Genomic DNA, 72,089 nt, shown 5'->3' on the forward strand with positions numbered 1-72,089 from the left:
TAATAATAGCATTAGTTTCAAAGTTAATACTTCCTCAGAAGTCCGATATATTTGGGTTGGGAGAAAATCACAGAACACGAAAGATCCCAAAATAAGAGTGAAATAGAGAATGGCCTGAGTATATGGATGACCATACCTTTGGAGAATCAAGTACACTCTGTACTTCAACAAATACCTACTCAAGAAAATATAGCTCCACCAGAATATTAAAATGAAGGAGAACCTAATTGCTCCTAAGACAATCCATCTCATTTCCTTACACATCAAAATGGAAGTTCAAAGCTAGTTCATCTCCCCTCTAGTTTTGATATTCAGTGTGTCATTCTGAATATGTCACTTTTATGCATTCAATCCAGTTCAGCTTCCTGGACCCAGAAAAAATTCCTCAACTCTCTTTTACATAACAACCATTTAAAACTTGAAAATATATGTAACTCATAACCCCCAAATTATTTTTCTGCTCTTTTCTCGTAAGGACTGTTGTCAAGAGACAACCTAACACTCAAAGATATGTCTTTAATAGCAAAAAGTTGGACATACTCTTTGGAAGAATTTCCGTAACAAGAATCTAGTGAAGGACTTTTATAAAGAATATATTTCAGTAGTTTTTCTAATATGGCAATATAATTGAAATAATGTGTCTATTAACATAAAAATTTACATTTACCATTAATAAGTTATAGAAGCAGGTAAGTTACAGGTTGCTAATTGTAGAGTCAGGAAGACTTGAGTAATTCAGACAATTACTAAATATGTGTCTTTGAGGAAATTATTTAACCTCTGCTTCTCCCAGTTTCCTCATTTTTAAAATTGGGAAAATAATATTACCTACCTCCTAGGGTTGTTGGGAAGATCAAATGGGATAACATCTTTAATACAGCACATAGTCGGTGCTATATTATTGTTAGTTATTATTTGTGTACATGATTTTAATCCAATCTGTGTATTTGATGACTGTGTAATCTTCAATCATCTCATCTTTTCCCCCCCCCGATATTTATAATAGCAACAAGAATAATAACTAACATTTATATAGCGCATTCTTTATGCCAGCTATCATGCTAAGTCCTTTACGATTATTGCAGAAATGATCCTCAGAATAACCTGGAGAAGAAGGTGCTATTAATTGTCCCTTCCTTACAGATTGAGAAACTGAAGTTAACAGGGGTTAAATGATTTAACCAGAGGTATACAAGTTAGTATGTGTCTTGAGGTCAGATGTGAACTCACATCTCCCTGGCTCCAGGCCTAGATTTCTATCCACTGTACTGTAAAGTATGAGCTTGGAGTAGAAAATATTTAAATTCTTTTTCCAGGTCTACCATTATTTATTCAAACTTTTAAAATCATTTCAGAGTCCTTGTAGTAAAATACTAAAGTCCTTCCCTCTTTCTAAATAGTATGAAAAGAACACCCAGATAAATAGGGAAATCCCCTATTGGTTGAATATGAGATCTAATCCCTTGAAATTGATTTTTTCTAATGTGAATATAAAGGAAATAAAGTCATTATGAGGCTACTGGGAAGACGTAGAAAAGCCTGAACTTGGGGAGTTTTAGGGATCTGATGCATTATCTTTCCTTCCATGTAGTAAATACGTCTATCCTTTTGAAGAACATCACAACGTAGTAATGATCTTCTAACTAGGAAAAACAATTGAAAAGAAGACAAAAAATAAAAACAAACAAATGAATAAACAAAGAGACAGACAACCAGACAGATAGAGACAGAGGAGACAGAAAGAGAAAACTAAATCAAAGGTAGTGGAGAACTAGTTCATTGATAGTTAATAGACATGGCTGGGATGTGTGGATTAGGAAATGAGTCAGGAAAGAAGGGATGTCAGTTGCCATTCAATTTGTATTTACTTTTTTTAAATAAAAGTGCAACAGCAGAACATTCTCCAATTTCATATGTTCATGAAAAATTGCCACTGTGAGAGACAGTGTTAGAGAAGGAGCTGCCAGCAAATTGAAAATTCTAACCTAGTAAATCCAGATGTATGACTACTTCCAATGTCACTTTTCATTCAGAAATAACATTGTCAAATTTTTCACTCTTGTCACTACAACTTCAAAACATTCCCACATATCACTTCCAACCCCTTCCTATTCCCCCCTCTTTATTCTTTAAATGTACAAGTTCCATATTGCTCCACTTACTCATTCTTTTCTCTCCTAAACAAAGTTTATCTTTTCAGAATATTTTCCCTTACCTGTCAGTTTTCCACTACAAAGCTGTGGCCAATATTTGGCATTTCACAAATTCTACCAAACTATTTTATTATTTTTCAAATATTTATGTGATCTCCTGACTTTCTATGAAGGATCACAAATTTCTCTCCTAGCTAGCACATCCTATCTGTACTTGTTCTCTTTTAAATGGTTTCACCAAATTCTCATATATATGTATAATCAATCAGTGTGTTCGTCCTTCGTTGCCGAAGAAGACCATGATATCAGAGAAATGATGACATGACTTGTACTTGACTTTGTTTTGAGTGAGGGAGGGCTGTGGAGGTCATCAACCTCACTTCTCCTCTAGCACCATCTGAATCCAGTGACCAGATATTCATCAGGATGCCTGGAGATGATCCAGGATGAGGCAATTGGGGTTAAGTAACTTGCCCAAGGTCACACAGTTAGTGAGTGTCAAATGTCTGAGGTGAGATATGAACGCAGGTCCTCTTGACTTCTACACTGGTGCTCCATCCACTGCACCACCTAGCTGCCCCCTAATCAATCAGTACATTGGTATGTGGAGAAAAATTCCTCAATACAGTGTAACAGTTGGTTATAACTTATAAAATTAGAAAGTTGTCTGAGGCTTTCCATAGTGTCTGACACGCTTTAATTCATTCAGGCTTTTCCTGACAAAGATTATAGAGTGGTTTGCTATTTCCTGTTCCAGCTCTTTTCACAGATGAGGAGCTGAAGCAAATAGTGTTAAATGATTTGCTGACCATAACACAGCTAGTAAATGTGTGAGGCCAGATTAGTGCTCACTGATTTCAGGACAGTTCTCTATCCACTGCACCACCAATTTGGCCCTTGTTCAGGCAGTTTTTTCTCCCCATTCTTATTGGCTGAGGCACAAGTTTGTTAAGTGACTTGTCTAAGATACTCCCTAGTAGATTCTTCAGACATAGAGCTAGGACAAGTATCTCCTTTCTCATTCTTTCATTCTATCCTGTGTACTAAATTGTTCCTCCTGGATTTGTATTATATGTATACTTGTGTTCAAGTAGGTTTATATTTGTACATATATATGTATATATGTGCATATGTACACACAGATATACACATACACTCATTTATAAGACAGTTAAAAAATAATGAACCAAAAAATAGCGTTGCTAGCCCAATGTGAGATCAAAAAACAAAGCTCTCTCTCTCTCTCTCTCTCTCTCTCTCTCTCTCTCTCTCTCTCTCTCTCTCTCTCTCTCTTTCTCTCTCTCTCTCTCTCTCTCTCTCTCTCTCTCTCTCTCTCTCTCTCTCTCTCTCTCTCTCTCTCTTTCTTTCCCTGTCTTTCTCTGTTTTGGCCTACTTTTTCAATCTCAGCCATCCCTTTTCTACAATTCTGGTGTCTTCATGGATTTGTAGACTCACTGGTCCTAGTATACACCTAAATAATTTTTATTTATTATCATACATTTAGGGCTTTAAGATTTATCAGTCATGTAGTCTGGACAATCATTTCATAGAAAAGGAGAGGTTAAATGAGTTGTCCAAGATCAGACTGATATTGAACAGCAGATTCGTGATTGTGATTTGCTTTCTGTATTCATTTTTTCCACTATTGCATCTCATCTTCAAACGCAGTAACCATCAAAATAGAAATATTCCTATTTCAAATTATGTTTTAAAGTAAATGGAGTATTTGCCTGTCATTCAAACCCTTCGACAAACTTGCTCTCATGAACTGATTTTCTATCCCACTTGTAACAGTTAGCACCAGCTGCAACCCCAAGTATATAGTCTTTATAATATCAACACGATGTATATTTTTTGGTCCATATCTCTGTTTTCACCATATTACTGACCTCTATGACCTCTGACTACTGTTTTAATTGTAGAAGTGCAACATTTTCTTCAAGTATCAAGCAAGCCTCTCAATTTTCACACTATTCTTTGACAATTTTCTGTTCATTATCCACCCTCTCCTCTCAAAGCTGTGAGACAAATTTTGTAAGAAACATTAGACACTTATATTACTAGTAAAGATATTTGTGTGCAGATTTCCACCTCCCTGGTGTGAATTATGAATTCGCTGATGTCAGCGAATGCATTTGTTACAGCTTTGGTCTTTGCACATGTTGAAACAAGATGCCAACACTTGGTAAAAATAAATACTTAAAAGGAGAAAGAGAAAAGTCCTTGAAACCTTCAGGTCACCACAAAGACTGTCAGTCTCTTCCACCTTTAATAAGCTTTAATTATTGAGAAGATCTCCCTGAGATCAAGTCTAAATTTCCTTCTTTATAATTCCCTCCCCACCACTCCTGTTATTATGCTACTATATTCAAGACAGTAATGATTCTCCTCTTCCTCATTTCATTCCAAGATTTATTGCATCACTCATACTTGCCAATTCTGGTGAGATTGTTGTCTTCCAAGGAAGTAATGAACTCATCCAATCAAATACTTAAGTTGATTTCAGTCTTGTGTTTGTTTAGGTTTAATAATTGCATGTTGATTTGAACATTTTTGAAAGGAAAGCTCTAAAACAATTACCATTTTTAGAATATAATCTCAATAATCATAATTAAGGGTCAAAGAGTGTGATTACTGTTTTTTAATTAAATGAGAGATTTAAGGGCTTTGTCTGGAATTTTGATTCCATAGTTACAAGTAGCTTCAGACATCTAAACCACCTTCACTGATACAGTGCAAGGCATCTTTTGCAATTTATAACTTCAGATAATTCCTTAGGAATAGAGAGTGAACTCACTTTTTTGGTCCATTTTCACGCAGATAACATATTTCTCAGGCAGAATGTGAACCCAGGTTGTGCTTATTCCTAATCTAGCATTACCTAGACGATATTATTATTGTTCTCTAACACGCTTTACTAATTCGAGTATGTCTTTGTCCTTTTATATTTGACAGACACATAACTTGGTTCATATCCAACATTTTCTCTCAACAATTTTTCTACTTAAAGTCACAGTTATTGCCAAATTGCTCCGTTCATCATCATTTGAAGATAATATATGCATTGCTGCCTTCATTAAATCTAATGAAATCTAATTAAATCTAGCCTCTCATGCATAACTTTCTCAAGCTCAGTTTTTACTGACAATCCTACTCCCCTCCCCCCCAGAAACATTCTTCTCAATTTTTGTGGTCTTGATAGTAACTGCCAGTGGAAATTTAACAATAGCTAAATGGCATTGGTGTTTGTATGAACCTGTGTCATCTTTCCACATGTACTTAAAAGCCCTTGAGGGAAGAGACTTAGTCTAATAACTTGCAATATTCATGGATATTAGGTTCCATGCACAGAAATGGTGACAAAAAGTGAATTATAATGATGAAGATGACCTGAGAGAAGACCTCCCACTCTCCCTTTTTGGGAGTTCCTTTCTGGTTTACCTTTCAGGGAACTTTGAAAGGAATATTCTAATTTCTAGTCAATAAACCAGGAAAAATGATTATTCAGGAGGTAATAAGCAAACGTATGTACTCACCAGAACATAGACTCTCCTGGATGTTTCATTTCCTTGATCTATACTATAGATGGCATCTCATGTGACATAGTAATTTCATGATTAGATGCCTCCCTGATCCCTTCCTAATGGTCGAGCACAGAATTACTCCAGTGATATACATTATTACTAGAAAACCACAGTCTTTTTCATTGACTGGGCAAGAAACATGTGGTTCTCTCCTTTTTAAAGCAGAGTGCAAACGCAGAGACATGTCCTCTTACTCTATCTGAATACCAAGTATGGTACATATGATGAAGATCTTACATTTGCCTCCAAGTCCTTTGGGAGGCAGGCCCTAGAGACTCTCTACTTATATTGCATGTGCTGTCTCTAAAAACATAATTCAAGAGAAATAAATGGCTCTGCTATGTCACTTTCAGATAATAGAATTTTCTAGAAATCAAATTGTTCTTGCAGATAGAATTATTTCCCCTCTTAACAAATATTAAGATGGATCTTGCATAAAATTACAAAACGTATAATTACATCACATAATGGGAAAAATGCCATCAGAATTACTGGGGTAAGGCTTGGCCGGCATCACTTTAATAACTGCATGTTGAGAGAACTTAATAAGTACTTCTTGACTTCACCTTGCACAGGAAAGTTAAAACATTGTAAAAAGTTGGTTTGAAGATGCAGAATTTCTTGCTCACTCTAGCATCTGGCAGAGTCAGTTGATACATAATAAGATTCCACTTGTTGATCTGAGCTCAGCCAGCCCTAGGACAAGAATCTCTACTCTGGGGATGCTGCTTCTAAAATCACCAGACATAAACACTCCTGAGTTTTTTGTCTTCCCATTGCTAGATATATTTTCTACATGGAATATCTTGGATACTTAATTTCCTAAATTGTTAAGGCTGATAATGACCCTAATACCAAACCACTTTTATGATTAGAGAAGTCTCCTCGCCCTTTCAATCTCCCCTAGTAATACAATAAGCAAGTTGGTGATGTAGGACACATCTTTAGTGACTCCATGAGGCAGCAAATATTTAATTACCACTTATAAAGTTTCAAGTACTTCACTTAATATTGAGGATACACAGAGGACCTAAGATTTTAATAGAGAAAATAAAGAAAAAATAACGTATGTGTACAATATATCCATAATATTTAAGATTTCAAGATGTGATGTAAATTCTTTCTTATTTTAATAGTATTTCATTTTTTCAGTATTACATGATAAAACAATTTTTTTTTGTTTTGAGTTCCAAATTCTAATCATTTGTCCCATCCCTTCCTTGTCCAGGCATGTCAAACATTTGTATAGTAGTCATTTTGCATGAGAACACGAGAGAGAGAGAGAGAGAGAGAGAGAGAGAGAGAGAGAGAGAGAGAGAGAGAGAGAGAGAGAGAGAGAAGAAGGAGTGAGGAAGGAAGAAAGGAAGGAAGGAAGGAAGGAAGGAAGGAAGGAAGGAAGGAAGGAAGGAAGGAAGGAAGGGAGGGAGGGAGGGAGGGAGGGAGGGAGGAAGGAAAGAAGGAAGAAAGAAAAGTAATGAAAGAAAGAGAAAAGGAAAAAAATTGAAGTAGAGAGAGAGAATATCATGTTTAAGTTTCTATTCAGACAGTTCAGACAATATCTATTCTTTCTCTTGAGGGAGATAGAATACTTCATCATGAGTCCTTAGAGATTGTCTTAGATTAATCTATTGCTGAGAATAGCTAAGTCATTCATATATCTTCATCATATAAAGCTGTTGTTACTGGGTAGAAGGTTCTCTTGATTCTACTCACTTCACTTTGCATCAGTTCATGCAAGTCTTTAAAAGTTTTATGATATGAACCTGCTTGTCATTTCTTATACAACATTAATATTCCATCACACTCATATACTACAACTTATACAGTCATTCAGCAAGTGATGGGCATTCCCTCAATTGCCAATTCTTAGCCACTACAAAAAGAGCTGATGCAAATATTTTTTGTACAAGTAGATCCTTTCCCTCTTTTAAAAAATATCTTTGAGATATGGACCTAGCAGTGGCATTATCCGATCGAAGGGTATGCACAGTTTTATAATCCTTTGTACATTGTACCAAATTGCTCTCCAGAATGGGTGGATCACAGTGTATTAGTGTTCCAGCTTTCCCACATTCAATCTAACATTTTTCTTTTTCTTTTTTTGCCGTTTTAGTCAATCTAATAAGTATGAGATGGTACCTCAAAAGTGTTTTAATTTTTATTTCTCTAATCAATAGTCACTTAGAACACTTGATGTGACTATAAGTACCTTTGATTTCTTTACCACAACCTGCTGTTCATGTCCTTTGATAATTCATCAATTAGGGAATGATTTGTATTCTCACTAATTTGACTCATCTTCCTCTATATTTTAGAAATGAGGCCTTTGTCAGATACTTATTGCAAAAATTTTCCTCACTCTTCTGCTTTCCTTTAAATATTGGTATCAATGTTTTCTTGTTTTTGTTTTGCAAAAATCTTTTAAATTTTATAAAGTCAAAATACTCTATTTTACTTTTTGTAAATCTCTCTATATCTTGCTTGGTCTTATATTATTCCCTTATCCATAGATCTGACAGAAAAACTATTCCATGGTCCCCTAATTTGATAATGGTATTACCCTTTGCGGTTAAATAAAGTATACTTTAACCACACCTTGGATGCCCCCAAATTCAGAGCAGACTGCTCTAATAATAAGGATAGCTAAAGGTGAAGAAGGTGATGAAGTAGAAGAACTCATCACAATTATTTTCTAGAAAAGAAAGCAGGGAAAGGACTCTGAAAGGAAGAATTGGGGGAATATGGTATATAAACCCTTCACCCAGTCAACAGCACCAAGCAACTATAATGGCACTAAATAACCAATTCTAAGAAACACATGCAGGGGATTTTCAGAAAGAAAGAAAAATGAACCACCATGTCTAAGCCCAGCATCTTTACTTAATCATAATTTAACAAGGAAAACAATAATTTGTGTAAAAGAATAACATCAAACCTTGAAAATGAGAGAACTGATCAAACTCTCTGTAATTATGACAAAATAAAGACTAAATTTCTGAAATAAATAAGTCAGACAGTAAACCTGCTGACATTTTCAGATGATCCTATTAGAATGCTGGTGCCCCACTTACTTGGGTTTCTCACCTAGGAGGACCTCCACAAGAAAAAAAATTATTAAATTTTTAAAACTTGTCCAATTTTTATGGGAAAGATTTCAAAATGTAGGGTGTATGATGGAAAAAAGAAAGGTTGTCCCTCTGGGGTACTAAACTATATGTCCAAAGACCTGAATCCAAGGTTCAAGTTGCAGTGTGAAAACAAGAGGAAAGTCCTTTGTTCTATAAATCTTACACAAATTGGCAAATATTACATATACTTTCACCACTGAAAAGGAATGAAAATAAGATGACCTTAACTTATTCAATTGTGTGTGTTTTCCACATACTCTTCTCCTCATCTAATTGCTGTTATTTTGCCTTTATATCACTGATTGCCTAAGACAAAGCCTTGAATAGTTCAGGTAGTTAATATGCATTTTCTAAATTAAATTACTCCCACCCCCCTTGTCTCCTTGTGTGTTTTTTCATTGTCTGGAGCAAAAATATGATCAGAACTGTTACTCGTGTATTTCTATGTCATTGGTTTCTCCTATTATTATTATTATTATTATTATTATTATTATTATTATCATTATTTTTGAGAAGGTAGGTATCTCAGTGGACACAGCTGAGGTGTGGAGTCTGGAAGACTTGAGCTCAAATTTGGCCTCAGATACTCTCTGCGTGACCCTGGGAACATCATTTAACTCAGCTTGCCTCATCTATAAGATGGTCTTGTGAAGGAATTGGAAAAACACTCAGTATCTTCCAAGATAACCTCAAATGGGGCCACAAAGTGTCAGACACACCAGAAACCAATAAACAACACTTATTTAATCCTGAAGAACAGATTGCAAATTGCACCAGATTCCTTTTTCAGACAGGGATTATCAGACTGTCCATCAGGATCTCAAACAATCTAAAATATGTAGATAATCCTAATGTAAAAGGAAGATATGTGTGATGTTTCCGCTCAGAAAAAGAGTGATTAGAAACAACCATTAATTCCTATACCATATGAATTTCTTCAACAACAGCAATATTTTTGACCATCCCTGTACATCCATTCTTTGATCATCAATGGTCAATTCTCAGTATCTTATATTCCAGCAGAACCTCTTCCCACTCCAAGACCTTCCCCCAACAACTAGATAGGAAGATCTGATGAGAGTACACCAGAAAAAAACAGATATTTAAGAATAGAAAATAAATAACATTAATACATTTTGCCTGTTATTTCAATGGATGTACATATGTATCTACCTATCTATGTCTATATCTACATCTCTCTATCTCTATCTATATTTCTATCCCTATCTATCTATCTATCTATCTATCTATCTATCTATCTATCTATCTATCTATCTAATCTATCTACACACATTTGTATGCATCTCAATACTCAAATAATATCTGTGTGTAATGGATACACAGTATTGAAGGGAAAGATTAGAAAATGCCTCATGTTTAGAAGTTGATGTTTCTGATGGGGTAATTAGGGTCCAGATGTAAAGTCATGACTCTGGAAGCATCCCAAATTCTCAGTAGGCCCCTCCCTGGAAGAACATTTTCTCTTATTGCAGAACACATTCTTTTTTCAGAAGAGACAGAGGGGTGCCTGGCTCAAGGATTTTTGTCCCCTGCCAGATCCCCAACATCCATGCCTCTGACAATTCCCTTAACGTCCGATATATTCCCTGCACTTTCCCATCAATAGCTCCCAAAGACACCTGGATCCCTAAATTACCTATCTAGTATCTCTGTCCTTGCTATCCTGTACCCATTTTCCATATAAACCTCGGAAGCATGTTAAGTTTCTCGCAGGTTCCCTAAGGACCCTTGCCTGTTTTTGGCAAAGCATTCCAATAAACTTTTTGCCACTTGACTAAGATAAGGCTTGAGTGTGTGAATTCATTCCAGATAAATCAACCTTGGCATTACTGGGGACCCAGAACCCCCAAACTCCATCATTTCCACTGATCTTTAAGAGAAGTTAGATGAATTAATGAGTAGAGACAGGAAATTGCACATTTTAAAAAAGAGGGGAGCAGGCAATATGAGAGAATATTGGATTTCTTTGGGTAGTTTACCATTGCATTATGTTACCTCAACTTCATATTGTGTCTGAGTGTTTAGTGATCTCTGATCTATTCTCTGATCATCAATGGTCAATTCTCAGTATCTTATATTCCAGAAGAACCTCTTCCCACTCCAAGACCTTCCCCCAACAACTAGATAGGAAGATCTGGTGAGGGTACACCAGAAAAAACCAGATATTTAAGAATAGTAAATTAATAACATTAATACATTTTGCCTGTTATTTCAATGAGATAACCTTTATGGTGATGGGGAGGAGGCCAGTCTATTAAACAAAGTAAATAGTAAGGGAATTTAGGCTTCTGCATTTTTTCAGATTTAACATTCTTTTTCACTTAAACATGAATTCGCAAGAGTGTGAAAAATAAGATGGAACTAAAAGTTTAAACACCAGAAGAGTCTGTGCCTTAGAGTTTTTGAACGTATTCATTGTTCATTTAAAGCAATAGAACCATCAATTCAAGCAGAATATTTAAGCAACGGATGTGGCTATTCTACTTTTTTGTTGATAGGAGGGAGTAATGGTGGTGATGATTATGATGGTGATGAACATAATAATTTAATAAGAAATCATTTTGTCCATTAATGTGCTGTTTCCTTCATACCATTGTCCCTCAGATTTTATATTAGTGTGTTCAGCATGGGGATGACCACTGTGTAGAAAACAGAGCCCATTTTGATAGTGAACTAGGAGCTTTTACTATTCACTATACAGTAAAGGAAATGAACTCTTCCAGAGAAGATTCCAAAAGCTGTCAGATGAGAAGCACAAGTGGAGAAGGCCTTATACCTTGCCCTAAGTGAATGCATCTTCATGACAGTTATAAAAATGAAAGTATAAGAAATGAATATGACCACAAGTGTGCTCAAGATATTAAATTTGCAACTATAAAAATTATCAGCTGACTAAAGTGCTCCTCACAGCAGGAAGCAGAGAGTATGTTAGAATATTCAGAGACAAAATCATTAATGGTATTATTCCCACAAAAGGGTAAGACAAGGAGAGAGCACGTGAAGAGCAGGGAGAAGAGTAAGTCCCAGGAGTATGGTGGAGCTATCATGTTTCTGGTACATGACGACCATATGTAGAAGTGGATTGCAGATTGCCACCTAGTGGTCATATATTTTCACTGTCATCATGAATGCGTCAGTCAAAGCAAAGTTAGCAGTAAAGAAGAATTGTGTGACGCAAGTAGGGCTTCACACAAGAAGATATTCACAAGATATTGTCCTATCTTCCACAACTAAGTTTTCCAACAGGTTTGGTGTAATAGCAGTAGAGTAACATAAAAACACAAAGGACAACTGTTTAGGGTAAAAAATACATCAAACTGTATAGTTTAGGGTTGGTAATGATGATTTCATTCATTCCAAAACTCCCCATCAAAGTGATTACATAGATGACCAAGAAAACCAGAAAGAGAAGAATCTGAAATTCTGTGTAGTCAGAGAATCCCAAGAGAATCCATATCACTGATTTCTCTCATAGGTCATCATGGCTAAGAAAGAAAGTTAAAAGCAAATCCTGAAAAACAGAATAGTCCAATGAGAAGGAGATAGGTAATGAGATGAAGATAGGTTTTTAAAAATGATGACAATTAAAGGTCATTTAAAGGAATGGAGCACTCCTTTTATGAAAGATAATGTTTCTTAGTAGATAAATGGGTCAACATTGAAGTCAGAAAGAGTATATTGTCTCTTTCTTATGTCTTGCAATCCTGAATTAACCACTTAACCCCTTGGTTGCCTAGGAAACTCGCTAATGCTTCAAATTATAGGACAGATGCCAATCTACTTCAGAAGAGTTGATTTCAAGAAGGAAGATATTTATATTAAAGAAGTTAGAGATCTAGACAAAATAATAATAACAATAATAAAATAATAAAAAATTACTTACTTGTGAAATTAGTATTTATTGAAAACTCAAAAGAAATCAAGTTTTGTGGGAAATTAATAAGGAATTCATGAGGAAAAGGGGAAATAAGAGGGATTCAAGCTGGAGAAGAGAAGACAGGAGAAGAGAGGAAAGGAGAAGGGAGGAGAGTTTTCCAAAATCCTGCATGTTCCCACTTATGCCCTCATTTTTCTTTCTCCTTCAAATTTTTGTACATTTTTGCTTTTTGTCATCCAGAATTCGTAATTTTCCATTAACAGTTATTTATTAAGCTCTTGAAATGGTCTGAACACCATGTTAATTACTAAGAATGCAACTAAAGTCAAAAATGCAGTCAGTGCTGTGAAGGAACTTATATTTACCAGGAAAACAAAATGTGAATAATTGTGTACATATCAAGTATGCATTGAGAATATATACACACATGTATACACATATTTTTTCACAGACATATAAAGATATACATATACACACGCATGTGTGTGTGTGCATTTTTGCTTTGTTCGTCATTTCAGTAATGTTTAACACTTCCCTACCACATTTTGCTTGTTCTTGACAAAGATACTGGAGTGGTTTGCCGTCTCCTTCTCCAGCTCATTTTACAGATGAGGAAACTGATGCTGAGTTAAGTGACTTGTCCAGGGTCACACAGCTAGTAATTGCTTTCAGTCATATTTGAACTCAGAAAGAAGAGTTTTCCTGACTCAATGGCCATCACTCTATCCACTGTGCCACATAACTGCTCTTATGTACACACACACACACACACACACACACACACACACACACACACACACAGAAATACCCTATAGTACGTAGTATAAAAGAAAGATAATCTCAAAGGTCTCTAGTAATGGAAGAGCATGAAATAATTTTCTTAAATATAGGGATAGAGAGAGACAACCACACACACACACAGAGAGACAGAGAGACAGAGACAGAGAGATACAGTGACAGATAGGAAAAAAGACAGAGAGATTGACAGTAAATAGATTGGGCCCTGACTCTGCCTCTCTATTTCTGTTTCAATAACTGTGTACATCTCTCTGGCTCTTTCTGTCTTTCTCACTGTATCTCTTTCTGCCTCTCTTTTCAATACCTAGAATACCATAGGTTTATAATGATGCCCTAATAGTTAAATTCTTTCTTGTAATGCAAAATAGCCATTGTTCTATAACTTAGAGGCTTTCATAGATATTGGAGTCAACAAGAAATTAATCTCAGACTCACCAAACTAATAATAATTTTAGAAAGAAAATATTTTGGTGTCCATCAGTTTCCTGACAGCTCCTTTCACATTTTTGTGCCTAAGATTGTATATTAGAGGGTTCAACATGGGAATGATCACTGGGTAAAAAACAGAAGTCACTTTCACTATGAGCCATGAGATTTTAGAACTGGGAACACAATAGAGAAAGAAAAAGGTCCCATAGAAGACGGATATGACAGTTAGGTGAGAAGCACAGGTGGAGAAGGCTTTCTTCCTCCCACTGACTGACTGCACTTTTATGACAGTGACAAAAATTAAAATATAAGATGTGAGGATGATTATAAGGGTGCTCAGAACATTAAAATTAGCACAGATGAAAAGTATTATTTCACTTAAGTGTCTATTTGAACACGAGGCAGAAAGGATGAGGGGATACTCACAGAGAAAAATATTAGTGGTTAGTCCCACAAAAAGATAATCTAATGAGAGAGTAGGTAAATATGAGAGAAAATGTTATTCCCCATACATATGTCCCAGTCACCAGCAGCGTTCATCATTTCTGGGACACTGTAACCATGTATGGAGGAGGATAACATATAGGCACAAAACTATCATAGGCCATTACTGCCAACAAGAAAGCTTCTGTCAACATACTGGTAGCAGCAAAAAAAGTATTGTGTGGTGTAGCTTCCAAAAGAAACCTTTTGGGGGTGGAACCAAGATGGTGGAGTAGAAAGACACACATATGCAGGCTTTCCCCACACAGCCCATAAAATACCTGTAGAGAGGGACTCTCAACAAATTCTGGAGCAGCAGAAGTGGAGAACAACAGAGTGGAGAAGATTTCCAGCCCAGGGTGACCTGAAAGGCCCAAGGAAAACTTCTTTTGCACAGGACGTGGAGCAGAGCCCAGCTCAGCCTTGGCCAAGCAGCAAGGCATGACTCTGGGAGGAGGACACCTCAGAGGTGGAATCTCCAGTCGAGGTAGCAGCTCTTGCAGATCCCTCAACCCACAGGCGCCAAAGGTCAGAGACAAGGTTTTTTTCAGCTGGCTGGGAAGGGAAAAGGACCTTCCCATATCTCTGGCCTCAGGCAACAGCCACAGAGGCCACATTGGGAAGGCGGCAGCAGTTCCCACAGCAGCACCTGCAGCAGCCCGCATCCATTGTTGCATCTTAAAAACCCCTGGGAGCATTGAGGAGTTAATTATTAACTCAGCCCTGTGTAGAGGCCCTGAAGGAATTGATCTTTATCTCACACTGAATGGCGGCCCTGCCCCGACAGTTTAACTGAATCCCAGCCCCCCAGTGCTAGCTTGACAGAACTGGAGGCCAGGTGGCTGTGGAGAGGAAACTGCTAAGATTATGGGCACAAAAATCTCTTCCTGCTCCCAGACAAGTGTACACGCTGGATTGTGCCACTTTGGAGGAACTGAGGTCTTACAGATTCCCAGAGTACACCCTACTCTTGACAAAGGATTCAAAACTGAAGTAACTGGTTGGGAAAATGCCCAAAAAAGGGAAAAAGTAAGACTATAGAAGGTTACTTTCTTGGTGAACAGATATTTTCTCCCATTCTTTTGGATGAAGAAGAACAATGCTTACCATCAGGGAAAGCCATAAAAGTCAAGGACATGGAAGAGCTCAAAAAGGATTTTGAAAATCAAGTAAGAGAGGTGGAGGAAAAACTGGGAAGACAAATGAGAGAGGTGCAAGAAAAGCATGAAAAGCGGGTCAACACCTTGCTAAAGGAGACCCAAAAAATGCCGAGGAAAATAACACCTTTAAAAATAGGCTAACTCAATTGGCAAAAGAGGTTCAAAAAGCCAATGAGGAGAAGAATGCTTTAAAAAGTAGAATTAGCCAAATGGAAAAGGAGGTTCAAAAACTCACTGAAGAAAACAGTTCTTTAAAAATTAGAATGGAACAGAAGGAGGCTAATGACTTTATGAGAAACCAAGAAATCACAAAACAAAACCAAAAGGATGATAAATGGAAGATAATGTGAAATATCTCATTGGAAAAACAATTGACCTAGAAAATAGATCCAGGAGAGACAATTTAGGAAATACAGCACTACCTGAAAGCCATGATCAAAAAAAGAGCCTAGACATCATCTTTCATGAAATGATCAAAGAAACTGCCCTGATATTCTAGAACCAGGGGGCAAAATAAATATTGAAAGAGTCCACTGATTCCCTCCTGAAAGAGATCCAAAAAAAAAGAAACTCCTAGGAACATTGTGGCCAAATTCCACAGTTCCCAGGTCAAGGAGAAAATATTGCAAGCAGCCAAGAAGAAAAAATTCAAGTGTTGTGGAAATACAATCAGGATAACACAAGATCTAGCAGCTTCTACATTAAGGCATTGAAGGGCGTGGAATATGATATTCGAGAAATCAAAGGAACTAGCACTGAAGCCAAGAATCACCTGCCCAGCAAAAAGGAAACAGAGGACTTTCAAGAATTCTTGATGAAAAGATCAGAGCTGAAAAGAAAATTTGACTTTCAAACACAAGAATGAAGAGAAGCTTGAAAAGGTAAACAGCAAAGAGAAATCATAAGGGACTTACTAAAGTTGAACTGTTTACATTCCTACATGGAAAGACAATATTTGTAACTCTTGAAACTTTTTTCAGTATGTGGGCAATTGGTGGGATTACACACACACACACACACACACACACACACAGAAAGAGAGAGAGAGAGAGAGAGAGAGAGAGAGAGAGAGAGAGAGAGAGAGAGAGAGAGAGAGAGAGAGCACAGGGTGAATTGAATAGGACGGAATCCTCTCAAAAAAATGAAATTAAGGGGTGAGAGAGAAATATTTTGGGAGAAGAAAGGGAGAAATTGAATGCAGCAAATTATCTCTCATAAAAGGGGCAAGTAAAAGACTTTTCAGTGGAGAGAAAGAGCGGAGAGGTGAGAGAAAAAACATGAAACTTACTCTCATCACATTTGATTAAAGAAGGAATATTTTGGTATGAAAACCTCTTACAATACAGCAAAGTGGGGGAGAAGGGGATAAGCAGGGTGGGGAGGATGATAGAAGGGAGGGTAATGGGAGGAGGGAGCAATTAGATGGCAACACTCTTGGGGAAGGACAGGGTCAAAACAGAGAGCAGAGGAAATGGGGGGGCAAGATAGGATGGAGGGAAATATAGTTAGTCTTATGCAACACAACTATTATGGAAGTCATTTGCAAAACTACACAGATATGGCCTATATTGAATTGCTTGCCTTCCCAAAGGGGATGTGTGGGGAGAGAGGGAGGAAGAGAAGTTGGAACTCAAAGTTTTAGGAACAACTGTTGAGTATTGTTCTTGCATACAACTAGGATATGAGAATACAGGTAATGGGGTATAGAAAGTTATCTTGCCCTACAGGACAAAGGAGAAGATGGGAATAAGGGAAGGGAGGAATGTTAGAAGGGAGGGCAGATTGGTGATAGGGGTAATTAGAATGCTCAGCGTTTTGGGGTGGTTGGAGGGGAGAAATGGGGAGAAAATGTTGAAAACTTAAATAAATAATTTTAAATTTAAAAAATAAAAACAAAGGAGTTTTTAGCAATAAAAAAAAAGAAATCTTTGTCTTCCACAATTAGATTTTCTAAGAGATTGGGTGTAACTCCAGTGGAGTAACAGAAATCCACAAAAGATAAGTGACTGAGGAAAAAATACATGGGAGTGTGGAGTATAGGGTTGATCCTGAAGATCATAATCATGCCCAAATTTCCCAATAGTGTGATCACATAGATAACCAGAAATAAAAGGAAGAGGGAGACTTGGAGATATGGATAGTCAGGGAATCCTAAAAGGATGAATATGACTGCAGTGCTCTGATTTCAGTCTTCATTCACCATGGTTCCTGCCAAAGAAAATAATAGCATTTCAGATTTGGAAGATATTAATGGTTATATACTATAATCCTAATCTGAAAAAAAAATCCCTCTTTAAGAGAGAAAACTGATTGCCTAACCTTTTGGTTGACGACCTTCAACAATGAGTAACTGATTAGATTTCAGGAAAACCTATTTGACTGGGTTATCTCTGATTGGGCTGAGGCTTAAATATACATTAATTCTAAATTTTCCTACTTGCAATTTCTATCCATTGCTTTTTATCTTCCTTTCTGGGCCCAATCACTTTACAGTTGTTGGCATAGGATTGGCTTCAATCAAAATCCTAACATGTCAAAACTTAATAATTCTAGTGATTCTTTAGGGAAAAAAAGAAACAGTTTTATTTGAAATTTAACAGCCTTTGCATTACAACTCAACGCTGTTTTCTCGCTTTACTAAACGTTATTCCTCTTCATGAACTCTGTGGCCTTATTGCTAGTTCTCACTGGACTATCTCAGAGCCTTTGCATAATTTGTACTGCACTGTCACAATGCACTCTCTTTTCAAGTTCATATAAGACCTCTAATTTCTTTTAAAGACCAACTCAAATACCACTTCTTTCCACAAATTTATCTTTCACACATCTTGTAAATATGGTAAACATATACTTGTACGTTGTCTTCTATTCATCTGCCTTATATTTCAACATCATTTCCACATAAAACAAATTATATGTTTCATTTAATACTTTGATAAAATGTAATCTATTGAATTCTATTTATCGATTATTTTACTTTTGCTCACTTTGCATTTTTTTCTACGTCAATATTTTCATCTGTGTAGGGAATTCTGGGCATAAAAATTTCAATTTTTGTAGTCATGAAGTTTATATGTATCACAGGTCAAAGTAGTTCTTTTATCTATTATATCATATTGTCTCTCGTCAAATTAGGAACCTTGTTTAAAAATAATGGGGGGATTCAGAGGTAGTCTAGCGTGAGTCTTTATTTTTTCCACCATGAGCCATCTTTGGATTTTGTGATTACTACTTCCTTTATAAGATGCTAATTAACATTTATTAAATTGTATTTGTGTGTATATGTGTGTATATCATATTAGATACTTTTTTAAATTTTTACATCCTGAAGATATATTTTATAGGAATTACTTGACTTGTAACTTGCATTCTTCTCCTTATTTCTACTCACAATCACCAATTTTGTTCACGTCAACATCATCTCTTATCTAGTGTGCTGTAACAATAGACAGCTAATTTGTCACCTTGCTTCCAGCCTCTCCTCAATCTAATCAATCTTTGGCGCAAGCTGTCAAAACGATTTTCTGAAAATTCAAGTCTGCTTACATAATGCTCTTGCTAATTGTCCTCCAGTTTCTCTCTGTTGCCTGTAGAATCAAATGAAAACTACCCTTTCTCCCCTCCTCTCCTATTCCCCTAAGCCTCTCTCCTCATCTCCACTCCTTTTCCTTCCCTTGCCCCTCCTCTCTGCTTCTTCTCCCTTCCCCTCTTCTCTTTTCCTCTCCCTTTCTTCCCATTCACTCCCTTCCCCCTTTCCTCTCCTTTTTTTCTGTCCCCTCATCATTTCTCTCCTATGTTCTCTTAGTTTGAATTCAGAAGAGTTGGGATGTATGAAGACAGTGTTATTGTACTTATTGCAATAGTTTCATTGTGGCTGGGGAAAAAAAACATGACAAGAAATAAAATGACATCAAGAGAAATGAATCTCTGTGAAATGGAACAACTTTGAAGAAGACTATGGAATTTGCTACATTTTACCTCATTGTCACATGCAAAAAAGAAATTTGTCTTTGGTATACCCAAATAATTTTGGCACTGCAATCACCTTTTTATTACATGCCCTACCCCTTCCCATAATCCCTCTAGTCACACATAAGGAGGAACTTAATTTTCTTTGTAAGCTACATTACTACCATCCTGAGAAGAGTCAGCTTAGAAAGTCTCCAAACCTTGAGTGGGAATACTTCACTGTTGTACCCTTGTAATAAGTATTCCATTGATAAAGGCAATCTTATAAATGCTTTTATAGAAGACCAAGACATTACCAGGAGAAAGGAATTCAAAGGAATTAATTTCTGATAGCTACATTTCAGCAATGGATCAGGATTCTCAGAAGATTATTTTAAGGAATTAAATTATCTTTTAAAAATGGATTTGGAGTTTGACAACATAAATTAAAGTACTGACTTTTTCAGTTACTTCTTGGTTGTTTTACATTGCTTTCCTTCAGTTTGTCATGCAATGTGAATATCCCTGTCTTCAAAAGGGTGATATAATATGAATGAGTAAGCAACTTATCAAAGCACTTATTATTTTCTAGGCATGTCCTAAATGCTAGAGATAGAAATGCAATAAATGTAGACAGCCCTGGCCCTCAGGGAGCTTATGTAAAAGGGGAAGACAATAACTATGATGGAGTTGATAACTAGGGAGAAGTGTTTAGGGTAGGGAAATCAAAGGAAGTGGTCATTGGGAAGTTTCCATTCCTACCCAGCAAAGATTAGGCTAATGTTTTTGCTTTTTTCTTCTTCACAAAAACCATCAAAAACTAGAATGTGGAGATTGGAAAAGTTAAAAGGTTCCACTTTCTTAGATTAAAACAAAATCTGATATCCTCTGCCCATATTGACCTTGCTTCCTATTTTCACCTAAGGACCTTCAAAAGGCAAGCCATGTGGGATTAGAACCCTTTTATACATGGCTAATATCCCAAGAACTAGTGAGTCAACAGGGCATGCCTTGCTACCAAGTCTCAATGCCACAAAGAGATGAGAGAGTTTCCACATACACAACCTAAATAATAGTATGTCATTGCTATTCATCACTCCTAGGTACTAGGATACTAGGTTGATACTAGGTAAAACTCCTTTTGTTAGCTTGATGACAAAGTCAGATCTAAAATAACATGGTATGAGCCTATCAGGCTCCCCTAAACAATATTATCCATCACTGAACAAATTATTGACATGCTGTTTATGGGAATCATGTTATAAATTACTTTTCTCAGAGACAGACTTGGGAATGTTGGAGAGGATGGAAATTTTCAGGTGGTGACATGACACAGAGTTGAAGAAGGTAAGCAAATGGCATGATAATATGAAACACAGAGACTAGGAATTTCCAAAGAAGGTATATTGTACTTAAAAAGGAAATATGTCACTATGAATGTAAGCCAAAGATGATGCTCTGAATCTACCCAGGGGGGATGGAGAAAGAGTTCTAAGATATAATTGTGACCCTTGGAATCTAAAGAGGCCATGGAGTTCTCTCTGACATCCCCATGGCCCTGGGGTAGTATTGTAAAATTTCTCTTGCTTCCTTCATCAAACACCAGGAGATTGCTTTGGGAAGTGCAACCTATAAAACAATTATCTCTCAATTCCATCTCAAACTTGGGTTGATTAATTTCACAAAATCACCATATTTTACTTTGGCCCAGGGAACAGGTTATAGCAATTTGTTTCCCGAAGTATCCCCAGTCGTGCAAGTTGAGCTGCATATCTTCACATGCAAGGGCAAGCAATTAATCACCAGTCAATCAAAAATCATTTATTGAAAGTCTCCTACAGGATAAGACTATGCTGGAAACTGGAGATACAGAGACAAACTTGACAAGGATGGGGGAAATCCCTTTACTGGATGACCAGTGCAGTCATGAAGATGGAAGATCAACTATTTAATTTTTACAAACAATAAGAGGGACAATTTGGCTGAACTCTGTGTGTGTGTGCTCGTCCTTCGTTGCCTAAGAAGGTCATGACATCACAGAAATGATGACATGACTTGCACTTGACTCTGTTTTGAGTGAGGAAGGGCTGTGCAGGTCACCAGCCTCACTTCTTCTCCAGAGCCATCTGAATCCAGTGACCAGATATTTATCAGGATGACTGGAGATGACCAAGGATGAGGTAATTGGGGTTAAGTGAGTTGCCTAAGGTCACGCAGCTAGTGAGTGTCAAGTGTCTGAGGTGAGATTTGAACTTAGGTCCTCCTGACTCCTACACTGGTGCTCTATCCTCTGCACCACCTAGCTGTCCCTCATCTGTATGGATAAAGTTGTGGAGAAAGAACTTCCCTCCTAAGTCCTCATGCGCATTCTGTTATTTTGGACTTCTAACCATCTTCCTTGTATACTAGATTGTATTAAGGTCAACCCTATGCACTCCATCATGTCTTCAAGAATTTTTTTTCTTTTTCACATAAATTTGATGTTTTATATAAAATTTTCCATAATACAAACAGAAGTACTTTCAAAATGAAGAAAAGAATACAAATAAATTTCAAGAGCATATAATTTGAATTTTAAAGTTTATATTAACTTGAAAAAATCAAATGCTTCACAAGTTTAAAAATTACGGATCCTGTTTAAAAATTTGATCTTGTTTTGCTTCTTCATGAATGTTTGGTGATTGTCAGAATCAGCATAAAAAATTCTTAATGAAATTTTGTATTATTTTCAAGACCATCACACAAGTCAAAAGGAAGTAGTATTGTACCAAATGCTCAGCTTTTGCAGCTATCAACTTTATTTTTAATTATCTTTGAAAATTAATTGGATGATACTGTACCTCAGAATTTTTGTTGCATTCTTAATTATTATACAATTTAACCAGATATTCAGGTCAGTATTTTTTTTAATTTTTTTTTAAGAATTGCTGATCATATTGCCACTTATTCACTGGGGCCTGGACATTACTCCAATAAATTTGTGTTACATGCTGGTAGATTTTGTATAAAAATTTTTACCGAAAATATTTATGACAATTTTGTTTCAATATAATTTGTTTTTGAGAATCAATATGCATGTTTCATACTCCACACTCTTACTTTATATATAACAAAAACACATATTTTTAGCTTTCATCCCAGAGTTGAATCACTAAAGATCTTCTTCCTCCCAAACTACTACAAAATCTTATTGTAATGACATTTTAAAATAGAAATTTAACATTGAATTGTGCATCTGTAATGCGTGATCCTGAGCACAAGCGATGCACATGTAAATACACAAATATACACACCTACACATACATATCATCACATGTCAGGGCTAGAGCAAACTGATTGAATCCAGCTGTTAATTTTTCATTGTGGACACTTCTACCTCAAATGATCAAGCAGTACAAATCAGGACTTGATTTTCTTATCATCATGTTGTCCAATGTGTTCTCAGATTTTGATGAAGGCAAGCCCTGTTATATCTACTTTCGCCGTTTTTGTTGTCACCTCACCCTATGTTTGTTTCATTTAATTATTTTGCATAAAATGGAAAGCTGAGAAGATTCATTGAAGAAAACAAATGTCCAACTTATTATAGCAGTAGATTTATTTTGTCCCCTACCTAATTTAAGATGTTTCCCTCTCTATATGGTCTTGAAACTGGCTCTGTCTTTTGTAATGTTACAAAACTGTATTTTTATTGTTCCTGTTGCTGATAAATTGTTTGTTGCCACAGCAATTGCTGTTGTTTTTCTCCTTGTGATTTATTTTTCTCACTTTGCATGCCTCTTTTTCACTTACACGCTCATGGATCACTTCCAGGTAAGTGTGGTTCCTAATGCCACACTACCAGACAAAATGGATATTAGGAATGAATTTGCTAATTAAATATCATGATAAGTTCTTGTATCTTTCAACTAGTAGAGACATAACCCATACAGAAATTCTAGTGAGAAAATACTTTGATATTCATTAATTTCCTGAATGCTTCCTTCACATCTTTGTTCCTGAGACTGCATATTAATGGGTTCAACATGAGAATCCCCACTGTGTAAGAAACACTGCTTATTCTGATCATGAGCCATGAGCTTTTTGAACTGGGCACACAATAGAGGCAGAGGATAGTCCCAAAGAAGATGGTAACAGCTGTCAAGTGAGAGGCACAGGTGGAGAAGGTTTTACGTCTCCCACTGGTTGAAGGCATCTTCATGACAGTTAGACAAATAAAGAGATAGGAAGTAAGTATAACTGTGAGTGTGCAAAAGGTATTAAAATTTGAAAGACTAAATAGAATTAGCTCAGTTAAGTGTTTTTCAGAGAAGGAGGCAGAAAGGATGGCAGAATATTCAGAGAAAATTATTAATGATGTTAACTCCACAAAAAGACAAGATAAGGAGAGAGTAGATAAAGACCACACAAGAAATTAGGCCCCATGAATATGATATGGTGATCAGAAGGGCACAAAGTTTCTGGGACATGGTGACTGTATATAGTAAGGGATTGCAAATGGCTACAAATCTATCATAAGCCATCACTGCCAACATGAACATCTCTGTCACCACACAGGTGACAGCAAAGGAAAACTGCATGATGCAGCCCAAGAATGAGATAGTTCTGTCTTCCACAACTAAGATTTCTTACACTTTGGGTGTAATTAGAGTGGAGTAACAGAAATCCACAAAGGATAAGTGACTGAGGAAAAATCACATAGGGGTGTGGAGTTTTGGTTTGCATCTGATGATCACAATCATAGTCAGCACATAGATGGTCAGGAACAGCAGGAAAAGGGGCACTTGGATGCCAGGCCTAGAGGCCTGTGTGGGCTACCCGAGTCTTCTTACCTCACCTCCGAGGTCTTCGGTTGGCCAAAACCGGATGCTCATATGAGAGAAAGGACGTTCCAGAGTCGAACAAGGGTTGAGCTTTATTTCAGGGTCTCGGTTACAAGTGCAGGGGGGTCTTCCTTAGGAGGAAGAGGGGGAGATTTCCTAAGGAGGCTGAGATCTTAAGGGATTGGAAGTAGAAGTACAAGCGGGGAGAGAGGGGGAGGGGAGAGAGGAAAGAAGAGAAGCGGAGCCTACTGTCCTCTTGGCTCCTCACGTGCTAAGAGAGCTTTCAGGCTTCCTCAATCCTACTTAACCTTCAGCCGCATAGTTTGCATCTGAATACCATGCTGTTAGGTAACTAGGTGTGCCCAGATCTGGGACAATCTCGAGGGCGGGGAGATCTCTCTCCCATCACGGTTCTCACGGGAAGAGGAGGAATTACTCGAGATAGCTCGGTTCACCTCGATTCCCTGCCGTTTCCTGGGGGGGTCTCGTGAGAGCTCTAAGATTTAGAAGCTCCCACCTTTACCCGCCCGAGACTGTCCACACGGAATTGAGCTTCCAATCCCAACACTTGGAGATCTGGGTAATCAGAGAATCCTAAGAGGATGAACATGACCGTGGCACTCTGATTGCATTTAGCACTCACCATGGTTCCTTTTGGAGAGAATTTCAAAGTCATAGAATCGCAGCCTATCAAAAGTAGGAAAAAAATCTATGGCTATATACTTCAACACATGACTCAGATTGAAGCCCTCGTACAATTAATCCTATGATTAGTTACAATCCTTACTTTAAGACACTTCGTTTCAAGGAAATTAATTCAAATTGAATACCTCTAAGTGGATTGAAATTGAAATTTCCATCAAAATTAAATTTGATATCTTTGCGATGTCTATCTGTTGGCCCTCCCTTCTTCTGAGGGATTAATCCCTCTCTTACAGCTGCCACATTGATTGGCGTAAAGCTTGAATCAGACTGTGTCACTCCTCCACAAACTTTAATGATTTCCTTTTTTCTCTCCACCACCAAATACAAACTCCTATGTTTAGCATTTGAGGATGTTCACAGCTTTGAGTCTCATCTACTTTTCCAGCTTTAATGTGCATTATTTCTCTTCTTGCCCTATGTTGTTTAATGGAAATAGCTTTCCTGCCATTTCTCACACATCCCTCTTCATCTAATTTGTATTGTATACCTTCCCACGTGTACTCCACACCCACTCCAACTACAATGTACTCTCTCTTCTGGTCTATAAGAATCCCAAGTTTGTTTGTTTTTGTTGTTGTTTGTTTTGTTTTTTTATTTGCTTTTGTAATTTAAACATACTTCCTTAATTCTACCCTTATCAGTCCCTTAAATTTCTTGTCTTCCCAACCCAATTACCTTCTATTCATTCTATATTTTCCCCCTAAATATCATTCATAGAAATATTTCCCATTGTCTGCCCCATACATGATAAGTTAAAGAAGACTGTTGTCTTTGTAACGGTGGCACCTGGCAGAATCCCTAGCAAATATGTGGCATTAAACTAATGCTTTGGAATTGGCTGATTGATTTACTAGACAGTTTTCAAATACCAGAATGTTACTATCAGGCTTTTCTCAGTTCCTCAGTAATTATTCTGTTCTCCGACATAAGCTTCCCCCTTAACTTCAACTGATCTTTATTTGATATCAATTAGAACCATCATAAGAGCTCCCAGAACTGAGTATAATACTAATTGTGAACTTTTACAAGAAATATCTACTATTTCTGTAAATAACATTTTTATAACATATAAATATAATACTTATAACTGTTATAATTATTTGTAAATGTTATTATATTTCTGTCACCTCCTCATAGAGGGGTGATGTGTTATCTTAATTGTACTAAAAACTCCTAAGACTTCTTGAATTCCATGGAGTATTCATAATTCATAATAAATGTTTAATCCTCTAGATCATTTTTGTTTTACCCAGATAAAGCAATACTTATCTCCCTGTTCTTGTGCTTGTAAAATTGATTTGTTGGACCTCAGAGCAAGAATTGATACTTGTCTTTTAAATTTCATCCTATATATTTTGAACCATTGCTCTGGACTATTAAGGTTTTTTTGTTTGTTTGTTTGTTTGTTTGTTTGTTTGTTTTGTTTTGTTTTTTTGTTCTCCCAACCAATGTATAAAATCATGATTTGGCCACTAAAGCTCCCTAGATGACTCCTCTGGAGTCATGGTTTAGACTTTCTAGAAAATAGGAAACTATTAGATAAGTAGTACTTAGATAATTAGATAAATGATACTTAGATCTAGCTTTCAAGTAGTTCTGAATTCACACAATTTTACTATCATTCAACTTACATCACCCTATTTTCAGTAGAAATTGCTTGAGATGGTTTATCTAAAATCTACATAAATCATATCTAAGGCAATTTCATCTCAACCAATTAATTGCTCCTCATCTGTAAGGGGTCTGGAACTCTCAGGTTATCAGGGTCATGATGCCCTCAGGAGAAATCTCTTTGAGACTTCATGTCCTTGCATGATTTAAGAGATGGACCACCCCTACGCAATTACTGACCTTCACAATTATCTTGAGCAAGAACAACAACAGCCAAGCACATATGCTCAGCACACATTGTTTACAAACTTCTTGCTTGAATGGAAGTAGAATGCCTATACATACTCTGAGCTAGCTGAGAATAAATGGAGTGCATACCATCCTTGCTCCTGCCTCATTCATTCGCTCCTGAAAGAAAGATCTCATGCCAGGCACGAGATTTTGGGGAACTTAACACTCATTACCTTATGAAATAATTGCAATTTGTGTAGGGAATTCTTTATTTGCCTTACCTAAAACCTTGTAGAGTTGTATGCACAATGAAATAATACACTGCTTTGTCCTTGGTCATACATCAAGTATATGGTATAAGCCAAATGTTAACTCGGGTTTTTTATCAAATAAACTATGTTGATGCTAAGCAAATTAGAAATTTCATCAAAAAGAAAATAAAAATTCCTGATCTTTTTCTTTTTCATTTAAGTACCCCAGTTTTTTGTGATAATCCTTTCCTTGTTCGTATGTTTGTTTGCTAACCAGAGATTTAATTTTTTAAAATTTCTTCATATAGGGAATTAAGACAATCTCACTGACCTATATGGTTGCAATTTCTTTTCTCTTCTGGAAATAATTCTGGAGTTTACCTTTCTCTGATTGTGCAGCGTCTCCCCTCTTCTCTCGGATCTTTCAAAGATTACTGCAAAAGATTCGGCAAGCTTATATTTCTTTTCTTAGTACATTAGGATCTAGTTCATCTAGTTGAGTTAACTTGACAGTTCTACCTCCATGAAACTTCTTGCATTTATCCTTTCTAATCACATATCCACCATTCCATCACCTGTGACCAACATTATTTCATTACCTTTTTATTTGATCTCTTTATCTCAAGCTTGGTCCCACTCTAATGCAATTCACACAGCTACCACAGTTTCCTGAAATGTAAGTCTAGTAAAGTAATTCACTCTGATGAGCTACATTCAGTGATCTTCTCTTGAATCTAGAACAAGAAATAATAAATTCAATTGTTTCCCATTTCACTTATATATGTATACATGTACGTACATACATAGCTTTGCATGTGTATTCCTGTTGTACACGTGTATAAATGACTATGTATGTGTATATATGTACATATATAACTATTATACACATACACATTGTATATACAGATTCTTTACCCCCTCAACATCTCACAAAAAGACCTCTTTACCTTCACTCAGATAGCTAACAACTTAGGTTAAGGTCTTTATCACTCCTTGAAAGACTACTAAAGCTATCTCCTAATTGATCTTCCTGTCTCGTCTTTCATTACTCCATTCCATCTCATACACTGTAAGAAAATATAATTTGTTCTCTTTAGATTTGAAAACTCTGACCCAAACCAACCATTCCCACTTCATCGGGAAACAGTTCTTAGCCATTAATCTCTTTTGTATTTATAAAGTTGATTTGCAGGACTTAAAAATGAAAATTATATTTTTTATTATAAAAAATATTTTGGACCATTGTCCTGGCAGGCTGTGTTTTTTTTTTTTTAATTCCTTTTTCTCACAACCAATATCCAAAATTTATTTGCAGACCCTGGAAATGTGACAAGCATGTAATCTTTGATCCAAGGATTTTTTTAAAATAGTCACTATCACATGGTAATGAGAGATCTCCACACGTGGTCAGGGGAGGTTTGATGGGGGAAGTGAACCCGAACAGAAGGAATGGATTTTAAAATGTGTAAATGGAGGACAATCATCTTTGTTGGTGTAGGGTCATCAGTCTGACATGTCATTTACAAAGAATCCTTCTCCTTCTAATATTTCATGATCTATAAATCTTTCCATTATTCTGTGTTCTATATTCTGTGGTCCTTGGAGGGAAATAGGTACAAGCTATACTCTGTGCATATGGGAGAATGACTTCTCCCTAAGAAAAAGTAACCTAAGATATCAAAGAAAGGAAGTCACAGAATGGCATAAGTTGAAACCCTATCTGTATTTTATTCAACAACATGAAATGGCCTTTGTTTCCATCCTCAAGGAGTTCTCCAGTATCTTGCAAACTTCCTGTCTGACCTTCATATTTTGATGAGATTAACCACAGAGAAACTCCAGACACAAATAAAGAGTTGCCACCCCAAGATTAAGACATTCTCTCAACTGACATTCTGTTCCTATTACCCAACCCAACAAATAAAGTACCTTAGTAGCCTCAACTAATCTGCCTCCTGCATTGTTGTTCTAAGTCTGTTTCAAAATGTTGTGATCTATGAATGTAGCTCCCTTTGTTCCGAGAAATTGCTAGCCACTAGGCAATTGCCACTTAGCTAATGTTAATTAGCTATTTTATCTTATTTCCAGTGCCTTCCCTCTATTAGTGATTTTCTATTCATCCTGTGTATATATAGCTTGTTGGTATATATTTGGTATTTTTTGTCTCCCCCATGAGATAGTAAATTCCTTAAGGATAGGGACTATCTTTTGCTTCGTTTTGTATTCCCACCATTTAACATAATGCCTAACACAATGTAGGTACTTAATAAGTATGTATTGACTAGTTGATTGATCTTTTAGACTTGCCTCTTAAATTATTGACCTCTACTCAAAGGGACCAAGGTGGAAGGAATTACTCTCCAGAAAGACTGTAGGACCTGTAGGAGAAGGATTTCCTCAATAATCCCTTCTAGCTGTGCTATTCGGTTTGTATCAGATTTCACGACACATGGCCAGTCTTTACAGATTTGTTGTGAAAAGCAACTACAGGAATTAGAAGTAGCTCTTTTTGATAAGTCCCAGAAAATACTTCCTGATTAAGCTTTGTGCTCTCAGCGGTCAACAGAAATTAGAACTTCCACCTCTCTTACTCCTTAAGTTAAATAAATTCCTAGAAAGAAAAGTCTTAAATGGAGTAGTTTGCAATTGCATCTTCTTACCTAAAAAGTCACCCCTCCCATCTGCATTTAAAGACTTCCTCCCCTTTGCCCAAATTCTGTTTAAATCCCAGTTCCTCCTTTTAGTTATTGGTGACTTACAAATATTAAATTATATGTGAATTGATTTGAATTCCTGAATGAATCTCTTGTGTCTAGCCCCAGACACTCATATATGTACTTAATATTCAAGCCCATATACTCACCAAAAAATGGATGCTTCTGTACACCTTATTTTTTAGATACTAATTGCTGGCAGTAATGGGCCTGGTAAATTATTGTTTCCATAGTGGTAAAACCCCTGAGAAAAGAGTATCAGTCTAGATTGAGGCTATCAGTATGCATGCACAGTCTAAGAACCTCAAACTATGGTAATTTTCATACAGTGGTACAGGAGAGGAAATTGTTCCCCATTTCATAGTTTAAGACAAAAAGAGGAAAGGGAACAAAACAAGCAATTTTACTGTGTCTAGGAGCTAAATCAGGGAATGGAGAAAGTTATCCAAAGTTTGCCTGAGTACCCTGGAGAACCCGGCCCCAGGGAATCTTCTCTGAGTCTTTTCCCAGTCTTCAAAACAGTTCATTAGTGGAAACCCAGAGTTTCCTGTGTTACTTTTTCAGAAAGGGATTTCCTTGAATTCTCAGTGGAAATTTCAGCTCAGATATTTACTGCATTCATCTTATCACTGGAGTCAATTCTACTTTTGAATCAAATAAATGTAGAAAGCACTGAAGTTGATGAGGTGATAGAAGTGAATTAAATAATCAAAGAAATGGATCTATATCTATCTCTATCATATATATATATATATATATATATATATATATATATATATATATATATATATATATATATATATATATATATATATACACATACGTAGCTAGTAATAGATATATAGATTAGATAAATATGCGGTTAGTATTAGAACAGTCCTATGTTCCCAGGAACCTGGATGACTAAGTTTGTAATTGAAGAGTGGAATTGGACTGTTCTTCATGTCCTAGCAGGAAATCTTTACAAAGCAGAGCATAGAAAAAAATTACACAAATATATAGACCAATACATAGTTAAAAATAAGTGAATAAATAAATTAATAAATATATGAGTAAAAACAAAAAATAAGTGAATGAACACAAGAATGAACAATAAAGTCTAGAATTTTCTCCTTCCTATCTAGGCCCCCTGGCTTCTCTGGTGTCACAGCTATACTCCAGCCTTCTGGAAAACCTTTCCTAGTCTCCCTTAATCTTACTGCTTTCGCTCTAAATTGTACCTAGTTTACCCTATCTTATTTGTCTACTTGTTTGTTCGTTGTCTTCCCCACTAAACTATGATCTCCTTGACCAGAGGAATCATTATATTTTAACTTTCTCTGTATCCCCAACATTTTGCACAGCTACTGTGCCATATAGCATGGATTTAAAAAAAGGTTCGTGTATTACTTCACTTGACTTAAAGCAAGCAACCCCATCATTTTTGACAGTTAACCTGAATTCCCCGGCATTACTTCTCTAAATCTTTACTACCAGGAGGGTAAGTTCCATTACTAAACATATAGGACTAACATATGACTTCCACATTCCAGCCTCTTCTACGTACATGAATTTAGGCAAAAGATAAAATTCCAGTAGATATTACTTTTTATCTCCAAAAGTGGTGCCGAAAGAAACATGTCAATTTCTCTGTGGAAGTAATAGCCCATAGAATTTTGTGGAATGTAGCATTCAGGTAGGCATTAAGAAATGACACTGGCTCATATCTCTGCTGAGAAGGTAATTGCAGAGGTGGCTATAGCACGTGGGGAAGATTTTTATTTCCGTATTATGCCTGGAGCATGGGGACTTCACTTTCCTTGATTTTAGTTCCATCTGTAAAAGTATTTAATTATTTAAATGATTAGAATTTTAGTGATTATACTGATATCACATGTTACTATCGTTCATGCTTTCCCATTCTCTCACTCTTGCTTTTTATTTATTTTTCTTTCTTTCCCTCCCACCTCCACCCTCAAAGTAGTAGTGTCAGTAAAGATTATAATTTGAGATTAAGTTCAGGTGCTCAGGTGGGGGCAGGGCCGCCTCCAGGGCTCAGTTCCCTCAGGGGGTTTATACAGAGACCTTCAACAATGGATCTGGGATCCTGCCTGCTTGGGGAGCCCCTGTCTGCTCCCGCCTCCGCTGCTGCCTCCTGAGGGGGCCTGAGTTATGGGGGCACCCCACACCCTTTTCGACCCACCGAAGAGACCCCCTCACCAACCCCCATCACCTGTGGGTGGAGGGACCCGCGTGGCTGCTGGAGATTCCATCCCTGAAGCCCGCTCAGATCCCCTCTTTTCGGCGCTGCGCCGCCGAGGCAGGGTTGGGCTCTGCTCTGGGTCCAGGGTGCGAGGGACTTTTTCCGAGAGGTTTTCAGGCTCTCTGCAGCAGAAATCTCCAGAGATTGTTCTGTGGCTTCTGCTGCTCCAGAATTCGCTGGTGGTTCTTTTTTTTTACAGATATTTTATGGGCAGTGGGTTTGGAGGTAGCATATGTGTGTCTTTCTACTCTGCCATCTTGGCTCCACCCCCCAGCATATGTTTGATACATATTCTCTGCTCTCACGATGATATCATTCTAGTTTCAGTTCTTATCACTTTACACTTGGGTTGTTGCGACATTCCTCTGGATGATCATCCTGCCTCAAGCTTCTAAATACTCCAATCCATCCTACTCTGAGCTATGAAGACGATCTTGCTAAAGTGTAGGTCTGACCATTCCTTTATTCAATAAACTTTGTTAATTCCTGATTTCCACCAGTTTCAAATATGAAAACCTTTGATTACATTTGAAAGCTCTTCATCAACCCTCTCCTCCTTATATTTCCATTTTCCTTATCTTGTTCTTTTCCACAAACTCTATGATCTAATGATTCTAACTGTTTTGCTGTTTTTGAAGATTTTTCAACTCCCTTCTCTGTGAATTTTCACTGATTTCCTCTCATGCCCAGGATTCTCTCTCTAATCCTTGTTTCTGTCTCCTGCCTCCCATGGTTTTCTTAAGGTCTCAGCTAAAATTCCACTACTTGCAGTAAGACTTCCCTTGCCACTCCACATAACATGGGTGTCTTCCTTCTGATATAATCTCACATGCATTATCTAAAAGGATTTTTTAAATGTTCCTTTCTTTCATTATCATTCGGGACCAGTAGGGTGACTTTAAGTCATATAGTTGGCTAATGATTTTCTTAAGATTGCTAAAATAGCTATGATTTGTACTTATTTTGATTGAGATTAAAAAATAGAAAGGGTAAAATAATTTATGATATCTATCTCGCTGTTGTAAATCCCAGAATTTTCCCTTCTTAGTTGTTTATGGACTTATTAGATCTGATGAGACTTTTTTTTCTTCACTTTTTTTAAATGAAAATCTCTCAGGTATATCTTTTGAAATGTAGATCTTTATTTTCTCCTTCCAGTGGTCTTAAATTCCTACCTTTTTCTGGTAGCTACAATCCAAAACCATATCTTCTTTTTTTTAATTTTCTTTCTATGATGTAATTGGAGAATAGATAAGGTTTGAAATAATCTCGTTTCATTGCTCAGAGTTAATTAAGAACTCTAGGCCTATGCTGAAGCTTATAATGAACTGGATTTTGCCTCTTGCAAGTCTGCATATTGATCAGTTTGAATGGTAGCAGCTGCTATAAAATAATCTCTGGATATTTTCATATTAATAGTCTGTATATATCTCTTCTGTACATAGATGTTTGCATCTCCACTTAGATTGCTAGTTTCTTGTTGGCAAGGACTACTTTTGTCTTTCTTCTTAGACCAAAGATTAACAGAATACTAGGTAAATAGGTACTGAATACGTTGGCATTGACTTGATTTATTGCTCTAATGAACCATATGTAGTTTATATGCACCTTAGCCTTGAAACTAGGCTATTTCATAGGTACTCAAGACCTAGTGTAGAATTTTATCATTGTTTAGAATAAAATAATGATTGTCAGTTATTTTATCCTTGAAAGAGGGAGAGAAGTGAGAAAATTTTAAAGAAGTAACTTTCAGAGTGTTGGCCAAAGAGATCTCATGGTCCCTGAAACCCTTTCACTCACTCTCACTTAATAAACATTTGTAAGCATTTGCTATTTGGCAAGAGCTGTTTTAAATTCTGTATGTACAAACAGAGGCAAAGGACACTTATTGTCCTCAAAGAGCTTAAAATTTAATGTGGAAGGCTATACAGATATAGATATACACATGCACATAAGCACATATATATGTACATACATATATACACATATATACACTGCGTACATACATATGCACAGCTATGCACATGTATATGTAGACATGCTTGTGTATATATGCATATATTGATATGCATATATTTATATGTACACACACAGGCATATATCTTTATATCTCTGTCTGTCTAGCTCTTTAGCTAGCAGAGAAAAGGCTTCCTGTAAAAAGATGGGATTTTAGTTCAGGTAGCCGAAACTATAGGAAAGTAATGGGGTAATTTTATGGGATACTTAAGACAAAAAACCATTATGAAATCATACTGATACTATGGTATTTTAATTTTTTTCAAAATAGTAGATGATTATAGCTATATATCAGAGAAACAAAACTTTTTGGGGGTTCCTTGCCTTTTAAGACTATGAAGGGGTCCTGGGACAAAATGTTTGAGAACTCCAGGAAAAGGAAAAAAAGAAAATGTGGTTTATTTTCTTTAAATAAAGGAGTTTAATTTCTAAGACTTCAATATTCGTATCAAAAGAGAAATGTACAAAGCACTTCTGTTTTGTTTCCATACTACCAATACACAGTATTCATTTCTAAGAGTATGTTACACAACAATGAAATGAGTCATCTTGATTCACTGCTGGAATATTTAGTCAACTCTGCGTCTATTTCAACACCGTCAATGGTTGATGATCAAATGAGTGTTTCTAAGTACTAATCAAACTCCTTGTACAAAGATTTCACCTCTTTTTTTATCCTTTCTCATCATATTTAGTGAGAAGAGATGGTTGCAGGAAAGAAAATAGATATCCAATTCGGTGAAATGAGTAAATTTATTTTACCACCAAATTATAGAAGATCGCTTTTGGTATGAGGCTGGTTTTGTCCCATTAAGGTATGTATAAGAGTTTTTGTTTTGTTGGGGCGGGGTGGTGGTATTTGATTGTTTCTGTTTTGTTTTTCTTTCTCTGAAGTAATTATTTTCACATTAAACAATATTGCTTCTTCATTTATATATAGGCTCATAGAACTCTTATGGATACATGTAGCAATCAAATATTGTATACTAGAAAAATACTACATCACTCTAAAGTAATGAATACATTAAGTAAATACTCCAACTAATTTTCCCAGATTGTGACAACCAGAAGATGAATCAAAAGTACCAGAAATTTTCGTGAGAGAATATTTTGTTTTCTGTTTTGTTAAGGAGTCATGTGTGACTCTTCTTGACTGCATTTGGGTTTGCTTGGCAAAGATACTGGAGTAGTTTCCTATTTCCTTTTCCAGCTCATTTTACAGATGATGAAACTGAAGAAAACAGAGGTAAGTGACTTGCCCAAGGTCACACAGATAGTAAATCTCTGAGGCCAAATTTGAGCTGAGTGACTCAAGGGCCACACAGTCTATCCACTGGGCCATCTAGATGGTAGTTCTATTAATTTCCTGATAGTTTCTTTCACATCTTTATTCCTCAAACTGTATATTAAAGGGTTCAGCATGGGGATCACCACTGTATAAAGCACAGTGTTTACTCTTACTAGAAGCCATGAGCTTTTGGAACTGGGAACACAGTAGAGGAAGAGGATGATTCCAAAGAAGATGGTAACACCTGTCAGGTGGGAAGCACAAGTAGAGAAGGCTTTATGTCTCCCACTAGTTGAATGCATCTTCAGGACAGTGACAAAAATAAAAAGATAGGATGTGAATACAATAATGAGGGTGAAAAATGTATTAAAATTAGCAAGGATAAAAAAGATCATCTCCGTAACATGCTTATCAGAGATGGAGGCAGAAAAGATGGCAGAATACTCGCAGAGAAAATTATTAATGACATTGGTACTGGAAAATGACAATATAAGTAGTGAGTAGATGAATATGCTAGAAGAAATTATGCCCCATGTGTACACCGCTATGAGCAATAGGGCACACCGTTTTGGGGACATGACAACTACATATAATAAGGGATTGCAAATTGCCACGAAGCGGTCATAGGCCATCGCTGCTAGTAAGAAGGCCTCTGTGACCACACAGATGGCAGCAAAAGAATATTGTGTAATGCAGGAAGCAAAAGAGATACTTCTGTTTTCCACAAGCAAGATTTGTAACAATTTGGGTGTAATTACAGTAGAGTAACAGAAATCTAATAAAGATAAGTGACTAAGGAAAAGGTACATGGGGGTGTGGAGTTTGGGGTTAATCCTGATGATCATAATCCTGCCCAAGTTTCCCACTACAGTAATCATATATATCACCAGGAATACCAGGAACAAAGGGATCTGGAGCTCTGGGTAATCAGAGAACCCTAAAAGGATGAAGATGACATCACTCTTATTTCGGTCAGCACTCCCCATGGTTCCTACCAGAAAAAATCACAGAATACCAGAATTTTAGGCCAGTTGGAAGAGATCTCAGTGGCTATATAGTCCAAAATTGAAAAGAGAGTATCACTACAATATCAATCAGTGGTCAGTCCAACAAACATTTATTAGCTATTTCCTATATGCCAGGTACTGTGCTAAGTGCTGAAGACACACAAAAAGGCAAAAGACAATCTAAAAGGAGTGAAAACATGTAAACGGTTATGTATAAATAAGCTATACACAAAAAAAATTGAACAAATAAACACTAAAATGACGACACTAAAATTGATTTGGATTGACAAAGACTTCCTGTAGAATGTGGGATTATAGTAGGGATTTGAAGAAAATCGGGATTCAAAGATGACAATTTCTGACCTAGCCTTCATTTGAAGACTTTCTAGGAGAGCCCAGGGGACTCACTTTTTCTGGCACCATCCTATTTGTCTTGGATAGCTTAATAGGAATGAATCCCCAAATATAGATTAAACTCACATTTTCCTCTTTGAATTTCTCTTATCACTTCTTGCATTCTTTTCTGGAACTAATGCCTCTCCCATATCAGCCATATAATTTTCCTAAAGCATATATCTGAACTTGTGTCTCCCTAACCTTCATAGATTTCACTGTATTTGAACACTAATTCAAAGTTCTTATTTTGGTATTTAAATATGTTTCTAATCAGACTCTAATATAAGTTTCTAGCTTTATTGAAAATGTTCCTCTTCATGTACTCCATTGTCCAATTAAACTTGCCTTCCTAATGTTCTTCACAGAGCAATTCCATCTCTTTTCTCGAATCCTTTTTATATGCTCTGCCCATGACAAAAGTGCATTGATTTTGCATTATTTTTGTAAAAATGTACTTGAATATTGTATTCCCCAATAGAAGACAAGCTCATTTATGTCAAGGAATGTTTTATTTTTTATTTGCTTGTTGTGATCTGCATACACACAGCACACAGCATAGTCTTTGATTAATAGTAGTGGTTGAATGATTTTTTATTGATTGACTGAATATCTTGATGTACCTTCAAATCGTTCTTCCCCCTTATGTCTGCATCTCTAAGACAGTATCCAGTTACTTCCCCTGGTCATCAGTAGACATAACTTTGTGGTTTTTTTATATATATATATATATCTAGGTCATCATCTGATAAACTATTTGAAAACTGATACATGTTGTAACAAGTAACACTCAAAACTGAAAATAAAGTTCTACCCACAGTCCTACTGGAGAAGAGTACAAAAGATCTATAACCTTCCTTGAGCAGCAATGAAGTGTAGTAGATGAAATGCTAGGCCTGGAGTTAAAAAAAAAAACCTCATCTTTCTGAGTTCACAACTCGTCTCAGACACTTACTAACTTTGTGAAACTGGGAAGTCATTTAATCCTGTTTGTCTCAGTTTCTTCTGTAAAATGTGTTCAAAAATGAAATGACAAAACACTCCAATACCTTTCCCAAGAAAAATTCAATGGAGTCATAAAAATTGGACACGACTGAACCTGAACATGCCCTCCTTAAAGGACACAGTGAGTCTCTACATTTTGACATCAAGATAATTTCATTTTACTGAATATATATATATATATATATATATATATATATATATATATATATATATATATATATATATATATATATATACACACATACACGCACATGCATATAATTCTCTTTTTGTTTTATACACACATATATCCATATCTATACACACATACACACATACATACATACATACATACATACATACATATATATATACATATATATATATATATATGCCCCATAAAGATTTGGGTTCACTAAAATCTCCTGAGCTTTCTTTTTTTTTGTATAAACTCATACCTAGTTATGTGAATTTTTTATTGTAATTGTGGAACTCAAGGATAGGTATATTTATTCTTATTAATACCTATCCCAAAAGTTGTAGACTAAACCTTTAGCTTATCAAGAATATTGTTGAATCCTGATAATTTGTTCTCAATATGCTATTATTTTCTTACTGCTTTGTGGATAAAATGAAATATTTGTCAAGAATTTAGTACAGTGACTAACACATTGTCAATGCTTAATAAATGTCTTTTCCATTTTATTTTCCATATTATATTCAAACGTGATAATCAGACTATCTATGCCTTGTGTCTAAGTCATTGATAACCATGTTTAATATCATAACAAGGAGCATATAAAACTTTGGCATTACACTGGAGATCTCCTTTCAAACTGACAAGAATTCACTAATGACCTCTCTTTGGGTCTTAGATTCAAGCTGTTCTGAATTTACTATATTATATTATCATCTAAATTATATCTTTCTTCTTCTACATTTACAGGATGGAATATTTTATCAAATATTCTGGTAAATCCAGTATCTAAACATTAAATATTCTCTTAAATTACCAATTTAGGCCCATCGTTCACCAGCTGTTTCTGGGTATCGAAATTCTCTTTGCAAATGTAGATGAGTAACTCTTCTGGATCTTATACTCTTGCAAAGTCTCGTTCAGACAACGTGAGAGTGAGTGACTTGTCCACGTTCATATAGTTTGTACATTCTAGCGATAGAACGTAAATTGATTCTTTGATCCAATACATCATATTGTTTCTCATTGGATTAGGGATCCTGTTTTAAAAAAAATGAAATAAATTTAACATACCTTTTCTATGAAATAAAGTTAAATATGTGTGATCTTATCTTTATTTTCTTTATGTTCGTTCAGTTTATGGAAAATACATTTTCAGTCACATTCACTGGATCTTTCGTATTCTATAGATATAGTTCCTCTAGACTATGTGACTTGTAAGTCATCAAGGTCAACTGCAACATTTCTTCTTATATCATTGTATATTTGGCACTATCAGTATCCTTCTGGATATATTTGGCGTCTCATGATTCACCCCAAAATTCATGCATTATTGGAAAACTAGAAGAAAAATAAAGTTTTAAAACTCTCACAATTCTAATCTGTTCTGTCAGTTCTAATTGGTGGCACTATGCTGTCTCTGATTGTTCTATTTTTCCCAAAATGTTTTTACATAATCATCAGCTTTTCATATAGGCTTTACCTTATCCTGAGCTTTAGCATTTTTGATACTTCTCAGAAGAGTCTACTATTCCTTCGCTTCAATCTTCTATTACTTTTTTCCTTCTAAGTTAAGAGTTTTGATGATCTCCTTGTGCATCCACATGGATCTTTTTACAACTCAATTTTTTCTCCTAATTGCTTCTTTTATTTCAAGAATCATATTCTTCATGGGTCAGAATTGTCAGCAGATTTTTATTGCTTGAGATACTGTCTTCATTTGATTCATCTGAAAGCTTTGTAATCTCCTTTGCCCATATCATATATTCCTGTCAGACTTTTCAGTTTTCTTTTTCTTCTTTATCACAAACTGTCACCATGTCACAATAGCCCACATTTTTCCATCCCATGTTCTTTCATAATGATAATAATCAAATACAGAATATATTTTCCCATTTTTGAAGTCTAATTTTTTTTTGAATAAAAATAAACATTAAGACACATGGAGGAGTTGTTAGCTACTCCATTCTTTGGCACAGAGAGGTTCAACTGATTTTTGGGTAACTGGATTTATGCATTAATAAATTACAAACTTCTGTGAATAGCTTGCAATGTTTTCCCCAAACTCCTCACCTCCCACCTCTTTTGGTGGGATTCATATTAAAATATGAATACAATATTAACTTTTCTGACACCGCTGATCTCCACTCAGATATTCTCTATCATGTTCTCATATAATTCCTTTTCTTTCATACAACTATATTTCTCACTGTCCAATGATATCCCACACCTTATTTACTTAACTTATGTTTTTGAATAAGAATAACAAGACCCATATTCCCTTTCTAAGTCCCATCTGACAAAGATTAAGTGAGACTCATGAGATCAATTTCTTGTTTACCTTATGTATCCAGAGGTTTAATTCTAAATAAAACAATTTCCTTTAGGCTAGAATCACAAGGAGCAAGGAATAATCTATTTTAACAGAAATTTCTTACTCTGCAAAGGCCATTGGGCAAGACACTTAGACCAAAATTTTAGAAATAGACCCCAATTACAACTGAAGTTCATATTTGGTGACACTTCCCATACACTTTCTTTTCCGTGGACCACAACCTCAAGGATCAAACACACCATTTTGAGGTCTTCCAATTAATCTCCCTGATCTCTCAAGTCCATACATATCTAAGATCTTTTAAGAAGCACTGTTTTGTTGTTTTTTTTTTTTTTCCTGTCTGGAGAAGAAGTTGTTCTGTAAGTCAGGAACACATGTGAGTGGATAGTTTCATTCTGTGCTGTCATTAATTAGCATTTACAATTTAAAAATAAAAACCAAGACTGAGAAAATGAAAGTCAAATGAAAGTCATGAATGGCAATATTTTAGACACTATATCAATTTGACAGAACGAAGTAGAATTTTCCATTACAAACACACTTACATACTCATATTTGCCTAGTTATGCCATTTTATTACCTAAGTGAGCTTGGAGAAGTTTCTCAACCTGTGAAGATCATCATTCAGATCAAATATGGATGGATTTGTAGTAAATACCTATATATTTAAGATACTCCATTAGTGGCCTTATAATAGACTTAAATATGACAGAGTTGTTCTCAGGGACTTTCCACTAAAAAAACAAAACAAAACCCAAAATCACAGAATATGTGTGTATAGTGGAGGGGGTATAGATAAGGAGTATCAATGCACAATGCATTGTGTCTTCCAGGAGTATACTGGTACATGTTTAATAGGTGGCTTTCCAAAAGAAAAATATGTATGTATGTGTGTGTATGTATACATACGTTTGTGTATATGTGTGTATGTATACACATATGACACATTTTCAATTAAATTTGAATTCTAAATTTTCACCATTGCTTTCTTAAGTCTAGATAATCAAGAAACTATGCACAAAATAAAATTTGATCTATAACATCTGATTTTCAAAGTTTAAATGTTAACACTGTAAGTTAAACAAATTAGTTTTTTAGAAGCAGATACCATATGGCTCAGCACACTCTTAGAGAAGTGATAATATTGAAAGTGTCAAGAAAAAATGAGGGAAAATTTAAATAGGAGATATTTAGAGAAGGAGCAATTACTTCTACTTGGGAGACTTACAAGGAAGGGAAAGGATTCAAGGACAATTTCACAGAGGAAGTGAGTCTTGAGGAAATAGAGAAATAAACATATGAAGATAGAGGGAAACAGTTCCTTAGTTTGGTGTATGAAGGAAGAACCTTAAATGGCATGAGGGCATGGGACTGAAGTAAATTTAGAAGTTACTGCTGAGTGATGAATTGAGATATTTTGCTTTATTCACTGGGCAAAGAGAGAGCAATAATGCTCTTGCAGCACATAAGAATATCATCAACATAATAGTTCATCAGGAAAATTATAATACTTAAAATTATTGTGAGAATGCAAATGCATACAGAAGCTAGGTGGTATAGTTGATAGAGCACTGAGCCTCTTATATTTACACACCCTGCCTTTTAGTAACAAGCTACTCTTTCTGAGCTGAATAGAACTGTTTGTCTATAACAATCTCTGAGATCTTACTTTATGTTGACTAATATGGAATTTGATTGTTTTTATCCTTTCCCACTTTCTTAAGTTGAGAGTAAGCCTTTGGATGATAGGTACTATGTTCAATGACTTTGTCTCTTAGAGTCCAACACAGTCATATATACCCAACAAAACCTCAGTATATTTACCCTGATGTTAATGTTAAAGAAAAGTTGTCCATTTCAAGTTATCCCTCACTCCCTTTCCCCAGAAATTATGTTCAGTGATAGAGGTCTTATAGATAATAAATACTCATAAGTGACTTCAATTATGTCAGGAATTGTGGTGTCTAGACCCTGGCAATGAGATGGAGAGGGGAGAAAATCGACACGCATATTGACTTACCAGCAGCGTATGGACAATTCTGTTTTTATGCTGTATGTCTTCAATCTGAGATGTTAGGAGTAATGGGCCTGGGAGAAGAGGTGCTTTCATGATTGCAGAACAACAATAATAATAACAAATTCATCACATCATATTTAGTATAGAAACATACTGTCAAATAATATTGCAATTTTAGTAATTTTTATAGTGTGATATAGGAAAAGAAAATGTTTTCTATTTTATAGTATATCCCCAAGAAGGCAAAAAAAAAAAGAAGAAATGAGACATTATACTCTGTCCATAGCCTGAGTCTGGGGAAGATATTGGTAATCTTATGGTTTTTTTCTCTAGGGAATGGGAATCTGGAGTATCTAAAATGTGTATGCCCCACTGGGCTGCATACTAAGGGAAATTTGTTTCTCTTATGCCACATCAAAGAGGAACTTCCCTGAAATCTCTGTGGAAGCTTCCATTCAGATGATAATTTTTCTTTGATCTTAATTACTTGGAAAATAACAATGTAGAAAGTTCCTAGGATGGTGTAATAGGTGGTAATTAAAATGAAGAGATAATTGAACATAATATTTTTCCCTCAATAGTTAAGGTAGGAGCTACCTAGGTGAACACACGTGATATGGACCACACTGGCATTACGGGAGTAGAGTCACTTTTTCATTCCATGTTCTGACAGGGAAACTCTTAGACAACTCTTGAATATATAATGAACATATGGGACTCAGGAAGTCTTGGAAAAGTAGCTTCTGTTGTAGTATAGGCCTAGTAAGAAAACGAGGTTCAGGAGGCCCTAGTCTCATATTTCTACCCTTAGAATTCTACAAATTCTTCAGGAAATCTGTGCTGGAAGGGTTTGTTCCCAGGGCCAAGAACCTTGGTCCTCATAGAAGACACTTCCTTCAAGTATCTATCCCTCATTACCAAGAGTGAATCAGGTCTTGGTTCACAAATACACATATATACATGAGTCATGAATGAGACAGGAATAGTCTGAGGGGGCCAAATCAAGTGATCACATACATTTGAAACTAAAAATAACAGCAATAGCTTTCACAACTACTCTTATATCTAGAGTTCTATAGAGATATTTAGTCTTCATACTCTATTTTTTCTTAGAATTAAAAAAAAAAACAATAAAGTCACTGGCAAAATTTACCTTTAAGACTTATATGTTTGTGAGCCTAATATAAGGTAGGCATTGCAATCGTGGTATACCATCTCTAAGGGATAAAGTTCTAATTTATGGAAATAGTACTTGTGAGAGATGCCCTACATGTAGGATTTGCTCTTCATTTTTTTTTTGGTGGATCACTGAGTTTCAAATGATCTGTTGGATGCAGAGAGAACCCTTTGTGGTGATCAATAGATGAAGTCAGAGAAAACTTCTACTCATCATGGGACAGCTAACTTATAGAGAGAAATTGTCAGGCTGTTAAATATGTGAGCCCCTAATTTGATCATACAAAGATTAGGAACACAGGAAAATGAGCACCTGCTACTGCCTCCAATGGAGAAAGTCAAGAGCTAAGACAACGGGGATAAGAACAGCAGAGATGAGAGCAGAAGGCCAGGCTTGCAGTTGATGAAAATACCACTGGTTAGGGAAATGCAAAAAAGCGAACATTCTCCCACTAAACTCTTTTTTTCTTTTTGATATCTGTCCTCAGAGCAGCTAGGTGGTACAGTGCAACTGCCAGCAATTCAGTCCCCTAAGGCCTGCTCCAGCTCTGTCCCAGAGAAGTGTGCTCTGCTCCCAGCCTGGTGTGATAGACCCTTCCAGTTGACCTTCCTGATTGTTTTGGGCTGGAAACGTATTTCAGTCTGTCATTTTGTAGCTTCTGTGGCTCTAGAATTTGCTTAGAGTCATTTCATAGTTTTTTTGAGGGATTTGGGGGGAGAGCTCTAGGAGTCCCTGCTTCTGCTCTGCCATCTTGGCTCCCCCCTCCAGTCCTCATTTTTCATGCATTTATTTTCATCACCATCATGAAGATACATCTGACCATAGAGGAAGATAAAAACAAACCATCTATGGCCTTCCCTCGCATAAATCACATCATGAGCATAGAGCCATTTTCTTCTTTTGTTATATACTCATTCTAAAACCAAAAAAGACACTAAAACATTAATATTACTACCACCATCACCATCACCATCACCATCACCACCACTACTACTATTGCTAATGTTCAAAGGAGACTAGCACTTCTGATGTAAGGACTTACTGAGCCCTTTTCAAAGATAGTTATCCACCTTTGGTGTTTAACTGGTGTTAAATTCTCACATGTGGTTCCAAGGACCTTTACCACATGCCAAACCCTGGTAAATTATCTCAGCAGATGGTCTATTGAGGGTGATTAACAGAAATAAATCCTTTCAGTGAGTTAGGAAGGATGTCTACCCCAAGCATGTTAAGACTTCCTCCAGTGTAATGGTTAGGTGGGAACAATTTGTCCTGACTTTTACCTTGTCACTGAACTTTGATGGCTCTGGAAGAGAGAGTGAGACTGACAACTATGTGCAGCTCTACCTCTCATATCCAATGCACCCATGAGTCAAGATAGCAAGTAAATGACAGTTTGCAGGTAAGGGTTTAAACATCACAGGTGTGTGGCATGTAACAAAGACTAGGTAATGCAAAAAAAAGAAGCAAACCTGATGTCGCCACAACTTAGCTTCCTCCAACACTGATTTCCAAGCAGTGCTGTGAACAATGGGTTGCTGAGTCAACATAGCTTTCAACAGAAGGACGTTAGAACCTAGAACCAGCGTGCAGAACATATGGCTCATGGGCTACTTGTGGCTTGCCAAAGATTTTGGGCAGCTGTCATGTGACCCAGAGCAAACAACCATTGTCAGTTGGTCTCTAGTGACTATAGAACTAACATGTGACAGTCTCACAAAATCCTTTGGTGGGCTGCAAGTGACTGGTGTATAGTATATTTCACAGGCTTGACCTTGAACATCAGGGCTTAGAACACAGGATGGCAGAACTGGGATGGACTACAGAATTGTTGTCTATAGAACGTCAGATTTGGGAGGAACCCAATAGCATAGGATGTTAGATTTGGAAGAGAATACAAAGCACATAATGTTGACTCTAAAAAGGACTTTTTAAGCTAAAATGTTTGACCTGGAAGGCACTTTAGACATTTGACTATGAGAGAAGTCAGTCAGGCAATAAGTATTTATTACATGCCTACTATGTGCCAGGCACTGTGATAAGTGCTGGAGATAAAAATATTGGGGGAAAGGACAATATTTGCCCTCAAAGAGCTTTCAAGCACATGGGGAAATAACAACACAAAAAAGGAAGCTGCAAAGAGGAAGGAAAAGAGGAAGGTCCTAGCATGGAGGCATGAGATATAAAGGAGTGCAGTTGGGTTGAGTTTAATAACACATGGTCTGGGAACCTTCCTCATTTCTGCCTGAGTTATAGGAGGAGCTATGTGATCTGTCTTTTAATCATAAGGGTCTAGGGGAAAATCGTACTGATGAGACATCCTCATACTAAGGCTGATATGATTTTTCAGAATAATGAGGTTCCTAGGGGCATGACAAAAAAGTACAAAGGAGTGCAGATGGGTGAGAAATGAAAGGGCATTAGAGAATATTCATTTTAATATTATCTTTTTATACAAGAGGAAAATGAATCATTTTGCATTTCACATAAGTAGCCACTGAGGGGATCCAGGGCATCAGCATTACTAGAGTGCTACTTCTCCCAGTATACCTTGGCACTGAAATTTAAGATGTATGAAGTGTTTGGTATATTTTTTTCGTTTCATGCTCACAAGAACCCTGTGGCTTCAGTGCTGCAGGTATTTCTATGGACACTCATCAGATTAAGAAAATGAGAGTTCAAGAGCAAAATGAATTACTCAAGTCTTCCGATTTCTAGCCTAATGTTTTCATCCTCTCTTATGACAAACTTCCTTGGGACTGAGTTAATCTGGTTAAATTAGAAAGTGAGCATTAATCTAATCCTTGGAAAATCATCTGTGCTTGATTTATATTAATCACAACACCCACTGAAATTCAAAATAACCCATATATTTGTCTTTACAGGGCAGAATACAATTTCTGTCTAAGTCAGGCAATCTTATGTTTCCCTTTCCTTTTTCCCCATAGAAAGAACTATCAACATCAGTTTAGTTTTCACACATTAGCTAATTCTATTCTGCTCTTTAGATTTCTTTGAAGTTATGCTCAGGAAAATGCCCATCTGCTCTCCTCCCTTTCAACTGGAGGACAATCAGTGGAGAAGAGTAGGATTAAATCTGTTCACACCCATCCCTCACCAATTTTGGCAGTAGGGAGTGCAATAGAGTGAAGACAGTGTGTGTGCACTAGGGGACAGTATGACACAGCAGTCTACAACATTCTCCAAACTCTTGCTATAGATCACCAGCCAAAGATGTAAATAATCCCAGTGATTATCTAATTTAACCTCATTTCCCCTTTCCCTGCATCATAATTTTAGATATAAAGGAAGTAAGTCTCAGAAGGTTGAAAGGACTTGCTTAATATAACAAAACTCCCTAGAGAAAGAATCATTACTAGAGCTTGGTTCTCCTAAATTTAATTTTACTTAAGATTCCTTAGAATGTAACGTAGAACACTTTCTCCAAATAATTCATTTTGAAAAGTTTTAAACAGGGGAAAGAGTCAGAAGACTTGAGAGGTCACAGTAGGATGAGGTATACATTTTTTTGAATAGAGTTGATGCTATGGATGATGAAAGGGAATTTTTTTTCCACAAAATTATGTTTCATCTTCATTTTTGACTTAGAGCTCATGGTGGCTGATTTTTTATGATTTTCAGAGTCTAAGACTCCTAGTGTCGTTTCTTTAGTTTAATCCTACACAAGTCATTTATGAAGTAGGGGCAAATTTGTATCTTTAATCTTTACCTCAGCTTTCCATATTCTTATTTTTCCTATCACTGTCCAACTTCAATATCCTACCAGGGATGGGGAACCTGCGGCCTCGAGGCCACACGTGACATTCTTGGTCCTTAATTACAGCCCTTTGACTGAATCGAAACCTCACAGATCAATTAAAATAACAATAAAATAATTTGTTCTGTAAAATTTGGACTCAATGAAGAGGCTCCATCCAAGGACCTAGAAGGTCATAAGTGGCCTCAGGCCTTAGGTTCCCACCCCTGTGGCCTAGATCATTCACTATGCTATGTTGCTGTTCAGTTATCTTTCAGTTGTTTCCAAATCTTCATAACCCCAGTTGTTATTTTCTTGGCAAAGTTACTGGAGCAGTTTGCTATCGCCTTCTCCACCTCATATTACAGGAGTGGGAATGGAGGCAAACAGGTTAAAATGACTTACCCAGGATCCCAGAGTTAACAAGTATCTGAGATCAGGCTTAAAATCTGCCTTTTCACTGCACCACCTACCTTTCCTGTGCTAACTATCCCTTTATCAGTTCTCATTGTTATCTTTCATTTATATTTGCTTAGACACATGTATATATGTATTGTAAAACCAAGGCTGATACTCCTTTTAGGGAATTTAGATCTCTACCCCTCTCAAAGGGGGAAGCTACTCAGAGAATGCAAAGATCAGTTATTGAGATCTAAATACCCCTTTTTTCCTAAAGGGAAGAAAATCAGAAGATGATGCCTGTGAAATTAAAGGTGTTTATTACACAGGGAAGAAGAACATATGCATGGGTTCAACCACTCTAATGCTTAGCAGATCACCAAGTAATGTACAGGGAGAGTATATATCCTTTTTAAACAAAAGAAGGCAGGAAATATAGGGAACATGGCGAGAAACTTTATAAAGGAATGAGGCATGGATTCTCATTCTCAAAGGGAGGTGGAGATCCAGGAGGAATTCTGGGTGTCAGAACTGTGGTCTTTTGATACACATATCAGAAAGCATTCTTGGTGATAAACAGTCCACAGTTCAAGGCTTGAGTACAGACAATGATATGAGAATGTCTCTAAAGAAAAAACATACACAAAAGAAAATGTGTCTGAGAGCCCCATAACCAACAGTTAGGTGACTCTCTGAATATAAGGATGTCTCTTGAAGGTCCATAAAACCACCAAGTAGCCCAGGATCTGCTTCAAACTTGGTGTGTGTTTCACTGACTTTAGAGGTCCTGATTTCCTACATGTCTAGTAGTATTTTCTCTCAGTCACCACAAAGGATTGTTGTTATGTCAAGCTGCTCTGTATCTTAGCTTATGCAACCAGTTGTCATACATCCCTTCTTAGTTACCTGAATAATTGGGGAGCTCAAGCACAAATTTACTTTTATGGTATCTATCTGTCTATCTATTTATCCATCTATCAATATATCTGTCTGTCTGTCTATCTGTCTACCTATACATATATTTTCATACATATACGGGGTTGTATATATGCAAACATACTACTTATATAAAGAATACTACTCAGTGTTTATGATACAGAGATTAAAAAAAATATTTCCTTCTTGGATTTTAAAGATATTAGTTGTAAAAATGTCTGTGTTTGCTTGGGAGGATAGAGGAGAGGATAAGAAAATCTCAGACCAAATGATTTCTTCCAAAGAAAATGATAAAATACTATTTTAAGAGAACAGGTAAAAGAGATAATGAAGTATTATAATTTTTAAGAGAAGTGGAAGGAAGGGTTTGCTTATTTGTTTGCTTTGCTTTGGAGTCTGTACTTATTTTAATATTAGTTAACAGGCAGAGTGAAGAGGAGGGTGGCAGCTGCAACCTAGAGATGCTGAAAGAGTCATAGAGTCGGAATTTTATCACAGAATACCCTCTGAAATTAAGTGACGTACATGACAGAGCATGATTGCTTGGGACCCTTGGTGCTTTTTTGATGACTCAGAGCAGATACAGGTGACAGTGACATCTAATGTGCAAAAAAGGGTAACAGAACATATTTACCAAGAACAATTTAAAAGGATGGGTCATAAGAGGGTGGATTAGAAGGACTGACCTGCTCTAGCTCTACTCTCATAGCCCATAAAATACTTGTAAACATAAACACATTCTAGAACAACAGAAGCCACAAAATGACACAGTGAAAGAGATTTCCAACCCAAGACAGCCTGGAAGGCCATAGGAAAGGTCTACTGAACCAGGTTTAGGACAGAGTGAAGCCCACAGAGCACAGTACAGTGCTGACTATGCAGCTGCACTGCAGGGAAAGGAGTGGCCCAGGCTTTAGAGCACAAAATCACAGGCAGCAGATGCGGTTCCCAGATTTCTCAAACACAAAACATTCCACAAATACCTAAAACAGCTTCAAAAGTCAGTGCAAAACTTCTTTCACCTGGGTGAGACAGGACCAGGGTCAGGCCTCAGCCACAGCCTCAGGGTGGCGGCAGCCACTCCCACAGCAGCATCCATTTTTGGAGTCTTTAGCCTAAAGAACCTGGGGGAATCTCCTTTCCGATGAGGAAGAACAAAGCACATTACCAGAAGAAGACATAAATTCAAGGCTTCAGCATCCAAGTCCTCCAAAAATATGTGCAATCATCTCAGACCACGTAAGAGCTCAAAGGGCATTTTGAAAATCAAGTAAGAGAGGTGGGGGAAAATTGGAAAGAGAAATTAGAGCAATGCAAGAAAATCATGAAAAGTGAGTCAACAACTTACTAAAGGAGACCCAAAAAATGCTGAAGAAAATAACCTCTTTAAAAATAGACTAACCCAAAATGGCAAAAGAGGTCCAAAAAGCCAATGAGATGAGGAATGCTTTATAAAGCAGAATTAGCCAAATGGAAAAGGAGGTGTAAAACCTCACTGAAAAAAAAATAGTTTTTTAAAAATTAGAATGGAGCAGTTGGAAACTAATGACTTCATTAGAAACCAAGAAATTGCAAAATAAAACCAAAAGAATGAAAAAAATAGAAGACAATGTGAAATATCTCATTAGAATAACAACTTGCCTAGAAAATAGATCCAGGAGAGACAATTTAAAATTATGGGAATACTTGAAAGCCATGATCAAAAAAAAAAAAAAGCCTAGACATCATCTTTCATGACATTATCAAGGAAAGCTGCCCTGATGTTGTAGAACCAGAGGGTAAAATAAACAGTGAAAGAATCCACAGATCATCTCCTGAAAGACTTCTGAAAAGAAAATCCCCTAGGAATATTATAACCAAATTCCAGGGTTTCCAGATCAAGACAAAAATCTTTCAAGCAGCTAGAAAGAAACAACTCAAGTATTGTGGAAACACAATCAGGATAACACAAGACCTGGCAGCTTCTACACTAAGGGATTGAAGTGCTTGTAATACGATATTCCAGAAGTCAAAGGAAGTAGGATTAAAACCAAGAATCACCTACCCATCAACACCGAGTATAATAATTCAGGGGAAAAAATGGTCATTCAATGAAATAGAGGGCTTTGAAGCGTTCTTGATGAAAAGAGCAGTGCTGAACAGAAAATGTGAGTCTCAAACACAAGAATCAAGAGAAACATGGAAAGGTAAACAGCATAGAAAAATCTTAAGTGACTTACTAAATTTGAAGTGTTTACATTCCTATATGGAAAGATAATATTTGTAACTCTTGAAACTTTTCTCAGGATTTGGGTATTTGGAGGGATCATATACACATATATAGGGAGAAGGCACAGGGTAAGTTGAATAGGAAGGGATGATATCCAAAAAAATAAAATTATGGAGTGAGAGAGGAACATATTGGGAGGAGAAAGGGAGAAATGAAGTGGGGCAAATTATCTCTCATAAAGGAGGCAAGAAAAAGCTTTCTCAATGGAAAGGAAGAGGGAGGAGGTGAGAAGAAAAAAGTGAAGCTTATGCTCATCACATTTGGCTTAAGGATAGAATAACATGCCCACTCAATTTGGTATGCAAATCTATCTTACACTACAGGAAAGTAGGGGAGAAGGGGATAAGTGGGGTGGGAGGGATGATAGAGAGGTATGATAGAAAGGAGGGCAAATGGGAGGAGGGAGTAATTAGAAATAATCTCTTTTAAGGAGGGATAAGGTCAAAATAGAGATTAGAATAAATGAGGGTCAAGATAGGATGGAGGGAAATATTGTCAGTCTTTCACAACGTGAGTATTATAGAAGTCTTTTGTATAACTACACATGTATAACCTATATTGAATTGCTTGCCTTCTCAGTGGAGATGGGTGGGGAGGGAGGAAGGAAGAGAAGTTGGAACTCAAAGTCTTAGGAAAGAATGTTGAGAACTGTTTTTGCATGCAACTGGGAAATAAGAAATTCAGGTAATGGAGTATAGAAATCTATCTTGCCCTACAAGAAAAAAGAGAAGATGGAGATAAAGGAAGGAAGAGTGTGATAGAAGGGAGGGAAGATTGGGGGAAGGGGTAATAAGAATGCATGGTGTCTTGAGGTGGGGGGAGGGGAGAGGTGGGGAGAAGATTTGTACCTCAAAATCTTGTGGAACTAAATGTTGAAAGCTACAAATAAATAAATAAATATATGTTTAAAAGAAGGAAAAAAATAAAAATAAATAAACATAGAAGAAAAGGAATGGGTCATGTATATCCTACTGAAAAGGAAAAGGTCAGGGAAGTTGATGGCTGGATTGCAGTGTAAGTAGGGCTATCGCCTGGGATTCTACATGTCCTGGTCTGACAGATGTCAAACATGGAGTGGGGAGGGAATGGACACATTTGGGCTGCATTTGAAGAGTAGCATCAGTATTCAAGCCATCCCAGAATGCAGTGGGTTAACTCAGGAGGTAGTAGTGGCATTTCTTTGAGAATCTTTAAGGAAATAATAAAAATGATATGTTTTATTACAGCCTTCTTTCATTACTTCACCACTTTTTGTTTATCGCATTTTTTGTCTTTTTTGGCTAGTTTTAAAATGGTTACATTGGTTTTGTTGTACTAGTTGACCACTCATTTTTCTTTTAACTCTAAAATTCTTACTGTGTGACTTTGTGACATGTGACCAGAAAAGTTGGATAATCAGAACATAGTATTACAGGGAGATAACTTGAATACTAAAATGGTACCCAAGAAACAGAAAATATTTCAAAATCCTCAAGTGAGTTATGTGTATCCTCTTTGAAATTACTATCAAAGACAATGAATAGTAATCATTCATACAGAAGTTCAAGTGTGAAATGGTAGAATGTACACTATGTGACCTTGAGAGAATAATTTAAGTTCCCTGAGAACTAATTTCCTAATCAAAGGCACAAAGTGACCTTTGAGTTTCATTTTGTCTCTAGTTATATAATCCTATGGAGGAGGCAAGATTAGTATCAGTGGGTTCATGGACCCAAGGACAAAATTGTGAAGGCCTCCTCATGTCTTTTGTATTGATGGATAATGGCACAATATCAAATTTCCTTACTCACTATGTAACTATTTTCCTCACCTGATCATGGTTCTTTTTCTGCTTATTTTTTATCTCTATGAAACTGAAATAATTTGAAAATCTAAGCTCTCACCATCAGGTGAGCATGACCAGTGAGTATAGTACTGAATGTAGTTGACCTGATACAGAAAGTCATAACCTCTTTCCAGGTCTCTTTTTTGTTTCTCAATTATAAAATGAAGGTGTTGAACTAGATAACTTTCAGCTCTAAATTTTAATAGTCTGAGCAGGTGTGGGGAACCCGCAGCCATGAAACCACATGTGACCCTCTAGGTCCTCAAGTGTAGTCCTTTGACTGAATGCAAACTTCTCAGAACAAATTCCCTTAATAAAAAGGATTGGTTATGAAGAACTTGAACTCAGTCAGAAGGCCATACTCAAGGCCCAGAAGGCTGCATGTGGCCTCAAGTTTACAGTGTCTCCACCTCTGGTAGAGCTTGCTAACTGCTAGACTTATATTGTCTCTGTAGCCTTCTTGTCTTTATCTACAAAATGGGAATTTTGCAGTATCTTATGGGGTAATTGAATAAAGAATTCTATAAATAAGAAAATGCCATATAAACATGGCCTCTTTGGGAATTAGCTTTTGTAGTAACTGATATCAAATGTTTTATACATCAATAAGGTTTATTATGTAGAGTGGTGATCTCTGTGGGTCTTGAGCATGACTTCATAAACACTAAGTCTCTTTCTAATTCTTTTTATTATTCCTTCTCATATGATTCTCACAGCAATCCTAGAAGGGTCAATATTTAACCACAAATGGTGTTTATCACCATCTTATAGAGATGGAAACTGAGGCTTAAGGGTCAAGTGACTTGCCCATCATTGCAGAGCTAGTAAGCACCAGAGATTGGATTAGCACCCAGATGTTCAAAATTTTAAATACGCTGACCTTAAGATCTTTCTTTGTTTCCTCTTAGCTTTACTTTATCCTCTTCATGAATAAGTATAAAAATTAGCACATGGGGTGCATAATTGTATTGCCTTTATGGAAACAGTGCATGTCAAATATAATTCCACCCACATACTCTTCTTCTGAAACTTGATTGTCAGACTTTCATAATTACTGGCACTTAAGTCAATCATGGTCATAATAATGCTGGCTCACGTCCCAATCATAAGACAAGTGAGTGACAGCTAGAACATATCATAGGTCCTCTAAGGGCTTTCCACTCCTCTATCATTGTCTGTTAGAGCCTTGTTTCTCCAAGGAACTATGCCCAAAGGGCTACAAAAATGTGCATACCCTTTGACCTAGCAATATCTCTTCTAGGACTGCATTCCAAAGACATCATAAAAATGGGAAAGGGTCCCACATGTACAAAAATATTTATAGTAGCTCTCTTTCTGGAAGCAAAAACTGGAAATCAAGGGGATGCTCATAAATTGGGGAATGGCTGAACAAGTTTTGGCATATTAATGTAATGGAATACTATGGTGTTATAAGAAATGATGAACAGGAAGGCATCAGACAGACCTGGAAAGACTTGTATGAACAGACGTTGAGTGAAAAGAGCAGAATCAGGAAAACTTGGTACACAGCAACTACCACAGTGTGCAAGGAATTTTTCTGGTAGACTTAGTCCTTCACAGAATGCAAGGACCTAAAAAATTTTCACTGGACTCGAGGCAAAACACCTTCCACATCCAGAGAAAGAACTATGAAATTGGATGGCAGAATGAAGCAGACCGTTTTCTCCTGTGTTACATTATGTTTTGTGTGTTATATGTTTTCTCTCATTCATTTTAATTTTTCTATGCAACATGAATAAGATGAAAATGTGTTTAATAGGAATGTATGTGTAGAACCTGTATAAGATTGCAAGCCATCTTGGGGAGGGAGTGGAGAGGGAAGAGGGGAGACAGGTGGGGGGTAGGGAAAAATCTAAGATCTATGGAAGTGATTGTAGAAAACTAAAAATAAATAAAATAATTTTAAAAAATTAAAAAGAATTCCTTAAGAAACAGAATAAGCCAAATGATGTCACTACAATTCACTGAATAAAAACAAATTCCATTAAAAATTATAATTAATAAGTGGAAAATAATGACTCCATGAGACATCAAAAAACAATAAAAACAAAATGAAAGGAATGAAAAAAACAAAATGTGAAGTACATCACTGGAAAAATAACTGAGTTAGAAAATAGATGAAAGGAAGATTAATAACGAGTTATTGAACTACCCATATTCCAATAGTGAAAAAGAGGAGAGACATCATACTTCAATACATTCTAATGGAAAGTTGCCCTCTATCTTAGAACCAGTAGAAAAAATTGAAATTGAAAGAATTCATTCATCACTACCTGAAATATATTGGAAAATTAAATCTAACAGAAAAATAATAGCCAAATTTGTGAGTGTCCAGGCCACAAAAAATAATGCAAGAAGACAGAGAGAAACAATTAATGTATTACGGAGAAGAAAGCAGACTCAGGGAATATTTAATAGTTTTCACCTTAAAGAACAAGTGGAAAATGGATTGGAATAAAGAGATACTTAAGGTAGGAAGACTTTACAAAAAGTTTTATAATATTTGAGGCAAGTGAGCATAGGTAACTTGTTATGGTCCCGTGACTAAAACATATCAGTGATTGAATATATGCCAGATCTTTAGGACTCAAGGTTGAAGACTTCAATGAAAATTTAATCAAATGGCTTTTTCATGTTTAATAAAATGCAAGTTTATAGAACTATGATATTGGAAAGATGAGATGGAAAGCCTCCAAATGGCTACTTTTTTAGAAGCAATTCATGTAACCTATGAAAAGTCTTGAAAAAATTCTCTGTCAATCAAACTTGAACGAAGATCAGCATTTTCAAATGTGGAAAAATGCAAAGTGAACTGGAGAAGTGAATTTTGGTAGTGGAGTTATGAGAGGTAAAATGCTGAGTACTGAAATTATCAATGTAGATTCAGATTATTAGATTTAATTACTCTTAATATGATACTGTACCTCTTTCTCAAACCACATTTTTTTTTTCATTTAGGGTCACTATTCCTCTATCTCATATTCACAAGGTCACAAATTTAGAGGCCTAAAAGGCCCTAGGCAGGGGTGTGATAACTCTGTTGTTGAGGCCACATGTGTCCCTTTAGGTCTTCAAGTGCAGCCCTGATGGTAAGCATTGTTCTTCCTCATCCAAAAGGAAGGGAGGAGATACCTGTTCACCAAGAAAGTAGCCCTCTATGGTCTTATTTTTTTCCCCTTTTCTGGGCATTTTCTCAGCAAGTGACTTGACTTCTGAGTTTTCTTTCCACCCCCACCTCACCTCCAGCTCCACCCAGCCAGCACTTGGGGTCTGAGATTCAAATGCTGTTTCCCAGCCTCAGGGCTTTGGGCGGGGGCAGGGCAGCTATTCAGTGTGAGATTAAATTTAGGTGCTCAGGTCGAGGCAGGGCCACCACATGGGGCTCAATTCCCCCAGGGGGTTTATGCAGAGACCTTCAACAATGGATCCGGGTTCCTGCCTGCTTGGGGAGCCCCAGTCTGCTACCACCTCCGCTGCTGTGTCCCGAGGGGGCCTGAGTTATGGGGACACCCGACTCCCCTCTCGACCACCCAAAGAGACCCTCTCACCAATCTTTAGAAGAAAACCTCACATATATAGACCCTGCAGACAAATTTCTGGTTGGAATTCCTCATTACGCGGGTAAGGAAACTGAACAGAAAGATATTTTAAGTGATTTTCCCAAGGTTACATAGGTAGTAATTGAAAAAGCCAAGATTCAAATTTATGACTTTTTACTCTAAATTCAGCACTCTTATCAATTCACTGTTGTTTCTTCCAAGTAAAATCATTAGTAAATACAAACTATTAATCGTCAATAGATTTGAACTGGCAGTTTTCCAAAAAAAGAAAAAAATTATTTTCAAGTATATGAAAAATGCTCTCAATAACTATAGAATGGAGAAATGCAAACTAAACCAACCTTGAAATACCACTTGAAACCTAAAAAATTAGCAAAAATATTAAAGAGGAAAGTGAAAAATATTGGAAGGGATATGGAAAAGTTGGGACTTTAATTCACGTTTAGTGGAATTGTGAACAGACTCATCCATCTAGGAGAGCAATCTGGAATTAAGCCCTGTTGACCTGAAAACTTTGTTAAGAAAAGGCAACATGGCTAAATGCATACATTTTATGATTTAATTAATTAATTGATCAATTCCCTATTAAAGAAAACAGTAACATAATGCATTATGGAGCCAGAAATGTTTTGGCTACCCAGTGCAGAAATCTTCTGGCCTATATACATTTTGCCGTGAGAAAAGAACTCTCCTAGTTGAACAAATCATAAATTCAGTAAGACAGGACAATTAACAAAGCAATATTGGTCAGGCCTTGGGATTCCAAGCTGGGTAAACATATGTCTCGGAAATCCCACCACTAGTAAGTGGTAGGCTTCCTGCCCTAAACAGATAACTGACATAGGAAAGGGTAAACAAAGTTCAATAGAAATTACAACCTAAGATGTCTGTGTTTTCTTTACCATTAACATGCCATAACATAGTGTAGGTCTACAAATATTAAGATATGGAAAACGTCCCATTATTCAAGATAGTGTCTTAGGTTAAAGGTCTCCTTAAGAAATGTAGAGTCAGCCTTGGCTGGCTTTTGCTGACATAGGAAGAGGCACCCTCTGAGTTTGCTTCAGAGAGAACAAAGAGATTATTCCAAAATTTTATATTAAACATTATCAGCCCAAAGAATCATTAAACTGCCTATGTACTTTGACCCAGAAATACCACTGCTAAATCTATTTCTGAAAATGACTAAGGAAAAAGAAAAAAAGGACCTACATGTCCAAAATGTTTATAGCATCTTTCTTTGTGGTGGCAAGAAACTGGAAATTTTGGGAACACCTGTCATTTGGGGAATGGCTGAAAAAGTTCTGGTATATGATTGTGATGGAATATTACTCCGCTACACAGATGATGAGCTTGATGATTTTAGAAAAAAATGGAAACACTTGCATAAAATAATGAAGAGCAAAATGAACAGAACCAAAAGAATATTGCATGAAGTAACAGCAATATTGATTTAAGAATGTCTTTGAGCATAAAGTCATTTTGACTATTGTGAAAACAAATGTATTAACTATAAAGGAAGTATAAAGAACTAGGAATATAGCATGTATGTACTCATGCATGCATTCATGTATGTGTGTGTACATATATATGTACATATACCCTCATATATGCGTACATAAACAATCCATATATGTATATATTATGTGTTGTAAATGTCCATATACATCTATCTATATTTATATCTATATATCTATATATGCCTCTCTCTCTCTCTCTGTATATATATATATATATATATATATATATATATATATATATATATATATATATATATATATATATATATATATATATATATATATATATATATATATATATATACGTCTAATGGTATATGTCTAATGGTAGTCATCTCCAGTTTAGGAAAGGGAAGAACATTAGCAAAACACCGAAATTTGCATAATAATTTCATTGCTTATTTCAAAAAAATGAAAAGTTGAACTTAATAAATTTACAGTGACATGTGCAATCATTTATACTATGCTATGGAAATGCTTTTTTCTTCTATAAATCAAATATTTAAAAAATATATGTCATATAATGTATTGAGAATCATTATTATGCCTCTCAGTTATCCGTATGATTATACTCACACTAATTAGATATACTGGTTATCACTGAAGCTGTAGATACTGGTAAAAAAGGAATATTAAAAGAACTGAAAGAAAGGAAGATTCAAATAACCTCTGATATCAGCGCATAGGGGTAGCGAGGTGGTGCAATTGATAAAGCACCAGTCTTGTAGTCAGGAAGACTAAATTTCTTGAGTTCAAATCTGGCCTCAGACACAAGCTGCTTGACTGAGCAAGTCACTGAACTCTGTTTCCCTCAATCTGTAAAATGAGCTGGAAAGGCAATGGAAAACCAGTCCATTACTTTTGTCAAGAAAATCCCAAATAGAGTCACTAAGAGGTGGATAAAAAGAACTTGGGAAGATAACAATAAAAGCAAATCAAAAAGGCAATACCTTTCCTCCCTTTTCTAAATTAGTTTGTGATACTAATAAAAAAAAAAGGACAAAAAAGTAGAATTATAGTATCTCAAATTTAGAAGGAACTTTAACCTATGGCCCCTAACTCTATTAACTCCTTCAGCAAAGAAGCAACAAGTGTTTATCTAAGATTTTTTTTAAAGGTCTTCTCCAATGCCATTGAGGATTGGGGTAGAGGCAGACTTTGTTTTCCATTCCAAATCTGAATAACTGCAATTGTTAGGAATCTTTCTTTTCCTGGTTATATTTTTTTTTCTAATTTTCTGGTTATTATTCTTTCCTTCGTTCTTCCCTTTCTTACCCTTCATTCTTTTTCTCCCTCCCTCCCTCCCTCCCTTCCTTCCTTCCTTCCTTTGGTTATGTATAATTTCCAAGCTATAAATGTTATGAAATTGAAGACAACAGACAATTACTGTTAAATTACAAAAGCCAGTGAAGGTTATAGAGAAAGGGACAAAATCGTGATGACCACCATTAAACTACAGATTGAGGGTTAATTGAAAGTGACTCAGCCAGGACATATTTGGGATATATAATAAATCTCTTGTATCACAACAATATATAGCTCTTTAAATCAACAGTTTAGCCTAGAAAGACTTTAAATAATGGCCAAGGAAAATCCCAAGATTTCGATGGCCACATATCTGTACAAAGGATCATCAGACTATGATTTTCAAAGAACAGGTGATGGAGGCAATGTGCAAACTCCCATGTAACCAAAGCCTTGCACTACAGAACTGCCTTTATTTCACTGAGACTAGCGTCTCCTTAGCAGGTTTCAATCTCATGCCTTCTGCTACAGTGCATTGCAGCAACAGTTTCCCCATACTTGCATCATCCTGACTTCACTACCTTACCATATCTTCCTTTCAGGAGAGAATTGGGCTGTTTCTATTGCTTTACTTGTGCCCTTGCTTCCTAATACTTTGTCAAATGATGCAGATTATATCTCACTCAGGACAACCTAGAGTTTACTGGCATGGAACCATTCCGTATCATGTTATGTTGTGGGAGAATTGCACACCCTAATCTCGAAGAAATGACAAAAAACAATAACAATAATTGCGTCAATCACAACAATAATTGTAAAATATTGAGAAAGAAGAATGAGGAGGAAAAGAAGGAGAAGGAGGAGAATAACTGAATAGATTGATTGACAACGGGATAATTGGTTGCAATGGAAACCTATTTTTCTTCTCACTGTGTCCTTCTCTGAATCCTTTTCCTCCTCTCTTCATTTCCATTTTCTCTATGTTGTGTTTCAATAATCAGAATATGCCGCTATTTTTGTGATATTATATTAATTGCAATACTTATTGATCTTCATTTTAAAGTATGTGCACTAGGATTTTCTCTTTCTCCAAGGAAAATAAAATCAGTTAGCGATTCATTTTGTATTTCCCTAGATTATAAGTCTTGGTGCTATTACTCATTTTGCTAGGAGAGAGGAAAACAGACAGATAGAGAAAGGGAGGTGGAGATGTGAGTCTTTTTAAGGATTTTCATCTATTTTCAGAATCATGATTTTTATTGCATAAAATAAGTGCTGAGAACTAGAAAGGAAACCAAATATATTGAATTAATAGTTATCAAAACACTGAAAGCAAGTTTCCAAATACCAGGTCAATAAATAATGACTCAAAAAAGAGCCTTATCCAAGTTATAAGGTCCACAAGTATGGAGATCATAAAATATGTGAGTTAATAAGCAAAATTCATGTTGTCCAGTAAACAGAACAATCCCTTCAGAAAATTCATATGCTTATGTGCAGTGATTCCTTCTCCCTGACTCTGTGTTGCTTAGAGGACAATTAATAGGGGCACTTTGATGGTTTATTTGAATTGTTCTGCTTTAGGTATCCCGCTTTCAGCCAATAGGAAAGGATCAGGCTAATTACGAAAAAGTATCTTTTTCTAGACTCCTCAATAGGGACAGTTTAAGAAGCTCCTACCTTTGCAACTAAAAGAATCAAGGACTTCTTGCCTTCCAGTTCTTGGAATTTTACAAAGAGAAAGGAGCAACTTGGCTTGAAGTATCTACTTATTCACTCCATCGTAAGCTCTGCTTTCCCTTAAAAAATGACCAATATGACTCTCTGAACTATTTTTATATCAATAGTACCATATTTTATGACCCCCTAACTGCATCTGAGCCTCCAAGGAAATAAGAGAACTCTGTCAGATGATGGTTGACATCCCAAGTTCATCTGACGATGTTCAGGACAAGAGAAAATATCTCTAGTCAATTAAAGTGAGTTTGCCCCAGCGCAAGGCAATGGTTCATTTGGGAAATAGGAGATGGATTATTTAATTCATTTTCCTTTCCTTTCTTGAGAGTGAAAAGTCATTTCATATGATTGTTACACAGGCCAAAGGAGAATGAAGTGGGTCATAGTGGAAAGTTGCCAGTGCCAGGATCTCATCACCATAGTACCCACGGGATTTTGATAGGATTTCGACCTGGGGAACATTGATTTGTCAGCCTATATTGCAGTGACTCAAATATAACTGGTTTCCAATTAATTCTATGTGTTTCTTATTTGTGTGTTATTTTGAGATGTGATTAATAACTGTCCTTAGAGTATAAATGACATGAAAAAAATTTTAAGAATGATAGCTCTAGGTCCTGGTTAACCCCCTCAAGCATGTGGAGGAAATGACTGGGTCACTGACTCTTCTAACATGAATGTGAAAAATTTCCCATCGTCCTCTTCAGTGCCATTTCCTTGTCAATGCCCTGTAGCTACAACTATGATATTATTCTGTTACCACCCAAAGATCACAGAAGGTTAGAATAGGATGAAGTCTTGGAGATCACATGGCTTAGCTTCCTCACTTAACTGAAAGAAAATCCTGGTCCACACAAATTTAGTGACTCATCTAAAACTGTGATTTGTAAAAGATGGAACAGTTCAGGAGTAAATTAGAAGCCATTCCTTGCAAACTACATCGAGGTATACTGTTTCCTTCCTGATAGAAGAAAAAAAGTTATTTGCTTTAAGATTTTCCTTTATGACTATATAACTTTCTATAGTAACTCTCTTTTACAATTTTTTTGAACTTTCTGATGGAATGAGTATCCATTTTTTATTTTTTTATGTACCTGGGATACAATGAGTTATTTTAGATGCAAGATCTTGGTTTGCATAAACTTAGTCTCTTCCTTCAAGCAAAGAATTTTGTTCTGCTCAAAGTGAGTGACTAACAAATCATTGTTGATGGATGAATTCTTTTCAGATTGAGGATATTCACACCATCTTAACATTTAAAACCCCACAAAACGTAGTCCTCACCAAGTCTTCTAATACCATTGGACATTACTACCCCTCCAATTCTCTGTGGTCCAAAGAAACTAGGCTTTTCTCTGTTCATAACAAATGATGTTCTCCCTCTTCATCCCCTGTCCAAACTTTTGCATTGGTCATCTCACTTTTTTTTTTAATGAACTGCCTCATAGAATCTTTCTCCTCCTTATATATGCAACTCATATACCATCATCTGGATGAATTTTCCGAACTCTCAAAAGCTAGTGTCCTCCCATCCAGTCTACCATAATTGATTGATTCAATATTTTAGGATCTATGATTTAATTAGCCTGGTATCTGTTTCCTAGAACTAGCTTAATATTGTCGATGTTTTATTTTATTTCATTTAAATGTAGTTCAGTGAATGGTGAAAAAAATCACTGTCCTGCTATAATACACTTATTATGTTATGTAGGTCATTCAGTGTCAGGCAATTCATCAAGGGACCTTAAGTAAATCTTCTCTATCTTTGTAAGACCCGACAACATGTGGTTTATTGGCATAGACTGAGAGTATCTAGGGTTATGCAGAATCATCTACATAAGACAATGAGTTATTAGAAATGATTTTCTGTTTTCTTAAAACCCTCCTCTAATAAGGGGCTGTTAGCATTTTCACTTTTAGTGCAATAGGTTGCTCTTCCTGCAATGGGGATATTGAATTTTCATTTCATTACTAAATTTTTCATAGCTGCTGACATGATCTAAGTGTTAGAAGAAAAAAAATGACTTAATAGAATTAGTTCAGTCTCAGATTTCATTTCCTAAAGCACCTCTCTTTCTTCATTTCTCAAGGTGTACATGTTGAGGAGAAAACTCCCCTTAATTTTAGAAGCGTATGGGTCTTCTGTGCAGTCTTGAAGTGATATAGGTATGAAAAGGACTAATCCAATTACTAATGATGAGTAAAATGAGAAACTGTAGAAAGCAGAAATTTGAGAGATGCAGAATAGCTGTGTCTCTTAAATAGAATAAGTACTTAATAAAAGTTACTTCACTGATGCTTTCATATTATGTCAGTTTATTAGAAGGGAAATTAAAAGTCAAATGAACTTTTCTTTTACAAATAAATCAATCTTGATATAATATTAGGCCTTTGTAAAAATGAATTATTGTTTACATGAAAAAACTTCTCTCTCTACTGCTACAATTTACAGTGAAAAAATATTGTAACAAAGATGGACAGTAATAAGAAATGAATTCTAGCATCGGTGTGTCAAAAATATCTATTTCCATCTGTACTTGTTGCATCAGTTCTTTGTCTAAAGGTTTTTAATCATCAGTCTCCCGGAATCTTGTCATTGCTTTAAGAAGAGATTTAAGTCTAACAAAGTTCTTTATCATTACAATATTTGTTTTGTAATTTTTTTGTTCTGATTATGTCACTCTCCATCAGGTCCTAGAATTCTTGGCAAGTTTCTCTGATACTATGCTATTTGTCTTTTCTCCCATCACAAAATTATTCCATTCTGCAATATTTTTAGTCATGTCCCAATTGTGGATACTCCTTTAGAACTGAATACTTCACCTTCACCAAAATAGCTATTACCCAGCAATATCGCTTTTAGGACTGTATACCAAAGTCATCAAAAAAATGGGAAAAGGTCTTACAAGTACAAAAACATTTATAGCAGCTCTCTTTGTAGTGGCATAGAACTGGAAATTGAGGGAATGCCCGTCAATTGGGGAATGGCTGAACAAGTTGTCATATATAAATGTAATGGAATACTGTTGTGGTAATAGAAATGATGAACAGGAGGACTTTAGAGAAGCCTGGAAGGACTTATAGGAACTGATGCTGAGTGAAGTGAGCAGAACCAAGAGAACATTGTACACAGTAACAGCTACAGTGCAAGCACTGTTTCTGGTAGACCTAGCTCTTCACAACAATTCAAGGACCTAAAATATCCCAAAAGAATGTTTGAGGCAAAAATGACACCCATATCCAGAGAAAGAACTATGGAATTGGAACACATAATGAAGCAGAATATTTTCTCTTGTGTTATGTTTAGTTTTGTTTTTCTCATGGTTTCTCCTATTAATTTTAATTCTTTTATGTAGCATGACTAATACGTAAATATGACTAATAAGAATGTATGTGTAGAACCCCATATAAGATTGCATGCCATCTTGGGGAGGAGAGTGGGAGAAAATATAAGATTTACGAAAGTGAATGTAGAAAACTGAAAACAAATAAATTAATTTTAGAAAGAGCTATTATAAATATTTTTGTATCATATTCAAAAACATTTGCTTTTTCTTTGAACAAATTGAAGTATGCCTCTAGTAGTGATGTTGTATGAAAAAAGGGTAAGCATGTTTTAAGAACTTTTAGGACATAATTCCAAATTGATTTCCAGAATTGCTAGATTTACTAACTATTGCACTAAAATGTCAATTAATATACCTATTTTCAGCAACTCTATTAAAGTATTTATCTCATTATTTTCTTGAAACTAAGTCAGTCAGTTGGTTTTGCAGTGGAACTTAAAAGCTTTGTTGTTATGGTTGTTGTTTTAAAGTTACATTTCTCTTATTATTGGTGATTTGTGCCTTTTCTTAATAAGAGTATTTTTAGATTTAATTTCTTTCTCTGGAACATCCTGTTCAATTCCATTTGACCCCCTATCAATTGAGGCATTCTTCTTGATTTATCCACATTTGAGTCATATTTTTCTGATATTCATCAAAAAAGTTTGTAATTATTTTTCTATTATTTTGAACTTCCTTTTCAAGGAAAAATCAGTCTAAAATAGTCATATAGAAATTATGGCACAAGCTTCCAATAATGAGAGATGTGAAAATTTAATAACAAAATAAAATACCTCTTAGTTTACACTGCAAAACCAACAGACTGGGCAAAGTTGACAAAAATGGAAAAAAGCAATGCTTGAGAGGCTGATGAGATAAAAACTTTAAGAATCTTAAGGGGAAAAGATGAACAAAAATTGTGATAAAGAAGGAAACATGATGGAATATACCTTAAAGGAGAAAAGTCAAAGTGATGGTGGCAGAAAGTCTCAAAGTGTCAGTATAAAAGTATGTCAATTATGTTCAAGTCATCATGTTTTAAGAGGTATGAGAAAGGGAATATCGATCCTTGCATAAAGTACCAATATGTTTTCTATCCTTCACTGAGAACAAACAGGTGGAAGGAATGTGATAATAATGCATTAAAGATAAAATGGAAGTTGGTAACACCAGAAAAGCATTCCCCTTGGCATAGGGGAAGAGAGGCTACAGGAAGAACAAAACAGGGGAAAGGATAGAGGAGGGCGATTATAAAACTATCTGCCATTGAATTTATAATTCACACTTATCTACCTTTGTAGAACTTCACAGAGCATATGTTTTATTGGCATCAGTTGTGAGAAATCAAGATTATGCAGAATCATTCATGTATTACAATGAGATAATAGAGGCAAAATTCAGTCTTTTTAATCACCCCTCTCTAAGTACCTGCTCTCAGAAAAGCGTTTTCATTATTATTATTATTATTATTATTCGTACTTTTAGTTCAGTAACTTTTTACTCTGTATTAAACTGAATTTTAATTGTGTTCTCTAAAATCTTTACAATGGCTGACCTTGGCTAAAATATAGAAGAAAATACAACCCCTGATATAAATAGCTCATCATATCTGACAACTTGCAACATTTCTCTCTCTTAGTTACTCAGGGTCCAGATGGTATGGAAAAACACCTCAATTTGTTTTAGAGTTATGGAGGACTTCATTATAATTCTAAGGTAACAGCTATGAAAAGGGAGAAATATCTGACTACCACTGATGAGCACAACTGGAAATTGTATAAGGCAGTATTTTGAAAAATTGAAGAATAGTTTGGTTTTGGAATACAATATGTGTTATTAAAAATTATTTGATCTGTGCCTTTACTCTGTAGCACTTTAATATGAGGGAAGCAATAATCTTTAACAGATGAATAAATATGATCATCACATTAGTCTTTAAAAATTAATTATATTTGTTTCATTTAGCAAAAAAAAATCATCTTATCTTCTTTCCCACACCATTGGAGAAACATTGAAACAAATACACATCATGAAACAAAACAAATTCCTGCAAAAATGTATTTATCATCTGCACAGAGTTCACCACATTTATGCCCAAAGGTTGGTACTGTATTTCATCATTATTCCTTTGAAATTACTGATGTTCATTGCACTGACCAGAGAATTTGATTTGAAGTCACTTTGTCATTGTAATACTATTTTTTTACTACAGTGGTGTTTTCATTGTATAAATTATCCTCTTGCTTCCAATCAACTCACTCTGTATCAATTTATAATAGCCTTCTCAGATTTCTGAAACTGTCTTTTTCATTTCCTGTACACAATATAGTTTCATTCCAATTTTATAGTATGATGTTTTATATATCCACCAATTGTTGGATACGTACCCTTTTAGTTTACAATCCCTTGCCACCATAAAAGAGCTATCATGTATTATTTAGGCATAAATTCACATATACACACTTTTTTTGTTCACAAACACACGTGTATGTGTTTCCTTTTCCATTTTATTCGATCAAAAGGGTACAAATTGCAAAAGACTCTTTCTAGGTCAAAGAGTTAAAGTATTTTAATAACTCCCAAATATATGTCCAGAATGACTGAAACAGTACACAATTCTACCAAAAAATAATTAGTGTAACTTTTCTTCTCCTGTCCTTCCTGCGTGTGTTATTTGCTATCTCTGTCAAATTTTGTCCTTCTGAAGAGAGTGGGCTTGCTTAACTCTCAGAGTTATTTTGTGTCCTTAAATATTGCTGATTTGGAGCAGTTTTTTTTTCTTATCAGTATTGATAGTTTGGATTGCTTCCTCTGAAAATTGCCATTATTTTTTCATTATTTATTATTTGGGGGATAATTATCATTAATATAAATTTAAGAAAGTTCCTTATATATCTATACTATTACCACTACTACTAGAATAGTAATAGTACTATTACCACAGTATGGTAGTATAGTGCTATAGCTGCAGTATCATTATGCTGCTGCTGCTGCTGATAACATTTAGAGACTATCTAGTATATTGTGTAAAACGTTTTATAAATATTATTTCATTTAATCCTCAAAATAATCCTTGGAGATAACTATTATTATTCCATTTTTTTCTGATAAGGAAACTGAAGAAAACACAGATTAAGGTAGAAAGTATCAGGTCTTTCTGAATCTAGGCTGTATCACCAAGGCACTATCCACACTACCAGTGGTAAATGAAAAAATCTTTCTCATTCATTAATAGGCCCATAAGATTTGCTTAAATCACCTTGAAGCCTGAATCACTGGTGGTGACTATAAATATTCCAGTGTTGTTGGCAATCAAAAATATAAAAGATTTTATATATACAAGGCAGAAGAAAAACAATTGTTTAGACATTAGAAAGCCAGATCCTTGAACCAAAAAGCCAAATTCGTCATGGTGACCAAAAAGTTAATAAAAATGATCCCTACAGGGAGCAAAGTAATTCCAAAGTCTCCCCCCCGCCCCGCCCTCAGCCAGGGCCTTTTCACAAGCAAAAACTCACAAGCCTGAACCTTGTCGCACCTGCCTCTGCTGTCTCTCACCTGACCAGGCTCACTCACTTCCTCCTGGTTCCACTCCACCTGTCCTGTTCCTTCTGTTCAGCAAACTCCCCCCACGACACGTGACTTAGGTTTCCAGGTGATTTAAGCAAATTATAGGGGCTTATTAATGAATAAGAAAGATTTTTCCCTTTAAATTACTATTACATTCGACCCAAAGATCTTACCTATTCATTACATCTGTCGGTAGGACAATGGGTATTAACAGAACTTTAACAAGGATAACAGAAAAAAAACCATATATATATATATATATATATGTATATCAATACCTTACCGAACTTCGGTCCGTAGAACTCCACAACAGTATAATGGAGATCACACAAAATGAGAACATAAAGCAATATTTTAGAGGGGGGTCTTGAACACAAGTATCCCATCATTCCCCCTCAGCAAATGGAGCCCAAAATCTTGGGGCAAGGGGTAAAGATTTCTTCTTCCATAATTATTTCCTGCTGAGTGTGGGCATAGAGCTGTCTCTGCTCCAAGAGATCCCATTCGAGAGATCAGTTTTTCAGCTGACTTCACATCCAGAGATGATGCATCACCATCATGGATGGGGGATGACATCTGGCTTAAGCAATTACGCACCTGCAGGTGGAGATTGCTAAGCTTATAGAAAACAAATTTAGCAAAGAGATGTAACAGACAAAAAGTCAAAAAGAAGGAAAGAGGAGAGCACACCAGCGGGCACAGTACAGACCAGCATAGAGCACAGACCAGCGCAAAGCAGCAGGGAAAGGACCCAGAACAGGATTCAGGACACCACCATCACCAGTTCCTAGATTCATCAAACCACAAATGTCACAGCCAGCTTCAAAGGTCAGTTGGACGGCTCATTCACCCAGGAAAGGGGAACATGGTCTGGACCTCCAGGCAGCAGGTACTGCACCAGCAGGTGCCATTGTCAGAGGCCTCCAAGTAGAACCCCTGGGAGAACTGAAGGGCTGATCAAATCTCAGCCCTGAGTAGCAGCCCGGGAAGATCTCACCTTAAAGCCCCTGGAGAAATTGAGCCACTGATCTGATTCTCAGACCTGAGCTCCACCAAGGGGTGAAGAGAAGCACTGGCTGTGGAGCTGGAGGCTGTTGTGGTGAGAGAATTCAATTGCAGATTCTGGGCAGAAAAGTTTTTGTTTGCTCCCAGACCAGTGAGCAGGTCAGAAGAGAAGTAAACACCTCTCCCTTGATTGTGCCACCTGAGAGGAACTGAGAACTTGCAGTTCCCCAGAATATACCCTTCTCTTGACAAAGGTCTCAAAAGTCAAGTAACTGGATGAGAAAATGCCCAAAACAGGGAGAAAAAATAAGACTATAGGAGTTTACTTTCTTGGTGAACAGGTATTTTCTCCCATCTTTTCAGATGAGGAAGAACAAAGCATCACATCAGAGGAAGTCAAGGCTTCTGCATCGAAAACCTCCAAAATAAATATGCAAGGCAGAGATAGTCAATGCATCTTTCTCAAATCATAATACAATAAAACTTATACGTAATAGAAGGCCATGGAAACATAAACCCAAAACTAGTTGGAAACTAAACAATGCAATCATTAAAAAATGAGTGAGTTAAACAACAAATTATAGAAACAGTCAACAACTTCATTCAAGAGAATGGAAATAATGAGACAACTTACCAAATTTTATGAGATACAGGAAAAGCAGTTCTTAGGAGAAGTTTTATTTCTTTGAGTGCTTACATGAATAAAAAAGAGAAAGAGGAAATCAATGACTTGGGCATGCAGCTGAAAAAACTCGAAAAGGAACAAATTGAAAATCTCCAAGTAAATACCAAATTAGAAATGCTGAAAACCAAAGCAGAGATTAATAAAATTGAAATAAAGAAATCTACTGAATCAATAAATAAAACTAGGAGTTGGTTTTATGTAAAAGCGAATAAAATGGATAAACCTTTTTTTCAATTTGATTTACAAAAAGAAAGAATTCCAAATAACCCATATCAAAAATGAAAAGGGTGAACTCACCTCCATTGAGGAAGAAATTAAAACAATAATAAGAAATGACTTTGCTTAACTGTATGAACATAAATTTGACAATCTGATTGAGATGGAGGATTATGTTTTATACTAATTTTAATTATTTTTGATGTTCTACGATCACTACCATAAAATTTAGATTTCCCCCTTCTACATATCCCCCCCCCCACTCTCCCTCCTCGAGACAGCATACAATTCTACATAGGATCTACACATACATTAATATTGAATATATTTTCACTATAGTCATGCTGTGTAGAAGAACTAAAATAAATTGGAGAATTAATATAACAAACCAAAACATTAAACACACACACACAAAAAATGATCTGCTACATTCTGCAATTGAATTCCATAGTTCTTTCTCTGGATACGGAAGGCATTTTGCCTTAGAAGATAATTGGGAATTTTTTTAAGTCCTTGCATTGCTATGAAGATCCAAGTCTACCAGAAAAAAAACTCTCCTACACTGTGGTCGTTGCTGTGCACAAAGTTCTCCTGGTTCTGCTCCTTTCACTCATCATCAGATCATATGAGCCCTTCCAGGCCTTTCTGAAGTCTTCTTGTTCATTATTTCTTATGGCACAATAGTACTCCATTACATTTATATACCATAATTTATTCAGCCATTCCCCAATTGATGGGCATCCCTTTGACTTCCAGATTTTGGCAACTACAAAGAGTGATGCTATAAATATTTTTGTACATGTGGGACCATTTCCCATTTTTATGATCTCTTGGGGATACAGTCCTAGTAGCAATATTGCTGGGTCAAAGCGTATGCACAGTTTTGTAGCCCTTTGGGCACAGTTCCAAATTGCTCTCCAGAATGGTTGGATGTGCTCGCAGCTCCACCAACAATGAATTAGTGTTTCAACTCTCCCACATCCTCTCCAGTATTTATCATTTTCTTCTTCTGTCATGTTTGCCAATCTTATAGGTGTGATGCGGTATCTCAGAGTTGTTTTGATTTGCATCTCTCTAATCAATAGTGATTTAGAGCATTTTTTCATATGATTATAGATATCTTTAATTTCTTCCTCTGAAAATTGCCTGTTCATATCCTTTGACCATTTATCAAGTGGGGAATGACTTGTATGGTTACACATTTGAGTCAGTTCTCTATATATTCTAGAAATGAGGCCTTTATCCCTGAGCTTAGCTGTAAAAATTCTTTCCCAATTTACTACATCTCTCCGAATTTTGGTTGCATTTGGTTTGGCTGTGCAAAAACTTCTTAGTTTAATGTAATCAAAATTATCCATCTTGCATTTCATAATGCTTTCTGTCTCTTCTTTAGTAAAAAATTCTTCCCTTCTCCATAAATCTGATAAATATACTATTCCTTGCTTCTCCAGTTCATTCATGGCATCAATCTTTATACCTAAATCATGTACCCATTTGGACTTTATTCTTGTGTACGGTGTCAGGCATGGGTCTATGCCTAATTTCTGCCACACTGTTATCCAGTTTTCCCAGCAATTTTTGTCAAACAGTGAGTTCTTATCCCAGAAGCTGGGGTCCCTGGGTTTATCAAACAGGAAGTTGCTATATTCCTTGCCTACTGTGTCTTGAGTGCCAAGTCTGTTCCACTAGTCTACCTCTCTGTTTCTTAGCCAATACCAAGTGGTTTTGATAATTGCTGCTTTATGGTACAATCTGAGGTCTGGTAGTGCTAGGACACCTTCCCAAACATTTCTTTTCATTAGTCCCTTTGATATTCTGGACCTTTTGTTCTTCCAAATGAATTTTGATATTATTTTATCCAGCTCTAGAAAATAATTATCTGATAGTTTAGTTGGTATGGCACTAAATAAGTAAATTAATTTAGGTAGAATTGTCATTTTTATTATGTTAGCACGGCCTACCCATGAGCAACTGATGTTTTTCCACTTATTTAAATCTGACTTTATTTGTGCAAAAAGTGTCTTGTAATTGTGTTCATATAATCCCTGGGTTTGTTTTGGCAGGTAAACTCCTAAGTATTTTATAGTGTCTACCCAAGCTTTAAATGGGATTTCTCTTTCTATCTCTTGCTGTTGAACTTTGTTGCTAATATATAGGAATGTGGAAGATTTGTATGGGTTTATTTTGTAACCTGCAACTTTGCCAGAGTTGTTTATTATTTCAAGTAGTTTTTTTACTTGAATCTCTGGGATTCTCTAAGTAAATCATCATATCATCTGCAAAGAGTGATAACTTAGTTACTTCTTTGGCTGTTCTTATTCCTTCAATATTTTTATCTTGTCTAATTGCTACAGCTAACATTTCTAGTACCATATTGAATAATAGTGGTGATAATGGACATCCTTGTTTCACCCCTGATCTTATTGGGAATGCATCTAGCTGATCCC

General features: G+C 36.1%; 1 protein-coding gene and 2 pseudogenes across 1 annotated transcript; all 3 read right to left on the reverse strand.

The window, feature by feature from the left end:
* Window positions 1-14,012: 14,012 nt before the first annotated feature.
* On the reverse strand, window positions 14,013-17,836 carry LOC140516853 (olfactory receptor 5D18-like; annotated as a pseudogene).
* Window positions 17,837-23,518: 5,682 nt separating this feature from the next.
* LOC140516622 (olfactory receptor 1165-like) lies at window positions 23,519-25,050 on the reverse strand (annotated as a pseudogene).
* A 10,450-nt stretch (window positions 25,051-35,500) lies between these two features.
* Window positions 35,501-36,477, reverse strand: LOC140516537 (olfactory receptor 5D13-like). The gene has a single exon (XM_072627489.1). The coding sequence runs from the start codon at window positions 36,446-36,448 to the stop codon at window positions 35,501-35,503; it is 948 nt and encodes a 315-aa protein (XP_072483590.1). The 5' UTR covers window positions 36,449-36,477.
* Between the last annotated feature and the right edge of the window lie 35,612 nt (window positions 36,478-72,089).

Source organism: Notamacropus eugenii, chromosome Y (assembly GCF_028372415.1).
Source record: "Notamacropus eugenii isolate mMacEug1 chromosome Y, mMacEug1.pri_v2, whole genome shotgun sequence".
In the NCBI taxonomy this organism is placed as follows: domain Eukaryota; kingdom Metazoa; phylum Chordata; class Mammalia; order Diprotodontia; family Macropodidae; genus Notamacropus; species Notamacropus eugenii.

Bases quoted from the DNA above. Each gene is read 5' to 3' on its own strand.
- LOC140516537 (XM_072627489.1), bottom strand. From the start codon at position 36,448: ATGGGGAGTGCTGACCGAAATAAGAGTGATGTCATCTTCATCCTTTTA.